Source organism: Lynx canadensis, chromosome C1, assembly GCF_007474595.2.
Source record: "Lynx canadensis isolate LIC74 chromosome C1, mLynCan4.pri.v2, whole genome shotgun sequence".
In the NCBI taxonomy this organism is placed as follows: domain Eukaryota; kingdom Metazoa; phylum Chordata; class Mammalia; order Carnivora; family Felidae; genus Lynx; species Lynx canadensis.
In genome coordinates this window covers 16,014,997-16,085,174 of record NC_044310.1, presented here as the reverse complement: position 1 = coordinate 16,085,174, position 70,178 = coordinate 16,014,997, and the positions used below count along the sequence as shown (strand labels likewise).

General features: G+C 56.3%; 1 protein-coding gene across 1 annotated transcript; it reads left to right on the top strand.

Moving 5' to 3' along the window:
• Window positions 1-36,246: 36,246 nt before the first annotated feature.
• WNT4 (Wnt family member 4) lies at window positions 36,247-62,436 on the top strand. The gene is made up of 5 exons (XM_030327375.1): window positions 36,247-36,323; window positions 50,354-50,589; window positions 61,001-61,132; window positions 61,224-61,366; window positions 61,969-62,436. Exons 1-5 carry the CDS (start codon window positions 36,247-36,249, stop codon window positions 62,434-62,436), a joined length of 1,056 nt encoding a protein of 351 aa, XP_030183235.1.
• Window positions 62,437-70,178: the final 7,742 nt, after the last annotated feature.

The following is a 70,178-nucleotide window of genomic DNA, read 5'->3' as shown; positions in this document are numbered from 1 at the left end:
AACGCCAGCACCCACCAGCTGAGAGCGGGAAGAGAGGTGCAGACTGAGGAGTGCGCTCCCCGCTGTGCTCCCCGCTCAGGAGGACAAGGTCCTCGAGGCTCTGTTCCCCGAGGATCCTGCACTCAGTGCAGAAAAGACATACGGCAGGTACTCAACAGACGCTTGGGTTTTTAAAAACCCTTTAAATTAGATTCAGGAAAGCAGGAGGGGTGGGGGGAAGTGAAGTCCAGGAGGAGGGAGCAAGCGGCCTCCGTGCTGCTGGGAGGTCAAGACCATTGGGCTTGGCTGCAGGGGGTTAAAAAGTGCCTGGCAAGTGAAGAATGGAGACGGTGACCGCAGAAAACTCTCTCTAGACCTTTTGATGCAAAACGGACAAGGAAGAGGGAGAGGTAGGGAGTGGAAGTGTGGCTCAAGGAGGGAGCGGGGGGCAGGGGAAGGGGGGCAGCACCTGGAGGGGTGTGGGGAGCCCAGGGAGGGTCTAAATCCCAGACTGGCTGCTTGCTGAGTGATCACAGGTGAGCCAAGTCACCTCTCTGAGCCTCAATTTCCTCACCCGTGAAATGAGGGAAACAGCCCCCCCCCGGAAGGTAGGGGGAACATGAAGTGAGGTAGCCACACGAGGCATCTAGCATGGTGGCCGGCACGCCACCAGTCCCCGGAGAAGGCACCCTCGTCATCCTGTCACCTGAACCCCACTCTAGCTCTCCCATTTACACATGAAGAAACTGAGTCACAGGCAGGTGGGCCGGCTACCAGGGTCCCCCAAACGCACGGCGGGGCCTGCTCCTCATGGCCGTGGGAAGGGCCCCCGGCATAGGGCCCCGCACGAGAAATATCTATTGGCTGAACGAATGCGAGGGACTGAGAGAGAAACCAGAGGAAGGCTGCCCTGGCCTGGGGCCGGCGGTGCTGCGGGGCAGATAAAGAGCGGCCCCAGAAGGCAGCCGATCAGAACCGGCCTCAGCCCCAGGAACCATCCTCTCCCGGCATCTCACACTGGAGTGTCCCTCAAGTTCACCTGGAGAGCCTGTTAAAACACAGATTTCTGGGCCCCACCCCAGACCCACGGAGTCCAAATATCAAGGGGAAGAGTTCACAAATGTGCGTTGGTTTTTTTTTTTTTTTTTTTTTAAGAGACAGAGAAGGAGGAAGGGAGAGAATTTTAAGCAGGCTCCATGCCCAGAGCAGGGCCTCAGCCATGAGATCATGACCTGAGCTGAAATCAAGAGTTGGACGCTTACCCAACTCCGTCACCCAGGCGCCCCAGGATGTGCACTTCTAGCCTGCACCCAGGTGAGGCCAGAGTAGATGACCCGGGGGGCCACAATCTGAGAGGGATGAATGGGCATGCCCTGACTTTAGAGAGGAGAGAACCAAGGTCCAGAGAAGGGGAGACCTAAGAATGAGATCACAGGCAAAGCCGTTCCAGGCCCGACTGATAAGCTAGCGGGTTGTCCAGGCCCCAGACCACTGTCACTCTGGTGCCTGACGGTGCCCAGGAGGGCAAGGTGGAAGGCGGGGACAGGAATTGCAGAGGGAAAGAAGGAGAAAGTACGGGGCAACAGCTCACATCTAAGGCAAATACAATTCAAGAGGTAACGCCGATTGCCCAAGACCCCACAGCGGCCACGTGTCAGGACGCGAACTCGGATTTGTCTGATGCTAATCAGCCCCCTAACCACCTGTACACAGTGTCTCCCAGAGAAGAAAAAGGAGGGAGAAGAGAGGGGGAAGGGGCAGCAGCAGAGGGTCTGGCAGAGGCCCCAGGAGAGAGAGGAGGCCCGGCCCGTGTGGAGAGGGGGCAGTGTGCCCTCTGTGCCGCCCAGGTGGCCAAGCCAGGCTGGCTGCTGCGGGGGGGGGGGGGGGGGGGGCCGGGAGCGCCTGCCCATCCTGGTGCCCCACGGTTGCCATGCCGACCCCCAGGCTGTGTTTTCGGATGTTGTATTTGATTTCACACGTTTGGAACTCCAATTACGTCATTTCGCAACACAGGGTTGCCATGACAGCCAGCCCCACGTTCCTTGTTCCCCGAGTGGCTCACACCTTGGGGGAGGGGGAGGGGCCAGCTGGCCCCCCCCCTCCCCCCCCCCCCCCGGCCACCAAATGTCAACCCAGAACTCTTTGAGGGGAGGCCAGGAATGTGGGACTGGGAAGCACCTTAGGGATCGGTTAACATCTATATTTTGTGATGGAGAAACGGAGGTCTGGGTGGCAAGGATACACTTCCTGACCCCCACCCCTGGCCAATGCACTCCCCCCACCCTGTGCCGCACGCCCCTTAGGATGGAATCTTTGCGTACCTGGCTGCCCCTGGGCTGGGGGGGCTGACAGCTGGCCCCCAGCAATGGCCTGGCCGCCTGCCCTGACCCTGCTCTCTGGGGCTTCAAAGCACCTGGTCAATACGCTACATTGAGAGACTCGCACACACACGGGCAAGTGCGGAGGTGGGACAGAGTGACTGAGAACACCAGCTCTGGTGTCGGACCTGGGTTCAAAAGCTGGCTTCCCACTAAGAGAGCATGAGCTCTGGACAAGGGGGGGGCCACCTCACTGAGCTACTTCAACACCTGAAAACGGTCACGGAGGTACTTAACCCTTCATAATCACTTGGGGCGACTCTGCCTGACTATATACAGAACACCTATTATCCGGGCACTTGGGTGGCTCAGTAGGGTAAGCTTCCGACTTCAGCTCAGGTCATGATCTTGCAGTTAGCGGGTTCGAGCCCCGCGTCGGGCTCCGTGCTGACAGCTCAGAGCCTGGAGCCTGCTTCGGATTCTGTGTCTCCCTCTCTCTCCGCCCCTCCCCCACTCCCTACTCACACTCTGTGTGTGTGTCTCTCTCTCTCTCTCAAAAATAAATAAGTGTAAAAAACAATTTTTTTTAAAGTAAGAACAGCTATTACCTAGTAGATGCAATAGTGTTCGTTGGGGCTTTTTTTTTTTTTTTTTTTTTTTTTTTTTTTTTTTTTTTTTTTGTCATTCCCCTGTCATTGTAGCTAAGTTCCGGACTCAGCTCTGCTATGTGACCAACCTGCTCTGTGACTCTGGGCAACTGACTTTCCTCCTCTGGTCCTCTAAGCCGGTAACGTGATGATCTTTCTCCAGCGCTCACTCCCTCACCACTGAACTCTCCCTTCCTTAGTCCTAACTTCCAATTATTTAGTCCCTTATCTGCGGGCTTCCATCGACTAGGTAAAGTCAGAAGGGCTGCTGGGCTTAGTTCAAAAACCTCCGCGTAGGTCCCACGTCCTTCTCACTACCTGCAGGAAGATGGCAAATCTGTCCATGTCTTTCTTCTCCGTCAGCTGGGGTTAGCAATCCTTCCCTCGCCTGCGCCAGACGCTCCTGGAGAGGATGCAAAGCCTGCAAAAGGGCACGGGACCTTTTCATCTTGGAGCCACTGTCGCAGCCATCCTTGCGAAGGACCCGTCTCCCAAAAAATCTGAGGGAGAAACAACTATTTAAATTTCCATTTTTTGTTTTTAGATGAGGAAAATGAGAGCCAGAGAGGCGACAGGAGTTGCCCAATTTTAGCAAACAGAAAAAAAAAAAATCCTGAAAAATGTGAACCGTTACTACAGAGGAGGCCGTGCCCCTCACTCTTTTCCACTGGGTTTTTTGGGGACTGGCTTATTCCACTTGGCATAACGTCTTCAGAGTCATTCATGCTGTAGCCGGTGTCGGAACCCCCTTCCTTCTCGAGGCTGAATAACGGTCCGTTGCACGGACGGCCCGCATTCCGGTCACCCGTCCGTCTGTCGGTGGCCGCCTGGGTTGCCCCTCCCGCCGCCTACGACGGCCGACGCCGCTCTGAGCAGAGGGGTGCAAACATCTCTTCGGGGCCCTGCTTTCCATTCTTTGGGGTTTGTGCTCTGAAGCGGGACTGCCGGATCCTATGGTGATTCCAAGTGTCACTTTTTGAGGACCTGCTACGTCTTCCCCGCTGGCTACACCGCTTCCCACTCCCACCCAGCAGGGCACACGGGCTCCGATTCCTCCACCTCCGCGCCAGCGCTCGTTATTTCTGGGTTTTGATAACAGCCGTCCTAAAGGGTGTGAAGCAGTAAACTGCTAGATCTCGGTGAATGGCAGCAGGGGAGGAGCGGAGGGGGTGGGAACCCGGGGGAAAGGGGGAGAGCGGCTCCGGGCTTGCAGCCACCTGAGCGGATGAGGGCTCGCCGGCTGAGCCGGGAGCCCCGGGAGGGGAAATGGGCCCGAGGAAGAACGTGCAGGCCCCTGAGCCTGAGGCTTCCGTGGGACACCCTGGCTGGAGACCGGCGTCTGTAGATCTGGGGGAGTCTGTGCTGCAGGGTGGAAGCCGGCAGCGTCTGACGTGAAGCTGCAAGCCAGAACGAGCCTACTTGGGAAGCGTAGGATACAGAAAAGAGGGGGAGGGCCAAGAACGGAAACCCGGGGTCCCCACGTTTTAGCAGCACAGCCACGAAGGCACCCACAAATGGACACAGGCGAGGAGCAGCCTGAGAGAGAGGAGGAAAGCCACAAAACCGTCCTAAGGTTGCAGAGCCCGGGACTGGATTCTGCTGCGAGCAACAGGAAACCCAAATCGGTGGCTGACTCAAGACCCGGTTTCCGTTTTCTCCTGTGTGAAAGAGGTGTGGAGGGAGGCAGCCCGTCACCATCGGAGACTCAGGCTTCTCTGTCTCTAGCTCCGCTACTCTTAGCCCTGATTTCACACTCAAGGCCACTTCGTGGTCACAAGATGGCTGCTGCAGGTCTAGCCATCACGGTCACGTTCTGGCAGCAAGAAGGAAGAAGCAAAAGTCTCCTAGCTGAGACTGCCCAGATTCTTTCAAGGAGCTTTCCTGGGAGGCCCCTCCCACTCTCCCCCACAGCTCACACCTCGCTGGCCAGCCCCAGGCGCCAGGGAGGTTAGGAAATGCGGCCTTTCGGCACAGCACCCTGCTTTCCTGGAGGTCTGGGTTCTGTCAGGAAGGACCCCGGGAGAACGGCTGTAGGGGAGGCCACTGGCAGGCTCTAACACAGAAGGAGAAAGAACTCTCCAAAAGGAAAGAAAAAACAGCAAGATGCCTCAGCTAACTGTAAAAGGTTAACCACCGGATTTGGCTATGAGGTCTGCAGGAGGACAGGAGAGGGGAGACGACAGTGGCTTGTAGCATGAATGGGGGCGGGGGGGGGGTGAAGGCGTGCCGGCCGACCATACCTGGGACCCGCTTGGTACCCAGAGAGATGACAAATGGAGGGACGTTTGGGGTCCTTCATCGGGAGACGTGAGGACCAGGCCTAACAGGGCTGGGCCGAGAAGGGAGGGGAGGGGAGAGAACAGGGAGGTGTGAGGCCCCGGGGTGGGGAGCAAGGGTCAGAAGAGTCCCCGGCTTCCACCTGGGGACTAGAGGACAGAGTACGGCTGGTGGGGGTGGATGGTTGGGCGCGGGAAACCAAGGATGTCCCCGCCAAGGCCTGGGTTCTTGTCTAGGGGGCAAGGGGCACAGTCACCTCTTGGGGAGCAGGGGGACTGAGGAGGGTAGTGAAGAGGGCCTGGAGGGGGGTCCACCTGCCACAAAAAAAAAGGGCTTAAGGGACTGCTGAGGGCCCACTGAGACTGGAAACCATCTCAGGAGCGGCAGTGAGCTTGGCGGTGAGTTTCTTTGGCAGCTCTCAGGGGAGGGAGCCATGGAAAGAGAAAGGTGGGTGACGGGGACGGGGGCTTTGGCACAGATGGAGCCCCTGTGGAGGGAAAGGGGGTGCTCGGAAGAGCTGCACTGAGGTTCTCGGTGTCCACGTGCTGGGTCCAGCAGGGTGGGAAGTGGTCACCATCAGGGTGGAGGGCTGGGAGTTAGAGCTTCAGAGGGGGCGGGGCTGAGGGGCAAGGCCCAGGGGCAGGGTGACAGTGGTGGTGGCGCAGGGTGGAGGGAAGGGCGTGAGCCAAGTCTTCAAGGGACGTGGAGGGTGGCAGGCAGGTTGGTGGGGGCAGAACTGAGGAGGACCCCGGCCTGACAGAAGATGACAGGCTCAGGAAGGAGTGTCCCCAAGGGAAGCAGGGTCCTAGAAGGGTTGGGGAAGAGGTGGCAGAGATCCTGTGAGCTATAAAGTCATCCAGGACCCGCACACACGACCAAAGGCCTGGGGAAGGACGGAGTCGACGGGGAGGGGGAGGAAGGCAAGGAGCCAGAGGATGAGAGAAGATGGGCTTTTAGGGCAGACCTGGTTACCCCGTTTTACCGATGTAGAAACAGAGGCCCGAGAGAAGAGACTCACCCACGGTCACAGAGAGTGACTGAACTTGACCCAGACCCGGGCCTTTGCTCCAGCCACTCAAGCCTGCACAGGTCCCTTCCCCTCTCTAGACCTCAGTTTCCCCACCTAGAAAATGAGATTGGCTGGTGTGGTCACGGGACGCTGGCCGTGACCCATGAAGATCTGGGAACTGCATAAAAGTTCTGGGGGTGAGAGATCCCCTTTCCCTGGCTCCGCCCTTTTCACTGAGTCACCTCTGAAATCACAGAACTTCAAAAATTCCGAGTCTGTGTTGGGTCCTCAGAAGGGCTGAGTCACCAAAAAGCTGGAGGCTGGAGGAAGTTGGCAACTGTTACAGGTGAGGTCAGGCTGCCTCCAGGACCATGACCCAAATGCCCTCCCGCGAGGGGCTGCATCGCATCCCAGCCTGGTAACCACCTGCGCCTGAGTTGGTGTGGCCACGGCAAAACCCCTACGGTGAACTGTTCTCAACACCAAGTGCTCATTCCCCGGTCCACCTAAGACGTGCCGCTGGGGCCGTCTCCCCACGGCCAGCCTGCTCCTCGTCCCTCTCCTGCTCCGAAGTCCTCCGTGGCCCCCATCACCTAAAGAAAAAGACCTAGCCTGCCAGGCCCTTTGGGACCCAAACCCAATGCCCTCTGCAGCGACACCCAAGCCCCGAGTCCCTGTCTCCAAACTCTTGCTCACCCCCTCGCGGCCAGAGTCGCACCATCCCTCCCCTCACTTCCATCCAATGGGGAACGTCCACTCCTGTCTGCCAATCCAAGCCATACAAACGTGCAGCCATAACCCCAGTGTCTACGTGTCCTCTAGATTCGCCGTGGCCTTAATTTCAAAATATAACGTTCCAAGCCCCTGCCCCACACCGTGAGAAGTCCTGTACCCTTCTTGGTATCTCTGAGACCCCCTAGGAGGCTACGGTTCCCAGTTCCTGGTTCTGTTCTTGGCCTGAAGCACGTCTCCACTGCATCCTGCCATCTGCCAGCCTGCTCTGCTCCTGCGTGCAGCCTCTGCCCTGACCACCTCATCCCCAGAGCCTCGCAGACTCAAGGCCATGTGCACAATAGGCCTCGCTGAAGGTTCTGGGAAAGGAGAGGGCTCTGGACCCAGCCAGCAGCAACAGCAAAGCGAATGTGTCACTTACTGTCCGGAACATGCTGGGGCCCTCCCTGCCAGCCTGCTCCCTGGCTCTGGCTGCCCGCATGCTCCCAAGCCCCTCTCTGTCGAAAGCCCCTGTTCGTGTCGACCCTGGTCCCAGTCCAGGGCCTCCCAAAGTGTCCCTGCGGCAGCCGCCAGCTAACTCCCCAACTCCTGCTCCTCTTACACAGAGCCACATCCTTCACTCAGTGATGACCTTCTTCCAGACCATGCCCGACAACGAGGGTGCGACTGGGGACCTTCCTCTTTCATAACCAAATGGGCTTCTCGAGGGGTCTTCCAAAGCAAGAGCGCAGGCTCCTTCTGCGACAGCCCCTCCCAAGCAAGCAGCGGCTAGCTGCCTTCGGTCCTTTAAGTAGCGAGGTTTTCATTTTCACAGAATGGAATTTTACAGTCAGAAGCGGGACCACCAAGTCCAAGGTCATTTAACAGATGGGAGACCAACTGAGACCCAGAGGTCAGGATCCTACACAAAGAAAGCCCAGCAATTTAGTGGCAAGCCTGGGCCAGAACCTGGTTCTCTGACTCTGGGTCTGGGGCTTCTCTATTCCCCACACCACCTCCACGTCCAGTACAAAGGGGGAGGCGGTAAGGAGAGGGAACTGACATCTACTGAACACCTACTATGTGCCAAGCCTGGTGCTAAGCACTTTCTGTGAATGATGCCACTTAATCCTCACGTCTACTCTTGAAACACGAAGTGCTATTATCCCCATTTTACAGATGAGCAAACTGACACCCAAGGAAGATGCCCACAGCCAGCTGCCCCAAATCTGTCCGCTCAGAACTGGAATTACGGCCAAGCCCGGTTCCTTAAGGAATGTACCCAGCTTGGTCTGAAGTGGGCTTACTCTTCTTTACAATAAAAGCAAACATCAGTGGACCCCCTGCTTGTGCCAGGCACCCGTATGAACGTGTCACAGGTGAAAGCTGTTAGGATTATTCCCATTTTACAGACAAGGAACCTGAGGCTCAGAGAGATGAGGCCACCTATCAGCAGATTAGTGGCAGAGGGAGACTCAAATCTAGAACCGTCTAGCTCCAAGGCAATTTTCTTCCTGCTCGCCTTCTCCCTTTCTGCTCAGGAAGAACAGGCATGGGCTCCAAGGCCTGGGCCTGCCTCTCTCCCCTACCTCCTGCCAGCTTTAGGGCCTCATTTTTCCCCACTCACGGATTCACTTCTGGGCACCTGGAATGCGGTTCCAGTCACTGTGCCAGCCTATAAGGGGCAGTCCCTCCCCCGACCCCACATACCCCAAGCCCCGCAGAAAGGATTAGGCCTGTGACTAGGAGACCCCGCTGTGCAAAGTCCAGGCCGCCTCGATTAGGCTGTCCCTCCCTGGCAGTTCACTCAGGGACTGAACTAACTGACCCTTGGGGTCCCATCTGGGCCGAGACGGAGCCTCCCCCTTCCTCCAGGCACCTTCGCCACGGCCCTCCCCTCCCGTCCAGCTGCAACAGAAGAGGCACTGGGCTCTCCTATCCCAGGATGGGGGAGGGGACAGCTGCAGATCTGAGGGACGTCTCCCCTAGGGACCCTCGATTGCCAGCAACAGAATCCCACTGAGCTTCCTTCTGCTGGAGGGGCATTCACCGGGAGGCTGCGGAGAACTCAGAGTAGAAGGCTGGTAGGAGAAGCAGGTGCAGACTGACGTCCAGGAGAAGGAGGGCTTGCGTCCGTCCCGGCAGCCCCAGAGACATCTCACTCAGAGTCCCACCTGGCTTCTCACAGGTCACACGTTCCACCAGGGACCCTGGGACAGTCAAAACCCAACCGACTACCTCTGCAACAGGCCTCAAACCCTGCTTCTGCCATGCATGCAGACTAGAGGCTTCTCTGTCTCGGCGCTGTGCCTCTTTCGTCATACTAGGATTCCGCTAGAGCTAAGAGGGCCACGCTTCCACGTACAGAGCGAGGAAAGTGCGCTTCTAAGCACCGGTTATGTGTTGAGCCTGGTGCTGGGCTCTTTCACACAGGTTACCCCTGCAGGTAAGGAACAGGGATCCCAGGAGAGCAAATGGCCGGGAGGGACTGCTGAGTGGCTTAGGTCTGGAGGCAAGGCAAGTGGGGCACAGGGCAGGGGGCGGAGAGACTGGGAGGTGGGTGGGGGGGCGCGGCGGACAAGGCGGGGCCCGACTGGAAAGTGTCCAAAGGTGCAAGACCAGCCTCTCGCTAAACACGGGGCAGCCGCCCCCTCCCTCCCTACGACCACGCAGCCGACTCCCAGCCACCTGCTACCCAGCCTACTCCACGGAAGAGGACCCTCCTGGGAAATGGCCCTGCCTGGGCCCTGGGGGCTCTCCCAGGAAACTCCCCGGCTCCCAGGTTCAGACCCTCCCCTTGGTGGGACCTTCCTCCGGACCCGGCCTATGCCCATCCCCAGCAGGGCCCCCACACACGAGCAAAGAGAGTCAAGCAACAAAAACACCGGCCCAGATGCCACCTGGGGAGCCTGTCTGCAGAGGGCCAGGAAGGGGAGTTCTTAGCAGAGATGAAAAGACGACAGTGTTGATGTCTGAACTAGTTTTATGAAGCTAAAAATAAGCTGGAAAACAAAAGAAGCCGCTGCTCTTCAGCTAGATAAAAATAAATAAATAAATAGAACTTTGTTCTTATTTTTAACTCAACCAAAATGATTCACTCTAGCGGCCACAGATCCATTCTATGATTCGAGGGTGTGTTAACAGTGGCCAGCCCCGAGTCTCTCTGCGACTGATCTGTACAAACACCCACGTCGCCATAGCCTTGTCATCTCTCCGTGGGGTTGTCCGAGCTGCCTGTGACCTGTAAACGTGCTACTGGGGTGTGCGCAGCCCTGACCCACGAGGCCTTGGGGTCCCGAGTGAGTGGGATCTGGGATCCAGAACATATCTAGGGAAGGTAAACAGCCAGGGAACAACTTGGACTCAAATCCCAGTTCCACTTACACGCCACAAGACCTTGGCCGACCATTTCACCTCTCTGAGCCTCGATCTCCTCACCTGTAAAATGGAAAGAACAACCCCGGCTGACCGAATCCGTTCTCTCGCCTCACCTGGAATGCCCACTGGCCCCATCCTCAAAGCCTGCGGAAGGTAACGTCTCCTTATAAGGTGATTCCAAGATCAGGGCTCACCGGGGTGGGTCCCGCCAGCCTCATACAGAGACACCCCCGGGGCCCAGCCTGGAGCCCAGAAGGTGTGATAGCTGCTGTCAGGTGGTGACCCGCCCTGAGTCACCACAACAAAGCCTGCAGCTTCCCCAGCAACGGCCCCCCCACCGCCAGGTGATCCCATTTATCAGCAGCATCTGGGCCCAGCCAGCGCCGCCAGGGCATTTGATGAAGACCCAAGTCTGAACCTGCCAGGCCTTGTACGAAGCAGAGCGGCCGGGCTCCCCTCCCTGGGCAGGGCCACGTGGGGCTGCGGAGATGCCTGAGGCCATTACAGAAGGCAGAGGGCTCGATCTTCATGCATCACAGGAGTGTCTGATGGCAGCAGCCGGGGACGTCTCCACCCTCTGGCCGCCGCTGCCGCCTTTCTCACCTCGGCCAGGACGCTGCCCCGGGCTCCTCTCCTCTTACTCACCCACGGGAGGCCCGCAAACTGTTGGGCCGGGGGCCAGATCCAGGCCGCAGACAGGTTCTGTGGCTCAAAGCATGGCCTCTGGAGCCAGCCTGGTACTTTCCGGCTCTGTGTCCTCGGGTGGGTTACGTAGCATCTCCGTGCCTCTACTTCCCCGTCTGCAAAGCTGACATCAACACCTCATGGAGCTGGTGTGAGGACAAGTAGCTTTGAACAGTCCACAGTAAATACTCCCCAGTTTTCCCCCGTTTAAGTTGAGCCAACATTTTAAATGAGATTTCACAGAAAAACTCAGGTTTCTGGCTTTTCCTGAAAAACCCAAAGATTTGGGAAGATACATTCCCACAAGCCATCAGCTGGCATTCCGCTGGGGCCAGTGGTTCTCGGCCCTGGCTGTCCCTCGGAAGCGAGTTAGATTCAATTTAGTAGCCGCACCTGGGCAGCTACTGGACGATTTTGCTGCCTGGGCTCCACCCTGGACCGACTGAGATTCCCCAGGGACGGGCTCCAGCAATCCTAGGTGATAAAAGCCCCCCTGGTGAGTCCAGCGGGTAGCCGGGGTCCAGGGCCTCTGCTTTGGGCAGACTCTGGACTTGCCAGTTGGCCATGGTGACATTTTCTCTTCATTATTTCCCAGCGGTTTATTTTAGAGAACAGTTCACTGGATCCCTGCCCTTTGAAAATTGGGAAATAGGAGCCCCAGAAGGACACAGGATCTTGCTCACACCTGAGCTCATTCATGGACCCACCTGGCCCCCCAGAGCAGCAGGCTGTGGCCCTGGTCTCTGCCCTCTCTTTGGCCGCCCTTGCCACGTGTCACGTCAAGACCAGCAACTTCCCAGTCCTCGCCTTTAATCCAACCGCTTCTCTCCCCGAACACAGCAGAACTCTTGTTTCTCCGTGCCTTCTCCTCCAATGTCTTTCCTGCCTTCTTCCCTGGCAAACTTCTGCTCATCTTGCATGGCCCTGCTTAAGGGCCACCTTCTCCAGGAGGCCCCCCCCCCCCCGCAGCTTGCCAGGAAAAGCTGAAGTCTCCTTCCTTTACGTCTCCCGCTAAACCGGGAGCTTCTCAAGAGTGAGGTCATCTCTGGAGCCCCAAGACCTAGTTGAGGACCTAGCTCCCCGACCTCACAGCCTCTGCATTCCCAGCTTCCCTCCCTCACCACATCCCTGTGCGCAGACCTCTCCTGGCCTTCCCAAACCCTCCATATCCCCATCGAGCTTCCATTCCCACCGCCGACTGCGGCCTCTCCTCATCTCTAAGCTCAGGATGGTATCTACTCGGGCCGTATGTCAGCTCTTGTCACTGAGTCAGGTCTGGCCCCGGATTGACTGCCTTTGGGTCAAGGGCCCACGCTTGTCCAGCTGTGGCTGGAGGGTCATAAGGTGCAAACACGAATTCCTTGAGCAGGGATGAGGACGGGAGAGCTTCCTCTTCAAGGGGGTCGTGGTCACTGCAGGCCCACTGACTGCCATGCCAGGGTCGCTTCCCCTGCTGGGCCTCAGGGACCTCACTGCTGACATCCTCAGCGACCCCACTCTTCTCCGTTCTCTTCCCTCGCCCCTTCTTCAGCTCCTCCCCAGTGGCCTCCCACATCTGCAGGCTTCCACTCCATCCAGAGACAGCTCAGTGCACCGTGCCTGCCTTCTCCTTCGCCTCGTGGAAACAAACCTGTCCAAGGCGACTTCTCAGGAAGTCTGGGGAGGTCTGCCCCAAAAGACACGGGATGCTCAGTTCCTGAACTTCAGTATCTGAACTCAGGAAGTTCAGATACACAGTGAATAATTACTTAGTATAAGTATGTACCAAATATTACCTGAGACATACTTAGACTAAAAAAAAAAAAAAAATTAAAAAAAAAAAGAAAAGAAAAGAAAACCACCACCACCACCACCAAAAACCAGCTTATCGTTTACCTGAACTTCAAGTTTAAGGACAAGTCCTGTATTTTGTTTGCTAAATCTGGCAACTCTAAAATGAGTCCCCTCAGGGGGGCGGGGGCCAGTGGAACCCACACCCTACAAGGAAAGCAGGTCCCTGTTCCATCTTGGTTGAATTACACCGAATGTGTCTTTTCCAAGAAGCCAGTCTATCGGGGGTGATGACAACCGGATGCTTTGCTAAATGAGTCTCAGAATTCCAGCACCACCCCTCCCACGTGTCCCTTAGGGCCCGGGGGTGGCTTAAGAAGATGGGATTCTCTGGCTCCTACAACCCAGGCGTCCAATCCGTGTTACCACGACCCAGCTCCTCTCTCTCCAGCTCACTCCCTCTCCCCTGTGCTGGCTCCAGTCACACGCAAGGCCCGTCGCAGAGCATCACCTTCACCTTGGGCCATTGCAGACCTTCGCCCCCCTTCAGGTTTAAATGCTCCTTCCCAGCAGCCCCCGCTAAACGCTCACTGCTTCTTATTGGCTCTGATTGGGTTATGTCCCCATCCCTGAGCCAATCACTGCTGCCAGGAAAATCCAATGCTCTGATTGGCCAGACCTGCGTCACATGCCACCTCTGGAGCCAGTAGGAGGAGCCAGGCCCCCAGAGCCCCATCAGGGTGCCGCGGTGGAGGGAGGGAAAGTGGATCCTGCGTGGCAAGAACGGTGGCTGGCCGCTGTGATCCTGCAGGACCCAGCCTTTGTGCGTCATACCCCTCCAGCTGTGATTCTAACATTTTTCACGCAGAGCAACCCTTTTCCGTGTGAATATTTTCCCAGATTTTACGTTTAGTGTCGGTTAGATGATAAAATACCTAATAATTTTTTTAATGTGATTTCAGGAATTCCTTGAAACTGATTTGTGTCTCATTCACCACTTCAACATCAATATATTTGCATGCATCCAGTCTGCAGGCAATGCCTGATGCCTGACAATGCACTATGACCTTGAGGACCCTTCACAATTATGCCAGTCGGCCTTCCCCAAAAACGACCCATCGCATGATAACCAGAACCTGGTTCGAAATCACCCAGCCTGTGTTCGACAAGGCGTCTCAGTCACAGACCCCTCTGCAACCTTGTCACAGCCCCTTCTGCAGGCGTATCGGTGAGGACTCTTTGGTTGCAAGCGACAGAAATGAACCTTGCTAGCTTCGGCAAAAGGAAATATATTGGAAGGCTACTGAGCGCTCCCAGAATCTGTAGGGGGCTGGTACCCCAGTCTTGGGGACCAAGGATGTTGCAGAGGTTAAACAGCAAAAGGTACAACACTGGGTTCGTGACCAGAATCATACGGTCGGGATAGGGACTCAGGGATGGATGGATCAGGCTTAGGGAAGGTGAGACTCCTGCATCCCAGGAAAGAAAACCAGAGTGCTAGCCTACAGGGGAACTGATGCTGGCAGCCGGAAGCAACGAATATGCCCTACAAAGACGACACACCCTTCAGGTGGCTTAGATGGGGATACGCCCTCTTCAATCAGGAGGGTAGTGGTCAATTATTTTGCTACTAGAGAGTTGCCACCACTTTTTTTTTTTTAACTTTTTGGTTATTCTGGAAGCATTCACTTGGATTTTTCCCTGCTCTGGTTTTCTTTATGTTTCCATAATCTTTAGGCTCCTGGGTGGTCTGGTTTCCGACAGGCAGCAGCGTCAGCTGGTTCTCACAGAGTCCATGTGCTCATGGAGGAAATGTGGCCTGAGCCGATGTCACCCCACCCACAGAAAGGAAGTGACAGCTACACAAGGTGGAGAAATGTATGGGTTGTATCCGTAAGGATGATTTTGGTTACTAGGAACAGAAAACCCAATTCAAATAGCCATACATAATAAAGGCAATTTATTGGCTCACTTTTTTAAAAAAGTCCTTCAGGAAAAGCTTGATCCAGCAGCTTAACAGTGCCACTAAGGACCCAGTTTCTTTCTCTCACTCAACTTGTCTTTTTCAACACTGGCTTCCCTATCTATAGTCTCAAGACATGTGCCAGCGGTTACCGAGACAAAGATCAACTCATTTGTGCTCAGCAGAGTATCAGAGCACCATCTTTGTCCCAGAATCCCCAGCAAAAGTCCTGAGGCTCACTCTAATGTGACATGTATGGGTTACACGCCCAACTGTAAACCAGTCACTGAGCCAGGGGGTTGAAATGCGCTTACTGACTTAGCCCCAGTTCTGCCTGGTACAGAAGCAGAGTCAGTCGCTGGAGATGCATGGCTCCCCAAATCAAAATCAAGGCCATCCAGAAGGGCAGGGGGCAGGGAGGAGAAAGATACAGGGAAAGCCACCCACACAGGCGCACTGCACTGGGCAGCCACATACTTGGGAGTTAATCATTGATCATCATAATTACAGCTCCCATCATGAACTGCATTAAACACTGCACACGCATGAGTTATATGATTTGGTGAATCATCACAGAACCCTGGGAGGTGGCCTTTTAATCCAATTTTGCAGAGAAGAAAGCAGATTAAGTGGAGTGACTTAAAGTATCATGGCTGTTATGAGTCAGAGGAAGGATATGGACCCAAAATCTATCTGATCCCCAAAACCATCTTCCTAAGCTTTACCCCATCCTGAGTCTCCATCGCGTGCAAGGTGCTGCTGGGGACACCAAGAAGGGAAGTACATTTCTTCAACAGGCCTTCACCGAGCACCTACTGTGTGTCAGGCATCCTTCCAGGCTCTGAGCACCAGAAGTCACGGAGGTATAATCCCTACCTTCCGTGAGGCTCCTGGCCTAGAAAGGGAGACGAACACAAATCTATGATGATAACCCATCAGGAAGCGCTCTTTATGGCTGTGTCAGGCATTTCACAGGCATTACCTCATTGAATCCTTAAACACACTCCGGGAAAGATGGTCTTATCTCCTCTGGATCCCTGAGCTAACAGAGGGACAGTGAGGTTAAGTTACTCCAGGTCACTCAGCTGGTTGGGCAACTCTACCGAGTCTCACTTTCTGGGGGCTGAGTGGTCATTCGTGAAGGTCAGCTCAGCAAGAAGACAGCCTTGCCCACTGAGGTCCACCGAGCAATCGAGTCCGCAGGAATGCAGGAGCACGCGGGTTGGGGTATGCTGGGGAGGCTTCCTGGAGAAGAACAAGTTTCCTGAGCCGTGGAGAATAAGGGTACCGGCTCAAGGTCCCCAGGCTAGCACTGGTACCCACCCCTTCTTCCATGTGCTCTGGGCATTTGTCGGCAGTATCCCCACCTCTGGGAATTCCCAGCCTAGAATCCCAGACAGGGAAGCCTGCTTGACTCTCTCAGTACTACTCAAACCCCAAGGTTAGCATAGAAGAATTTTAACAGCTACGATTTACGGACCCCTTCTCAGTTCCATGGCTTCGTCTCAGTCTTGCAATCACCCTACAAGTTAGGGATTGTAGACATCAGTTTACAAGCAAGGAGACTGAGTGTTTGAGAGAGAGCTCAGAAGTCACGGGGCCAAGATTGAACCTCTGGGCCTGACTCCAGATTCTTTGCTTGTCCTGAGACACTGAGATTCCCCAGGCTAAACACACACACACACACACACACACACACACACACACCCCTTTCTTTATAGGTCAAAGAGGCTAGTGTCCTTCCTGAGTCACCCTCCCCTAGGCTGTTCTCTGACCGGCCCTCTGACTTGGGCTCTTGGCTGTGGGCTTTCTAGAACCCTCAAGCAACTCATTGTGGGTGTTCCCTTAGCAGGGGAGCTTGGGTTCCCCAAACTTCTCTAAATCTGCCACTCGTTTCTCAAAGCCTTAATAGAAGAGACCTTAATGGCAGAGAGAGAACCATGGAGAAGAAGAACATGGGGTTATTATTTTTTTTAGATTCCACTATAGTTAACGCAGTGTTATATCTGCTTCAGGTGTACAACATAGTGATTCAACACGCCCACACAGTACTCGGTGCTCATCACGAGAAGTGTACTGTTAATCCCCTTCACCTGTTTCCCCCACCTCCCCACCCACCTCCCTGCTGGTAACCACCAGTTTGTTCTCTCAAGTTAAGAGTCTGCTTTTTGCTCTCTTTTTTCCCCTCTTTGTTCGTTTGTTTTGCTTCTTAAATTCCACATATGACTGAGATCACTGTGATATTTGTCTTCTCTGCCTGACTTATTTTGCTTAGCATATTACTTTCTCGCTCCATCCACACCATGGCAAAGAACAAGATTTCATTCTTTATAATGGCTGAATACTATCCCATTGTGTATATATGCCTCATCTTTTTTTTTCATTCATCTATCACTGGGCTGCTTCCATAATTTAGCTATTGTAAATAATGCGGCAATAAACATGGGGGGGGGTGCATGTACCCATTTGAATTACTGTTTTCATATTCTTTGGGTAATACCCAGTAATGTGATTATTGGAACATAGGGTAGTTCTATTTTTAATTTTTTAAGGAAACTCCATACCGTTTTCCAGAGAGGCTGCACCAGTTTGCGTTCCCACCAACAGTGCGTGAGTGTTCCTTTTTCTCCACATCCTCGCCGACTCTTGTTGTTTCTTAAGGTTTTGATCTTGGCCATTCTGACAGGTGCAAGGTGGTATCTCCTTGTGGTTGTGATTTGTTTTTCCCTGACGATGAGTGACGTTGAGCATCTTCTCGTGTGTCTGTTGGCCATCTGGATGTCTTCTTTGAGAAGTGTCTGTTCATGTCTCCTGCAAGAACATGGGTTTTGATGACAGGCAGACCCGGGTTGGAATCTGGGCTCGGCCACCCACATGCTGTACGACCTTGGGTAAGTCATCTCCTGCCTCAGAGCCTCGGCTTCCAGAGCTGTTAAATGAGAGACAGAAATCCTCACTCCCCACTCTGTGGGTTGCTGTGCGAGCCAGAAAGCTGGAAACCATCCTTCAGGTGTTTCTCTCTCCCCGTCACCCCCCACCCCCATCCACTCCGGTACCCAGTTCTATTCATTTTACTTCCAAAATGTATTTCAAACCCATGCACCTGTCTCTGTTTCCTGTGTCGCTTTCCTCATTCAAGCCACCATCGTCTCCTGCCCGGACAACTAGGGTAGCCAACCAACTGGTCCCCTGGCCCCTTCAACCCGTTCTCCATGGTGCAGCCAGAGACGCTATTACAGAATCGATGATGCCAGCCCCAGTTACAACTCTCCAGCGGCTTCCTGTTGCTCTCAAGGAAACTCCAAAATTCCTACCATCACCTGCACAAAGAGACCCATGTGGGCAGAACCCACCACCCTATCCTTCATCTTTTGCCCTCTCCCTGGGGCCGCCCAACCTCACACCTGCACTGTTCCCTCTGCTCAGCACTCTCTTCCCCATCCTAAGCCAGTTAACTCCTGCTTATGCACCCAATCCCTATTCAAAGGCCACTTCCTCAGGGAAGCCTTCCTTGATTTCTCCAACCAGATCAGACTCTCCCATTTACTGATCTCACCCTGTACTTCTTTGTGGCACCAGGTCACAATTATAATTACATTAGTATTGGCTGGGTTGGCCTTTGAACACCTGTCTCCTGAGTCACGGGCACACTGTTTTTGCCTCTCCCTCAGGAGAACAATCCCTCTCCCTCATCTAATGATCCCAGAGGTGAATACAGATTAAGATTGGGTATATGGGTGTTGATAGAAGAGGGGGAGTACGGGGACGCTGGTTGGGGCAGGCATCTTCAGTCCCCCGTGGAGAACGCCCAGACGCGAATGAAGCCCCAGCCAGAGTGGAACCAGGAGAGAGAGCCAGCAGCTGGTCCTGACGATGTTCTTTTGCCCCGGAGCCTGCAGTGCCTGACAGTCCTCCCTATCATGTGGTCCTCCCACCCCACTCCCGTGCTCTGTTGTGTTCTGCCAAACTGCCTTCACCTCACGGACAACAGATGAGAGCGGGCCAGGACAACGTTTCTAGTTCCGTGGAGAGTGAGGGCGATGAGCTTGTCGCACTCAGCGCTGCACCCCAAGGCCTAGCCCAGAGCCTGCTCGCTTACTATTTGTTGGGTGGTGAATGAACTGGAAGGCGGACGGCCCACAGTACGGGACCAGAAAGGAGGAATGATTACTGAGACACGCGGTGCCCTCTTTCTCTCCCGTCGCGCAGACACGGCCAGCTTGGCCAAGCACGAGCCTCCCTGATGTCCTGACTCCAGGACCCTCCCTCCTCCCTGAAGAGGGGACTCTGGCCCGCTGCTGTGACTCCTCTGGGGTGCTCCAGCTCACGCCTTCCTCCTCACTCTGAGAACCCAAGGCCTCTGGTTGCTCTCCTCCACTTCCCGGAATATTCCAGGGCTGACCCGTCCCCCCAGGTGCACACCCAAGAAGCCAAAGCGACTGTTTACCCTCTGCCCTTAGAAACCATGTCCGGCTTGTGGCAGCGGGCATCCCACACAGCTGCCCTCTGCCCACAGCCTAGCCAGGCAAGCGAAGGTGCTTCCTGCAAAGGGCTGGCATTGCCAGGCTGAGTTCCCTACCCTCGCTGCTCCCCGCCAACCCCAGCTCCCCGCAGCCCCGGCGGGCCACACACTCCCCTTCTGCTCTGTCTGGGAGCCAGGGGGGAGCGGGAGTCAGATCTCACCTCTTCCTGTCCCTCCGGCCACCCTGCCCAAGGTTTCGGGCCAACCCCGGGTGGATGGGAGAGGACAAGCCCTCAGGCTCTGGAGTCAGAGAGACAAGAGGCCAACCCCACCCCCGCCACTTGCAGCTCTGTGACCTCAAGCAAAACACTTCATCCCTCCGAGCCTCGGTTTCTCCTTATGCAGCATGAGGATAATAACTGTCACCACCTCTTTGTGCTGTTGTGACAGCAAAGTTAGCGTGGTGCCTGGCACGTGATTAAACGCTGACTTGAGGAGCCCAGGCCGGGAACGTGGCCCTTTCCCGAGGGGACACTGAGGGCTCAGCCCTTTCCTGGGGGGACTCTAGGCTACAAGAGCCCTGTCTCACCCAGTGGTGAGTCCTGCCTCTAGGGGCCACCTGCTTTTAGTCACCTGGCTGGGAGGGAGCCCCGGGGGGTTGAGCTGCACTAGTCCAGCCAGCCCCTTTTACTAATTTGACTGGTGTTTATTTGCAGAGGCTCTGGGAGGTCTGATGGTGGCTTTAGGGCCTGAAGGGCCCCCCAAGTGTCCTTCGACCCTGCTGACATCTTCCTGTGTGACTGGGCCTGTCCTTGACCTGTGCAGTGCCCTCTGGAGCTACGCCCACACTTCTCCGCCCCCCCACCCCTTCGCCATTCTAGAAACAGGCCTGTGGCGTCAGCACATGCACCCACCCGACTCCCCAGAGTTTTGCTGTTTCCTAAAACACAGGCTCCCCCGACCTAGGAGCACTGGCTTTGGAGTCACCGACGGAGGGTGTTCTACCAGCTGTGTGGCCTCGGATGAGTCGCCTCACCTCTCTGAGCGTCACAGGCTGGGGAAAACATTACCTAACCCCCTGGACACCTTGAGGGTTAGGCATGGAAACTTGAGGCAGCCCTGGGCACGGCGGCAGGCCCTAATGATGAGCACACATGGGGAGGAAATGACGCATTTGCATCCTCCACCCCCAGTTCCCCGCTTGCTTTCTAAGGAGGCTGCAGCCCTGAAGCAGGGAGGCCGGGGGAGAAGGAAGGAAAGGCTGAGCCAGGCGCCAGGCCCCGCGTGGGCCCTGGCAATGGGACCAGGACAAGACCGAGGGCTGCAGCCCTCAGGCCTGTCCCCGTTTCCTCCCGCGCTGGGCTTCGCGCGTGGACCCCCAGCCCACACGTGCAACCTCTGTCCTTGCTCCCCGAACATCTGCTCCGTGGCCGCCTGGGCCCGGCAGTGCTCACACCTGTGGTGACGTCCACCTCGGGAGCATCGGCCCAGGGAAGGGGCCCCGCATAGACCTGGGAGCGGGCTCAGGCCTCCGGGACAGGGCAGGGCGAGCGGCATGTGGAAGGAAGATAGACTGTGAGGGGGTGAGGTCTGAGCTCTGGGTGCGCTCGTCCCCGTGGCCCCTGGGGTGGAGTGCAGGCCAAAGAGGACCAGAACAGGGCCCGGGGTCAAGGTCAGGGCCTCACTTGCCTCAGTCTCAGGGCAGTTAGGTACTGACTGGATCCCCTCCCTCCTTCGGACCCTTACAGTCTAGCAGAGGGAACAGATACTAAACAGATACTAAACAAAGAATTATAAGAAGGTGAGATCCATGATACAAATGCCTGTGGGGAGAGAGACTGGCTTCCCCTCGGCGTCCACCTTCTGATACCCGCACCTGAGGCCCCAAGGCCCCTCCTGCTGTCCGGCCCCCTCCCGAGACCCCCGGGGCAGGTGTTCAGAGAGCCGAACCCACAGCTCAGCACCAGCCCTGCCATGCTCTGGGCCTCATTGAGGCCCAGGCTTCCGGAGCCCGTATCTCCCAAGGGGTGGCCCCCGGACCAGCTGCAGAATCCTGCCTTCCCCAAACCCACTGAATCAGGTTTTCTGCGGCAGGGCCCCAAGGCAGCATCAGTCAGCAGGCGCCCTGGGGCTCTGATGCCCCTTGAAGTTGAGAACACTGTCGGAGGGAGCTACCTCCTTCCTGTATTTATTCAGCCAACTTTTCTTGAGTACCTACTGTGTCCCTGGCACTGCTCTAGGTACTGAGGACGAATCTGTGATGAAGGCGACATCTTATGGGGACAGAGAGTGAGACAAGTGAACAGGTGATGAGATAGTGGTAAATGCTGTGAGGGGCAGAGTGGTCAGGGAAGGGCTCTTGGAGGAGGTGACATTTGAGCTGAGACCAAAAGGATTCAAAGCCAGGTGTGTGTGTGCCCAGCACCCTAACCCCCACGGCACTCCCTTACCTGGTCCCGTCGGCCTCCCTACTTTGAGGGTCCAGAAAGAGCAAGGGTGATGGTGGAAAGAAGGCCAGGCTTCTTCCCCCTGGAGAAAAACCTTCACAAACGAAGTGTAGGGGGAAGTGGTGATATAATGCCCACCACATATAAATAGGCCTGTCCACTCCAGAGTCGCCCTGGAAACCTGCGGTCAGCTTGGACTTTGCTTAAGGCCGAGCTCCCCGCCACCAGGAGCCCAAAACGGCTGAACAAACTTCAAGCTTCACATGGGGCCGGCCCTCGATGAGTTCAAGGCCGGAGCATTTCTCCAAAGTCCAAACCGCAACAGGAAGGCACAGAAACGGTCTTCTGAGGAGGCCCGGCCTGGTGCATGGGCTCTGGTCAGCTTCCTGAAGGCCATGATGGAGGAGGAAGGAGGGAAGCCAGAATGTCCTCGCGCTCCAAAGCCGCTACCCTGCCCAGGTGCCGCCGTACCTGATACGAGCGCTGGGCATTTGGGTTAAGCATGGTCCAGCGTCCCCGCTCCTGGAAGAAGCAACACCTAGTCCCTGACACAGAGAGTGAAGGAAGGAAGTCTCTGTGCGGTTGAGTTGTGCTGTGTGTCCGAAATTGTTCTGGACGGTTCTGATTTCAGATCATCGGTTCCCATTTCCCATAGAAACCAACTAGTGGAGCAATGGGATCCTCCTGGTAGTTCTGCAGAGGGAGGGACCCTGGGCAGGGGATCGGAGCCCACGTTCTTGGGTCTGGCTCTGCCAGTTGGCAGGTCCCCCTTCCCGGGCCTGGGGACTGTAGCCTAAATCAAGTGCAGGGTCCTCAGGCTGACTCTGTGCCCTGACAAGAGGGAGAGATGTGCGCTCCAGAATGAAGGTGGCGGTGGCCCTGGTGAGGGGCTGAGAGAGAGGAAAGAGCCCTGTGGGGACAGATGAGGTGCTGGGAGCAGGCTGCCAGCTCGCCAGTGCCATTACCACCTGCTGCCCCCCGGCCCACTTCCTGCCTCCTTCCGTTGGCCCTTGGGGGAGAATCTGCGCTCCATCTTTTATTTGCTGCATGACCTTGACCAATCCCTTGGCCTCTCTGAGCCTCAGTTGTACCATCTGTAGAATGGAGCTAATGATCCCTCTTAGAGCCTATGCAAGGCTCCCAAGGAATCATGCACATACTCTGCTCATCTCAGCACCTGGCACACAGTAGGAGTCTTAGAAAAGAATAATTCCCTTTCCCTAACAAATGTAAATTGAACTGTGACCTTGATCCTGATCCCAACGTTTAACCCAGAGGCTAAGCTTCCTCCACAAGAGGGACTGGACTTAATATAATCACCACCACCCTCATGCCTGACATCAAATCCCTGTACATTAGTAAGTGAGGTTCAGTCCAGCCCCAGCATACCACTGTTGGTGGTAACTACAATTTACTGCACACCTACTTTACGCCCAGTACCACACACATTTTCACTACCCCATCGTGTTCTGCACCAACCCTTTAAGCTGAGGAAACCCCCATTTTACAGATGTGAAAACTGAGGCTCAGAGATGTGATGTTTCTGCTCAGTCAGGGACCACACAGAACCCCATGGCCTACCTGCAAAGTCCAGGCATTTGCTACCAGGCCATCTAAGGCAGTGCCATCTAAGGCAGTCTCTGCTCCCTTGGTACTTCATCGAGACCAGCCAGAGAGACCCGAGAAGAAATAGCAGAGGCCTAACTGGCTCCCCTAACCAACCGGCTCTTGACAATTTCACTAAAATCCAATTTCCCCTACATTGATGGCTCCTCCTCCTTTTTTGCAAAATAAGACCTGGGTTTCAAGGTTGATCCCAAGGCTGCTCTGAACTCTGGAGGAGCCCAGAGTGGGCCTGAGATTTGGGGAGCACGTTTCTAGGGTCATCACGTTTGCCAAGCCCAAAATGGGCACATGAGGCCTACCAAGGATGAAGGTCCCTGGATATGTGAACTTGGGGCCATTTGGGGCAATCAAGGTCCCAAGACCACTACTACTAGCAAATCCCATGATGCCTCAGTTCTCTCTGGGAGAAGTGCAGTTATGCCTCCAGAATGTGACTCGGTCAATACATCTATAGGCCAGCCATGGTGATCGGGGCTCCGTGGGCCTTTGTAGCCCCCTGGACATCCTGACTATGGCTGGAAGCAGCTCAGGGAAGGCTTCTTGGAAGAGGAAGAGTTGAGCAGATTCTGTGGACAGAGACAATTCGGGCAGGTAGAGGGGTGTGTCTTCTCCAAAGAAGCGTCTTGGCATAACAGAGAACGTTGGTCTTCATGGTCAAACTGACCTATGTTTGACTCTTTGGGTGGACAGATGGATGAATAGATGAATGTATGGTAGTTGGACAGATGAGTGGATAGATGGATGGATGGATGGATGGATGGATGGTTGGATGGACGGATGGATGGATGGACGGATGGACGGTTGGATGGTTGGATGGATGGATGGATGGATGGATGGATGGTTGGATGGATGGTTGGATGGATGGTTGGATGGGTGGATGGACGGATGGACGGTTGGACGGTTGGATGGATGGATGGATGGATGATGGATGGATGGATGGATGGATGGTTGGATGGTTGGATGGATGGATGGATGGATAGATGGATGGATGAACAGACAGAAGGATGGCTAATGGATGGGCAGATGGTCAGACGGATGGATGAATAAACATATGTAAAATAAAAGGAGGAAGGAAAGACCGATTAGTTAACCCCAAGGCTGCCGTCTCTCTTGCTGTCCCATCCACCTGCCCTGCACTCTAGTCAGGATGTACTGGGTTATGACACAGTAACAAACAACCCCCAAACCTCAGTGGCTTTGAACAGCAAAGGTTTAGTTCTGGTTCACACTGCATGCTCTGGGGTGGTGGGGACTCTGCTCTACGTCCTCACTCAGGGCCCAAGCCACCACTGCCCTGCCAGTTGCTGATTGCCATCACATTTCATTGGCCCAAGCCAGTCACATGGCCATCCCCAGCTTCAAGGGAGAGGGCAGTGCATTCCCACCACAGATCTGGCAAGAGGAGAACCTGGATATTTGCGACCCTAATGCTGCCACATGTGCCGTGCTTCCCTCTGGCAGCCTGGGAGCACTGTCCCAGAGTCAGTGGGATGGGGACTGGGTGGGGAGGGGAAACAGTAAAGGCCCTGGCTTCACCTCCTCAATCCAGGGTGCCCAGAGCCCAAGGGGACACGTTCACTCCTCAGCTCCCCAGCCCTGCTCACTCTGAGTGGACACTTTGGAATCAGCATGAGCCCAAGTCCCCCTGGGGGCTGTAGCGTAAGTCTTGCCTGGTCCTGTCTCAGTCAAACTCTTGCTCCCAACTACGCCCTCTTGGGCCCAAGGACAGGCCACGGGGCACCCTGGAGAAGTATGGGGTGTCTGAGCTGAAATGTTCTCTAGAGACTACCAAGTCCAACCCTTGCATTCACAGAGAGAAACTGAGGCTCAGGGATAATGAGTGGTTTCCCAGGGCCCAGCTTGTAAAGGGCAGAGCTGGGTGTCCAGAAACTCTGTCTCCTCCATCTGCAGACTACAGGCAGGTGACTTCATAGTGGAACATGAGAGGCAAGGTAAAATGCCTGCCCCTCTCTTGGCCAAATCACCACTGCTGAGCTTGACATGCTGACGTGGGTCTGTAGGGCAGTTCAGGGCCCTTGAGACCTCTCTCCCACGGCCCAGGGCCCCTCCCCATCTACAGAGGAAGCACAGGCTTCGAAGTAGGGCAGTCCTGTGTTCTAGGTCCTGCCCTACCGCATCCTGGCTGAGTGTCCTTGGGAAAGTCACCTAACCTCACTGAACTTCAGCTCCCTAATCTGTAAAATGGGGGTGACCATTGCCCTGCCTAGTTCACTGGGCTCTGGGAAGGCATGGGAATGTTTTCTCCATCATGGCACGTCGTCCGGATGCGTACCAACGAGGCTTTCATGCACTTCTCCCCAGCCACCCGATCAGCCCGAGGCCCACCGAAGCCAGCACACGTCTTCACGGAGTAGTGTTCAGGCGATATTTTGGAGAACCGATTGATTTGTTCCTGATTCATTTCAGCAGGCAGCTGCCCCCTTCCGGGCCAGCGCTGCCGATGACTGGGTGACAGCAATCTCTCGGTCCTAGGAGGAGCCTGAACACAGCCACTGAAGATTCAGGAGAAAGGGAGGTCCCAGGCCATCCTAGATGCTAGATGCTTGCCTGCGTATCCCTCCTTAACTGATGGTTAGTCCGTTCTCCTCACTGGGCCGTGAGATCCAAGGACACAGGGACCCACTAAATCCCCAGTAACTAGACTGGGCCCTGGCACGGGGCTGATCTTCACTGAATACATACTGGCTGGACGAAGGAGCTCGTGGGCAACCCTTTCCCTCTGGGCCTTGGGTTCTTCATCTGTAGGATGGGGTGGCTGGGAAGATAACCTGCTACAACGAGCTTAGATAACTAGTTTGCCAAGTCCCTGGATCATCACAGGCCAGCAGTGGGCATGGCTGGTACCATCACCCTCACCATTATTACGAAGTGCTACAGTGTTGTAAAGATGACAGAGGTCCCCGGGGGCTGCAGGGGACGGTGGGAGGGCTCCAGCCTGGCCCGAAGTTAGCTCTGAAATACTCTCACGCTGCAGTCCATTCCCACAATTCCTTTTCAGCTTCCCAGACGCCCCCTCCCCTCTATTTTTGATGGGATGGAGACTCGGGGAGATGATAGAACTCACCCAGGTCACCCAGAAACTAAGAGGTTGGACCATGGACAGAGCATTTCCTGAGTATCTGGAGCCCATCGCGGGGCCAGGAGTGACGCTCCCCTTGCCTCATATCCTCATCCACACCTCACAGGTGAGGAAACTGAGGCTCATAGACTAATGGGGCTCACCAGACATCCACGGCCTGTTAGCAGTGAGGGAGCACCTCCCACCCCCGCCCAGGGCCTCAGCCTCAGACCTCGGTGCCCACACCGCCTCCCGGGGGACTGAGATCTGAGCAGTGCCCTGGCCGCCCTCTGCTGCTCCCGGAAGTGCCCTGTGTCTGCACCTTGATCTCCACACCCGCGATGCCAGGAAACCCCAGCAGGGGCGGCCAAACTGTGGGATATTTATAGCGGACATACAGAAAAGCTGCCACCCCCATCTGTTTACCCAACAACGCTCCTCTAGCGGGACACTTTCAGCCCCGCCAGCCACAGACAGACCCTCACCGCCGCCTCATCTATTTTTTCCTCCCCGCTTAATTTTGCATCATCCCAGCTTCCAAAATAAACTTCCCCAAACGAGCCAGGCTCATTCTGGCCCAGAATCCCTAATGGAGAGCCCCCCTTCAGCCCCAGCCCCCGTCAGCCCATACAGCAAAGCCACCAAACCCAAGCGGGCCCCTCGGCTGCCCTTGGCCTTGATTTAGAAGCAGCTGCTCTGGCCCTGGCGGGTTTCTGACACTCCAGTGCCGGGTGTCTGCATGTGTGCGGGTGCCGGCCGGGCATCTGTGTGCATGGCTCCTGGCTGGAAGCCGAGGGTGCTGCCCCCTCACACACGCGTATACACGTGCGCATACATGCACACACACGTGCACACTCGTGCATACAGCGTCCCCTGAGCTGCCCTGGCCCCTGCTGCCCTCCTCCAGCTTCACCACAGGACCCACCCACCCCCCTGAACTTCTCTCATCCTCCTACGTGCCCAGCCACCTCGCCACCAGGCTGATGCAGACGCTGTGCCCTTAGGCTAGAATATTTTTCCTCTCATCCCTCACCGAGCTAACCTGACCAACCCTTCAGGTCTGAACTTAGGTATCCCCCTTCACCAGGGAGTCTCCTCTGAGCAGCGCAGAACAGGTGCTCTGGGCCATCCCATCTGCCCCCGCAGAGCCCAAGGGAAGCTTAGAAGCCACTCCCAGGGTGGCATGGAACCCCCACAACTCTCCTGGGCTCATCGGCCCAGCCCTGGGCCCTGCACCCCCAGGCAAAGCCGCTCTCTCATCCCCAGGAGAATGTGCTTCTCCACCCCAGGCCCTAAGGGAGTCATTTAGTCCATCCTCCTGCGGCAGAAACCAGGCACATCTCAAACATTCCACAATTATAATTTCAACGCTATGTGTACTCTTAAGTTACGGGGTTTTTTAAATTTTTTTTAACGTGTATTTATTTGAGAGAGAGAGAGACAGACAGACCGACAGAGTGAGAGTGGAGGAGGGGCAGAGAGAGGGAGACACAGAATCCGAAGCAGGATCCAGGCTCAGAGCTGTCAGCACAGAGCCTGACGCGGGGCTCGAACCCAAGAACAGAGAGCACGACCTGAGCCGAAGTCGGACGCTTAACCGACTGAGCCAGCCCGGCACCCCAAGTTACGGGTTTTTCAGGCTTAACAATTCAAAATAACATTTATTTCCTCTAAATTGTTCTTTTTTTTTCTTTTGCAAGGAGTAAGGATAGGAAAGAAACTAATATTTGTCAGATGTATCTATTCCCATTCAAAAGCAAGATAGTCATAGGCCCATTTTTTGGATGAAGAAACTGAGGCTTGAAGAATTGCACTTCATTTCTTTATCCAACACTCTGTGGCGGTGGGAACACACCAGTGAAAAAAAGCATGATCCTTATCCTCTTGGAGATGATAAATCGTGGGAAGAGATACACCACACAATTTGACAAATAACTCTTTAATAATCATTTTGATTAGGTTGATAGTGCTTCAAAGAAAAAGTCCAGAGGGCTGACAGACAATATGTAACCAGGAGCCCAAGGAAGTCTTCTTGGAAGTGATATGTGAGCTGAATCCTGAGGAAATTAGCTCAGAAAAGGACTGGTTGAGGTGCATTTCTACCCGCCCCCCCCCCAGCACCCGCAGGGGAAAACAGCACATGCAAAGGCCCAGAGGGGAGGTGGAGCAGAGACGGAGGGACAGATGAGAAGATTTGCTAAAAGCTCAAGACCAATGAGGGATAGACCTGGGTCAGAGCCCAAGGCTAGCTGACCCCAGGGCCTTTGCTTGTGCCTCCCCAACATGAGGGCAGGTTGCTGCTGACAGAAAACAGCACTGGGAGCTTCCTGTATTATTTTCCTTCTTTGTCCTCCTTGGATTTTGGAGATAAGCATGAGAAATTAACAACAAATTAACATCACTGGTTCTAACCGGGAATGTTAAAGAAAATTAAGTCCTCTATTAAAGCAGTTTAACAACCCATTCTTTGAAGGCTCTGATAAAAACAAGTCAAGAAGATAAACGTTCAAGAGCAATCTGGTGCCGTATGCAGTCATTCTTCACTGCCGGTCAAAATCCTTGTTTCCACGAACTTAACAGAATGCCTCTTCTTACTTCCCTTGAATATTTTCTTACAGGTCAGGCTTTTTCTTTTTCTGAGACTGCAGCATCACAGGTGTCTGAGGCCTTGTATGGAGGTAACGCAAATTACCTCTGAGGAAAAGTCAAGTTCACACCGCCCACCCTCCTGCCTGGGTAAGGGATGGTCTGACAGGGCCTTGCCAGCCTGAAGAGCTCATTTCCTAGGTTGGGTCCTGACGGTGGCTTGAACACAGGCTCGGGCTCAAACTCCTGGCGTGAGGCATAGCACATAAGATGCTTCCGTGTTCCCCAGACACCGCTCCACTTCCCAAAGGGAACCTCTTAGCTCAAGCCATCTTCAAGATTCAAGCAGAATGCTCAGCCCCTGTGTGTGTCCACAGGTCCGTTTCTGGAAGGAAGGAGCAAGCTCCAAGCCGAGTCAGTGAGTGGAGTCAGGAGGAGACAAGAGGACAAAGGTAGAGGGGGACCAGCTTCCAGGATTCGATCCAGACAGGAAGGGCGGGAAGGATAGGCAAGAGGAGGAGCCCTGTCGGGGACCAAAGCCACAACCTGAGGCCGGTCAGTGCACAAGCCCCCGGACCTGCGAGCCAGGGTGCACAGAGGGACCCTAGGCCAGATGCCACGGGCCCTGTTCCGTGAGGACCCGCATCCCTCAGGGGGGTGGAGAAGAGACACACAGCATCTCCTGGGGCTGGGGGTAGATAGAGTTTCGAACCACCGCAGGGTGAAATGATTAGCACAAGTATGGGATCCAGAACCTAGAACCACAGGATATTTGGGTTCATTTTTCTCCTCGTGCTAGAAGAGATCTGAGAGAAGGGAGGCGAAGAAATGCCAAGGTTCCGGGCAGAGAAAGCAGGACAGACTGAGGTTAGACACCAGGTAGGGGCATCTGACCATCCAAGTGACAGCATCGTGGCATGAACTCCCAAAGGACCGGAATGTAGAAAGACCTGCCCAGACTGGTGAGGCCCAATCAGAGGGGCCCAGCTTCCCTGAGTTTGACGGCCCTTCCTTCTAGCAAAACATTTTCCGTGGTGGCTGTACCTGTAGTATATGTTGATGATAAGGCCGTGATAAGTTTAAAAATGCTTTTCAATGACTTTGTGTCTCATTTATTGCAAATCATCTGCGGGCATTGAAAAGGTACACATACAAGGCAGCACCATCTCTGAAGCCTTCCGGCCCGCCTCTAACAAACAAGCAAACAAACACATCAAAAGTTGAACGGAACCTATTCAGACTTTAGAGACAGGAAACAAGGGGAAGAGGAACACATCAGCTGACAAACATACAGCCAACAGAACGGAGCGGCCAACCTGCTGTGGCCAGTAATCACGGGCACAAAAAAGCCACCGGTGGGCATGGAGGGATATACTCTAGATTTAAAAAAAATTAAGAGACATAACGACCAAATGTCAGAGGCGGAACTTGTCTGAGTCCTGACAACTTTGAAACTGTCATAGACATTTGATTAGAATGGAAACATTAATTTCAGTAGTTGAGATGATCACACAGTGGTTATGTGAGAAAAGGTCCACGTGAGGGGCGCCTGGGTGGCTCGATCAGTGGAGCGTCAGACTTCAGCCCAGGTCATGATCTCACGGTTTGTGGGTTCGAGCCCCACGTTGGGCTTTGCGTTGACGGTATGGAGCCTGCTCTGGATTCTCTATCTCCCTCGCTCTCTGCCCCCTCCCACTCATTCTCTTTCTCTGTCTCTGTCTCTGTCTCTCTGAAAAATAAACATAAAAAAATTTTTTTAAACGTCCATGTGTTTCCAACAGCGGCGCACTGATAAATGTTGAACCGCCGACTCTCTGGGGTGGAGACTTGTAGGGGAGCCCTGTTTTGTAGTGTTTGCTGATTTCTGGGGTGTAGATCTCCCGCGTGGCAGATTTCAGGCTACCGGCGTGACATCACGGAACGCGGAATTGAAAAGAGATGCCCACGATCGGCTCTGAGCCCCAGCACGCCGCTGGCTTTAGAGACCTACACTGAGGTGTTCGGGTGACGCGACGAGATAGCTGCAATGTGTTTTGAAATAACTCAGTAAAGAAAAAGAGAAACAAAAAAAGAGTAGATGAAGCAAGTGGAGCCAAGTTTCGGTAATTGTTGAATCTGGATGATACCATTGTAAATATTTGAACATTTTCATAATAAATAAAAATGTTAAGCTACGATCATCTTACATGTAGGCAAGAGAGGTTTATTCCCAGAATTCTAGGTGTGCACATTGATTCCTGGACCCCCGACCCTAACTCCACAGCCCCGGGGGTCTGAAGATAAAGGGTGGGACGCATAGGCATTGACACCACGTGCCTAAGTCCTTCTATCAGGTCATAACTAGGGTTTCTCCATAGACCCAGAGCTTGGCTGCGGTGGAAAGAGAGCCCCAAAAGAGGAAAGTGACAGAGGTCCTCACTGGGAGTCCTGGCTGTATCATCGTCTAACACTGTGACCTTGGTAACTCATCCCAACTCTCTTGAGCCTCTATTTCCTCGCTGGCCAAATAAGGGTGTTAATAAGGATTCAATGCACTACGTAGGGGGTTGCAGGGACATGAATGAGCCATTAAAGATGTACAGAGGTCACCCTTCTTCACCAGAGAATGTGGGTACCCCTGTTGCCAAACCTCCCCACTTTTCAAGAGAAGCTGGGGATCCCAATCTATGAAACCTCCCAATCTCGACATGTTGTCAACAGATTACATACACTTGGTCCCAGTGGTGGACCAAGCAAAACACCTGCAGATCATTCGAGTGTGTCTTTGGGCCTAAACCAGGGAGCAGGATGAAGCGCCTTACTCGACACTCAGCGAAGCTGAGCCCCAGGCTTAGAATTCCTCACACACGTCCCATTGATTCTTCACAGGATCTCTTATGACTCCCACTGCACAGATGAAGAAACTGAGGCTCGGATTGGGGAAGAGATCTGGCAGGGCTGGGAGCACATACAGGCTTCCCGAGAACCTGACGGTCCATTTTACCCCCTCTCTAGATTCCTAGAAGGGAATTTAGGGAGCAAATGGCAGGCCCAGAGAGGGGCAGGGAGGTGCCGGGGGCCCCACAAATGCGCGTGGCTGGCTGAGACTGATCAGGTATCCTGCCCCTTCTTGGTCAGGGCACCATGTGGACAGCTCAGAGGAGACAGCTGTGTAGATCCGTCTAGCCAAGCTCGAGCTGGTGCAGGCCATGGGGTCAGCAGAGGAACCCTCTGCTTTTTACCTCCCTGATCAATGCATGCATAGGTTTAAAAATGTCCTAGACCCCAAGACGAGGCCCTCAGTTTTTCCACCTCGAAAATCTGGGGAGCTGGACTGGAAATCCTACTCACCTGTTGACCAGACACTCTGTTACTGGATGCTTCTAAGATCGGGCTGGAGAACAGCCAACCACGTTGCTTCAGACCCATTCACCGAGACCTGGCAATACTTTAGACGTGCTGTATGTGATTCTTTCTGATTAAAAACTTGGCCAGGTTTCCCTCCCTTGGTGAATTTTCTAGTAAGGAAAGATAACTCACTCCAAAACCGGACCACATGGAGAGTTAAAGAATTGTTCTCTTCAACCAAAGAAAAGGAAACGCCTAAGGTGTAGTCAGTGGGCGATTCCATCCCCAGATCACCTGGGTCCAAACCCTGGCTGTGCCACTTCCTAACCGTGGAACTGTAGGGAGTCCGTCGGATCCCTCTGTGCCTCGGTTTCTCCATATGTAACACAAGAGTGCCTCCGTCATAGGGTTGTTGATACATCTTAAAGCACTTTAGGCAGCCCCTGGGCCTCACCACCCATAAATGGGAATAGCGGTTTCTACATCCAAGGCTGTGGCCACAATTAAATGAGTTACTACTATAAGCAAAGCCTCTGTGGCACAGTGGCTGTCATATCAGAAGCACCAGATACATGTTCACTATTATTATCACGTGCGATTATACGTGAAAGAGCTATATTGATGATTGAACTTTCTCAGTCACTTGTATGTAAATCCTCACCACTGGGCTGTTCTTAAAAGTTAGAAGAGCATTTCCTCAAAGAGACTTTCACATTAAGACTTTCCACTGACTCAGACCAGAGGACTCCTCCTCTCCCTTATCACAGTCAGGGCGGGCCTTTCTGGCCACGGGCCTCCGTTCCCACCCTCCCCGGCTCAGCTCCTTCCAGCTCCTAGGACTCACACTCACTGCTTCGTGCGCGTCTCCCGGCAGCCCCAGGAGAAGGTGAGGTGGGTAAATGTTGTCCCCACCTGACAGACACAGACACTGGGGGGTGCCAGCCACTCCCCCAACGGTCAGGGGGCATGCGCTGCAGGACAGAGACTCAAGCCCAAACACCCGAGCCCAGGCACACGACATGGCTCTGGAGCCCCGGGTCCGCCACTTTCCTTGGGCAGGTCATTTACTTCTCTAACTGCCATTTCCTCACCTGTAAAATGGGGCAATAGCAGCACCTACTTCCTAGATTTGCTCTAAGGATTGAACAAGTGACACCACGTAAAGCACTTAGAACGACGAGGTAGGTGAGCACTCAACATTTTAGCAGAACAAGGCATTCTAGTTTGCCAGGCACGGTCCTGCTTCCTGTGAGAGTCTTGAGCACTCTTAAACATGTCTGGGTTTGGAAGGAACACATATGACCACCCTAAAATAGTTTGTCTGTTGCTGTTTATAGAACAATAATTATTCTTTTTTAATGTTTATTTATTTGAGAGAGAGAGAGAGAGTGTGTGTGTGCAGGTAAGGGGCAGAGAAAGAGGGAGAGAGAGAAAATCCCAAGCAGGCTCTGTGCCCTCAGCACAGAGACTGACACAAGGCTCAGTCTCACGAATCGTGAGATCACGACCTGAGCGGAGATCAAGAGGCAGACACTTAACCGACTGAGCCCCCCAGGCATCCCAGAAATAATTACTTATTCCTATTTCCCACCCTACCACGCTGAGACTTCAGGAAGCACTTCTGTTGGCTCAAAATGGTTCAGTAATTCAGTTCCGCCTTTAGGTAAGAGCGGATCCTGCCCTGGGGACCCTGAAACTCTGGTCCTCCGGCCAAGCTCTCATCACAGGGAGAAGAGATCAGGGGCCCAAAGAATATGCCCACTTGGAGCCTGTGCCCCCTTCTCTAGATCATACTCTAGGTACCCAGGCCTCTGGGATCCCCTGCCCAGACAGCCCCAAGCCCACTCCAGCACCTGGGTGGGTCTCTTCCCCAGGTCCACCCCGTGAGGACAGACCCCCACCACAGGCACGCCCAGCCCCCTGGGCCTGAGGGGTGGCCAAGGAGCAGCTCTCTGCAGGGAGAGGAGGTGTGGCCTGGGCTTGCACGTGCAGGCTGAGCTGTTCACATGTGCGGGGCAGACCAAAGGCAGATGTGGGAAAGAAGGGGTCTCCTCTCCCTGCACCACCGTGCCCCTCACAGGGTCCGAGGAGTCTGAGAATTCTCCATTCAAAGCTGGCCTTCCAGGTTGCTAGGGAAGTGTACTTGTCAAGGTAGGAGAATAGGACATATTTTATTTCACATTTTGTTAGCTTGATTTATAACTCGCAAATATTTAGACACATGGTACGTGAGCCTTCATCTGTACTCCTGCTCAGCCCCACAAATCCCCGCCACCTTCCGCCTACTCTCAGCACCAAATGTTTACCGAGCCCGTCCTCGTGCTGAGCCCCAGAGACTCCATGGAGTGGAGGGCACCAGTCCCAGCATCCAAACAGGACCATCCACGTGACAGCAAGCCTCACGCTCCTAAAACAGTAAGAGCACAGGGTCAGAGGGGAGGGCGTAGGCCTGGTCTGTGGCTCTGTCCCCAGCTCCTAGCGATGTGATTTTTCTCTGGGCCTTGGTTCTCCCATTTAGACAAGAAGTCCCCCCAGCTCTCAGTAACCGTGGGACGCAAGCTGAGGCAGGGTGAGGGACACAGGATCAGATGCGAGACCTAGAGAGGGCATGAGCTAGAGATGGGCGAGTAAGGCTTACGAGTTAGCGTGCTGTGGAACTGAGCACTCTGCCCCAGCAAGGTACAGGCTGCAGCCCATGCCCCTTCATTCATTCATTCCACGGAACACTTCAGACACCCACGCTGTGCCGGGCACTGAGCTGTCTGAATCTGCCAGATAGGAGAGGATGAATCAAACAAGCGCACAGAAAACCAAAGCGCAAAGCAAGACTTGGCGAGTGTGCTAAAGAGAGACACCCACCCCCCACCCCCCACCCCGAGTTTCTCCTATCCTCGCAGTCTCCAGCTCTTCTTCTCTCACGATCTTCTCTCTCACCCTTCTTTCTCGGGTGAGAAAACAGAGGCCCACAGAGGTTAAGGGGCTTGGTCAAGACCCTGCCGCTTAGGGCGCGCCCAGAACTTGAGGCTAGCCAGAAACGAGGTTTCGGATTCCCGCAGTCTCCGGCCACTGTCGCAAGCTGCCCGAAGCTCGAGAGGCCCCGTCCAGCTCCCGGAAGGCTGGAGGGAGGTGAGCGCCAGGGAAAGGCTGGGCCAGAGGACGAGCCGGCCGGGAGGCGGGGAGGGGCCTGGCGGGGGGCGGCCGGGTGGCTCCGGACTCCCGGGTGCGCAGCCCCGGACTCCCGGGTGCGCAGCCCCGGGCGCCCGGAGCGCAAGCGGCTGGGTGCGCGCCAGGGGCCGCCGCGCTCGGGTCGGTCCGCCGCGCTCGGGCTGGGGTCGGGCTCCGAGGCGCCGGCGGGGGGCGAGGCGGGGCGGCCAGGGCGGTGCTGCAGTGCCCGAAGCGGCGGGCTGGGGGAGCTGTGCCCGCCTGTCCCCAAGGCCGGGGCTGGGACCGGGCAGCTGGGTCGCCGCGCCTCTAGCCCGGCCGCGCTAGGCGGCGCGCAGCCAGCCGTGCCCGGAGCGCGCTCCGGCCCTAAGTCCTCCGGGGGCGCCCGGCCGGGGAGGCCCCCGGAGAAGCCCAGTCCCGCGGGCCAGGGCGGCCGCCGCCGCCGCCGCTCCGGCCCGCCCCCGGGGGGGGTGTCCCGGGCCGCTGGGCCCGCCCAGGTAACCCCATCCTCGGCCCGCCCCTGGCCCGCCCCCCCGGCCGCCCGCCCGCCCGCCCGCCTCCGCCGCCGCCGCCGCCGCCGCCGCCGCCGCCGCCGCATCCCGGCTCTGGGGCGGTGCTGACAGTCTGGTCCGCGCCGGGCAGCGGGCGCAGCAGCCGGCAGGGCTGACGGCAGGCACGGAGGCAGAGCCCCGCCGCGCGCGCCCCGGCCCGCGCCCCGGCGCCGCGCCCCAGCCCGCCCGCGGGGCGCCCACCTGCCGCCCCGACGGGAGGCCCCCCGCGGCCGCAGCCGCTGCCCGGGGCCGGGCGCCCGCGGCGGCACCATGAGTCCCCGCTCGTGCCTGCGTTCGCTGCGCCTCCTGGTCTTCGCTGTCTTCTCGGCCGCCGCGAGCAACTGGCTGTAAGTCGGGCCGGGACCCGGCTGGGCCGGGCGGGGCGGGGCGGGGCAGGCCCCGGGGGCAGCGGCCGGTGCCAGGCGGCGCGGGGCAGCGGGCGCGGGGGCGCCCGGCAGGTGTCTCGGCCGCGGGACGCGAGGCTCGCTCGCCCTCTCCGCTGCCGCCGCCGCCGCCGCCGCCGCCGCCGCCGCCTGGGCCTCCCTCTGGGCACCGCTCCTGCCCGGGTGCGGCTCCCAGCCCAGAGGCGGCAGGGGTGGTGGCGGCATCCGCACCCATAGGCGGCCTGGGGCGCCCGAGAGCGCGAGGGTACGAGCGCGGGGCGGCGGCCGGGGTGGGGCGCCAGGCTCCGAGCGCAGACCGGTCTCGGCTGACAGGTCGCCGGGGAAGCCCGTTACGGGGTAGGAGTCTGGGTCCTAATAGCAGGTTAATCCCGAGCAGTCCAGGAGCGAGCTCCCCGCGCCGAGCTGCGCCGAGCTGCGGGCTGGGCTGGAGGCGTGCAGGGACCTGTTTCTGCTTGCGGGGCGGGAGCCAGGGGTAGAAAGAGGGAAGGGACCGGGACACCCAGCCTCAGAGAGCCTGCGGCTGGAGGTGGCCGGCCTTTTCCTCCCTGGGGCAGGAAGAAACTCCGTCCAGCCCTTGAATTCAGAAGACAACAGCCCAGCACCTCTCTGTGTTTCTACCTAAGGAGGAGGGTGGCCGGGGGGGTGACCGCTGGTGGCCTGTTTCTCTGTTGCTGGGCCTGGCTCAGGTGACTCCCTGGGAAGGGACAGAGGGCTCACTGAGGGGTCTCAGGTGGAGGAGGCGGGGGTTCTAAAGGGATGAGCTTTGGTGAGTAGATGAACAGGGAAGGGAGAAGACTCCGGAGCCCTTCTTCATCCCCCCATCAGTGACGGTTCCCCTGGCCCCAGGCTTAACTCTGGCCCCAGTTCCTTCTGCCCAGAGCTCTGCCCCCATGGGCTGTGGGCAGCCAGATCTGAAAAGCATGAGGTGGGAAGGGGGATGGCCAACAGGGTAGCCGGGGTTTCCATGGAGACAGCGGGAGAGGAAAAAATTCCCTCTGCATCAAGACTAAAGAACAAATATCTCCCATGAAATTGCCCCGAGTGTCCAATGGCTGTTGCTATGAGGTCATTGCGGCCAGCCGGAGCCCTGCAGGCTGGAAGGAGTGTGTTCGTTGGGGTCAGAGCCACCCAGGGCTTGGGGGACCGAGGTGATGTGGAATTCTCCCAGCTGTTGGGAGAGCGAGCGACTCCAAGGCAGCCCGAAGTGGCTGCACAGCTTTTGTTTTTCTTGGAGACTTAATTTGATTAACACTTCAGGGGCAGTGGCAAAGCTACAGGAACCAGGGCACTCTCACCTCCTCCCGTTCCCCCCCACGGGCCAGCCTCCTGAGTGGGGACTAGGTCGCAGAGACGAGGAGGAGGGAAGCTGATTTGGAACCGGGGGTTCTGGGGTCCCCAGAGCTGACCCTTGAAAGCAGGGGTTCAGAGCCAGGGTCTCCAAAGTGAGCGTGAGCATCAGAAGAACAAGAACTGGGGCTGGCCCACCCAGTGCCAAGGGCTACGAAGAGGAGGACAACAAAGTGGCAGTTCCAGAATCGGACCCAGGCCTTCAGGGAAGAAAGCAGCATCCATAGGGAAAAGTCCCTCAAGAGCATCCAGTGTTTGAGCTCCTTTTACAGATGAGGAAACTGAGGCCCCAGGAGGGGAAGCTACTTGCCCAAACTCAGAGAACTGAACCCAGGTGCTGCTTCCCAGGCCTTGACATACCCCTTCCCTGAAGCCGTCCCAAGGTTGAGCCAGTGTGGCCCAGGTGGTGTCACCAGCCACCCTCAGCCACGTCCAAACCCAAAATCCCAGCCAGGGAGGCAGTCCCAGCTTTGGGTCGCGCAAAACCATGGGGGAATTCCAACAACTCCCGCGAGGGGGGGCGGGGTGAGGAGGGGCGGCCTGGAGGGAGAAGAGAGGTTGGCAAACCTGTTCTCTGCGGTGGTGATGGCTCAGGTTGCCACGAAGCAGGTCTCTGGATGACCCAGCTCACTCCTGCTCCACCCCGGGCTCTGAGCCAAGGGTCTCTGCACAGCCCAAGACGGAAAGCATAAGGGGCTTCCCGGGACCCCTACCAAACCAGAGGGGCAGTGATGGAGAAGAGATCTCTGGGCACATTCCAAGACGGGGTCATTCGTCTTGTATTTATCAACCTCCATCCCTGAGACAGGGACTGAGCCCACTCACAGCCTGGTCTCCAAGGACCTTGGGGTCTAGAAAGACGGGACAGAAGCAAAAACACGAATGGGTGGGGCAGCGTGCATGCTAGTGCCATCAGAGGAAAGGTTCGGTGCGAGCTGGAGGGGACTTGGCCTGGAGGTGGCAGAATCACGACAATAGTAGTAATCAGTATCGTAATAGCTCCCAGCGCATTATCTAAATCCTGACAACATCTGAATCTCGTTCCACAGATGGGAAGACTGGGGATTACAGAGGTCACTGCCCAAAGTCACCTAGTTAGTAAATGGCAGGGGCACCTGACCCAAAAGCTGCCTTGAGAAGGAAGAGCTGTGGGCAGGCAGATGTCCACCCAGGCAGGGTGGCTGGCACTATCTTTTTCAAGTGTGAGTCACGGTGGAGGTCTGGTCCCCAGGGGGCGGCTGGCAATGTTCTCAGAGGGGCAAAGCCTGGGTGTCCGTTCCCGTTCAAGTACCTGGAGTCAGGCTTTAGTCCAGGGTCGGCTGGCTGGCCGGTTGCGAGAGACGATGCTGTCTGTTGTCTCAGAAGGGCGGTGGCCTGCCGGGGAGGCCAGGTGTCCCACTGCGTGCAGCTGTCGGGCAGGACGGAGCCTGGAGCTGGGAGGGCTCCCCAGCCTGAGGCCCGGGCAAGCCCAGAGAAGCTGAAAGCTGCCGATCAGACTCATGTCTGGCACCCCGGGCGAGCCGGCAGCTTGTGGCAGCTCCCACCGCCGAGGGAGGGATGGATAGGTGAAAACAGTCCGTCGGCGAAAGGCCTGGCTCTGTCTCTGAAAGATGGGCTCCGAAACGGCCCTGAAAGTTCCCTCTGACACTGGGCGTGCTGGGAGTTGAGAGTCCGGGGTTCCAGTCCCGGCTCTGCCTCCCAAGCTGGCTGGTTCTGGGTGGGCCTCTCCTGCCCTCTGGGCCACAGTCCTCGGCGGATAGCTCTGAACTCCAAATGAAAGTACTGGGAAGAGTCAGGGAATAGCTTGGCGAGGGCTTCGTTATTGTGGATTTCCTGAAGAAAGGGCAGTGGTGCACCGGCCTGGGGCCCCAGCAGAGGCCCACCAGACGAAGGTGGGGGGGGCCGTTCCACACTCAGAGATAGTCCAACAGAGTGGCTAAGAACCAGGTCTCCAAGACAGCCCGCAGGTCCATCCCAGGTCTGCCGCTGACCGGCTGAGTGATGACAGACAGGTTACTTAACCTCAAGTTCCTCGTCTGTATATAAGTGGCACCCACTCTTGGACGGTAGTGAGGCAAGTGTGAGCTCGTGCACATAGCACACCGAGCGCAGTGCCAGGCACGCTTGCGCTGGGAATGGCCGGCATGGCTGCTGCTGGAGGTGGAGGGCGGCTGTTGGTGCGATGGGGGAGTCGTGTCCTTGTTTATAGGGACGATGGAGAGAATGAGCCTTCAGCCTGCTGCTCGCAAGCCCTGTTTACCCCAGACTGCTCTGTCGGGATCCTGTGCTCTTACACGGGTCACACAGGTAGGATCATCGGCTGCCGCCTCCCTGCTCTTCAACCAGGGCTCCTGCAAGAGCCTCACAAAGCCAGGGAGGTCCGGCCCGGCTCACAGGCAAATCCTGGTGGCCAGAGGAGTTGTGTCTGGGAGCGCCCTTCAGGGCGGCTGGGGGAAGCATCTCACCCTCACTGCATCTGACTCCCCACAGGTGTGCATCTCTGGTCCAAGCTCCCGTGTGCCTATTTGCCCAGCAAGGGGGGCCACAGCCGGTGACCTCCTTGACCATGAGCAGACTGAGGCCTGACACTCTGGGTGCAACTCGCTGGGCCAGGTGTGGGCAGAGCCAGTCCCACAGGTGAAGGTGTGTGGCACATCTCCCCCAGGAAGAGCCTCCCGATCCCCAGCTATAAAGGATCCCTCCCTCCCTTCTAGATAGTAAACCCCCCTCCTTGGTGCTCCTCCCCTGAGTCTGGGCGTCCCATCAATCACTCACGCATCCACAGCCCTTTATAGTTTATGCCAGGATTTCCCAAACTGTACCGTTGATATTTTGGGCCCGTCTTGTGCGTTGTATGATGTTCAGCAGCATCCCTGGCTTCTCCTACTAGATGCCAGTAGCATATCCCCAGGTGCTCTAGACATAGCCAAATGTCCCCTTGGGGGGCAAGATTACCCCCCATTGAGAATCAGTGGTTTATGAAGCACTTTCACACCCATGACCCTATTAGAACCGTGTAACCTCTCCCTTCCCACTTTTGGAACAAGGGGTCTGTATTCTTTTCAATCTCGCTTCAGAGGCCCAGAGGTGCAGCTGCTTCCCCAAGGACATTCTGCAAATCAGAATCAGGACTTGAGCTTGACGTGCTCTCGCATGTCCCCATCTCCTGGTTTTTATCCCCCTGCCTATAGGACAGTTTCGTACTGTATGTAACTACAGTCCAGTAGGGTGGCTTTGTACTTCTACGAGGTTATAAAACCTGAATGTCAAGTGTGCTTAGGTGCTCAGTCAATATCTGATGGGTGAAAAGGGGAAAGGCTTGTTCGCTCCAGAGGGCTGTAAGTTTTTGTCAAATGGTGCCCGATCTTAGAGACCTCGAGTAGGAGGGAAGCTCCACTGTAACCCCCTGAGTCTCAGGTGATGCTAAGATGGGCCAACGTGAGTGTCAGGGAGTGTGGCTGTCTGTCACCCAGCAGGTCTGCTACTCTGGCCCCCGTAGCTCCCCTGCCAGGGTGCACCCCCCCCCCCCAGATCCTGCCTAAGCCCTTTCTCCCCCTCACCCTCCGTGGCAGAGCCCGAAGACCGGGCTCTGCCTGAGGGGTTTACTCAGGCGGCAGTCATCACCCAGCTGTCTGCTATGGCTTGACTTTCTTCCCTCAGCCTGGGATTAGCAATTGAGCAACTCAGCAAGCATCTGACAAGACAGTGTTCCCCAAACCTGTTGAAACTCGCCCAACTCGGGCCCTGTGGGTGCGTTTGCAAAGCTGAGCATTTACGACAAGCCTCCTTTTCTTGTTCTTCCCTCTGGGAAGAAGGGCTTGGCCTGAGCCAACTGGGCACAGGGTTGGCCAGGGAGCCACGGATGGGGGTGACAGCTGCCCCTCCGGCCCCTCCAGTCACCCCCACTGCAAACCAGCTTGCCAGAGCCGCTGCCGTTTGCTCAGCAAACTCAGCTGGAAGGCAAAGCCGCGACCCCATGGTTGCGGTCCAGATGGCCTCAGGAGTTGCCAGGTTTTATCTCTGAGTCCTGAACTGCGTCTTCTGTGATCCAGCCAAACCCAGGGGAAGGCTCGCTCCCTGCTGTGACCCCCACCGGCTCCCCCTTTCCCCATCCAAGCCCCTCCCCACCTCCCCCATCTCCTGGCAAACTTTAAACCAAACTACGTTCTAAAAGTTCCCCTGACCAAGTCACAAACCCCACCGTGGAGGGGACCTGGTCTGAGCAGAGAGGGGAGGAAGGTGGGTAGGAGGAGGGAGGCATGTGCTCAAGGAGGGAAGGAACCTCCCAACAGCTAGCAGCTCACAGCTCACAAGGGAACTTTGGAGAGGCCCATTAGAAGCAGCGGGAAATTTCTGCTGAGACTCCAGGGGCCTCTTCCTGCTGTGACTCCTGGATGGTTCTTTCAGACCCTATTTCTCACTCTGTTCACACACGGGACCTATCATGGCAGGACTGGGTTCCAGGAACTCTTCCTCAAGGGCTGGTAACAGCAGGGCATTCCTCTCGAGTCGGGGTCCTGGCGGTCCTGGCACGCCAGGGAATCGAGGGCCAAGTCACGGCCATCAGAATTTGAAGGGTCCCAGGAGATTACCCATTCAACCCTTGCAGGGACCCTGAACCTCCGAGCAGGGGCATGCCTGGAAAGCCCCATTCAGTCATGGCAAATGCTTGCTTGTCAAGACTCGCCCCACCAGGCACTGTGGTGGGCTCTTGGGGCCACAGAGCACCTTAGTGATAGAGGTGGAACTGCATCCCAGGTCTCCTGACTGTCTTCCCAGGACTTTCCCTGCAGCCCCACACCCTAGCCTGTCATCCTCTATGGAGGTTATGAGCGACTGGAGCGAGGAAGGAACCAAAGTTGTCCTAGCTGCCTTGTTGGGATGGGGGCGCGGGTTTGGCCACAGGCTCTCCGGGAAACGGTGCCTTCAGAAGGGATCTGCCAAAGCCAAGGAAGTCACTAGCAACCTGGAGCCACCAGAGCATGAGCCCCACTCTAGGAAGCCAGCTCCTGCCCTGGACAGCTCAGCTGGGGTTTCAGCCACCCCTCCTCGCTCCCACCCCCTGGGCTCCCTCAGCCGAGCTAGAGAGGATGAACGCTTCAGTGGCCACAAAGGCGAGAGAGGCACTCGGGGGACAAGCGTCGGGTGGGTCTTTGCAAGGGAGAAGCTCTCTTCTGGCAAACAGGAGGCAAGGCAAGGTCAGGAAGTGCCCTAACTTTGATGCCCACTCACCCCCACAATCACACCTGCCCTGCGGAGAGAAGGAAAATTCCTACCTTCTGGTGCAGCTCTGGGGCCATCCAGCTAAGGTCTGAGTGGCTACTTGCCGGCCCTGAGTCAGCCACCGGCTCCCCAGGAACAAATACTGTGAGATGGTGAGTGGGAGGGGGGCTCCCACTCAGGAAGCCCTCAGGAATGAAATGTAGGAGCTGGGCTACCAGGTGTGGGAAAGCAATGGAAACTGGGAAGTGAAAAGACAAAAACAGGGGCTGCTGAGGCTTCTGAGGATGGAGAGCAAAGGAAGCGAGGGGTCCCAGGAGACAGGAGGAGGGGGAATAGTGCCCCGAGGTACAGGAGTAGGGACTTGGGCTCCAGGAAAGGCCATCATCGCCCCCCCACCCCTAAGCTGAGGAAAGGCACTTGGGACAAAGAGAACTTGACCTGGGCACCGAGGACTCCAGAGTTCTGCCAAGGCCGGGGAGAAGGTGGAGGGGAGGCTGTGCCCACCACCCCTACAACCACTGTGTCTCCAAGGCTGACCCCTCCTTACTGGCTGCCCCTCCAGGACTTTCAGGCCAGTAGCAGCAGCCCCTTCCATGGCCCCAGAAGCCGTCCAGGCTGCCCACACTGAGACACTTCCCTCCCCAGTATCCTCTGTTCCTAAAAGCAGAGCAGACGCCTTTGCTGTGGTCCCCAAAAGCCCTGGGACCGCAGAAGGTCTCAGCAATGGAAGAATGAAGCCACCTTCCTCAAATCATTGTCACTACCCTAAGCCATCTTTGGAGCCTGATCCGACAACCCAGGCTTAGGAGCCAGAATGACCTGTGTTCAAATGCTGCCCAGCCCTGACTGGCTGCATGGCCTTGAACGCACGCCTCCCGGAACCTCATCTGTAAAATGGAGGGCGATGATACCGTCCTGGCCAACCCTGCGTGGCTGCACTAAGGATATGTTAAAGCGTGTGGCTGTTGTTTGAAGAGCACAGGTGACAGGGGACATGAGGTCCCTCCCTTCCTGTCAATCTTGTCCCGCAAAGGGCTCCCAAGTCCCCCAGGCACACTGAGCCTGCACTGGACCCCCCTGTCCCTAGCCCCCTCACCGCGGTGCCCCAGCCTCTGATCTCCTAAAGCACCCACTTGTGTCCCACCTGTTGGACCCCTGGTCCCTGGAGGGTCCGACCAGTGGGCCCAGGTCACCGGCAAGCATCCTTCAGCTCTGCGTGCTCCATCGGAGCAAGCTGTGTCCAAGCTCTGCGGTGGGGATGGAGGCCGAAGTGTCCGCCCTTCCCAGTGGGGGTGTGTCCTTCCCTCAGGCTGGTGAACCCCCGTCTAAAAGAGCCGAGCAAAAGAAGACCAGTGAACAGGACTGTTCTGCGGTCCAGCAGAGGGCCCAGCTCGAGGGACTGCGCGGGGGCTTTGAGGTGGCAGTGATGATGAAGGTGATGACGGTAAACACCTTAATGACCACAGTGATGATCAATAGGACTTGGTAATGTTGCCAACCGGGGAGCAGTGGCTACTATGTGAACATTTAATCCGTTGACGTCTCTTGAGGTGAGAACTATTATTCTCCCCATTCTACAGATGAAGACACTGAGGTTCAGAGATGCTCGCTAACTTGCCTCTGGGAACTCAGAGCTGGGATTCTGACCCAGTCTGCCATCTCTCTCGCACAGTGTGCCACCCTGTGGGCCGTGCGAAACGATAGGTCTCCAGGACAGGGCCTCGGGATTCGGAGACCGTGGGTGCAGAAACATCCGGAGGCCCGAGAACAGCTGAGGGGCGTGATGGGGACCCGGGGAGCCAGGTGCTGGCCACCCCCGGAGAGAACGTGGTCCTGGGTGGGACCCGTGGCATGCTTGCCTTCACGCGGCCGTGTCTCCCCAGGCGGCTCACTGTTCGGCAGGCACTCCGGCTCCTTCCGGCTCCTCCTCCCGCCTGCTTGGCCTCCTTCCTCCCTGGTGTCCCAGGCACTGCCACTCCTGAGGAGACTCTAAATGTGGCCCGGGCAGGCAGGGAGGCCAGAGGGAGGGGGCAGAGAGGCCTGGGCTGGCGTCCCAGCCCCCACCTGGATACCCGCGGGGCCAGGACCCACGACACTGATCTGCTTGGCCTCCCAAACGCTCCAGCTATTTCCCGTCTCCTCTCCTCTTGACGCGCAGGGTAAGAGCTGAGAGGAGGCGCAGAGGTGCGGATTTTTCTCTAGGAATTTGTATATTTTTTTTAAAAAGCAAGCAAACCTGGAAAAGCTTGGGACAAGCCCAGCTAATTTTAGTTTCTAATGAAAACAGCAGGTGGCCGAGAGGATCTGATCTCCCTGGCAGGGCCAGGGCCCTCCAGCCTCGCAGGCTTCGGCACGGGCCGCCGGGGAGGGCCTCCTGGGAGGGGCCTGTGGGACCCGCAGCCCCCGTTGGAGAAGATGGGGGCACGAGCTGGCTGGCAGCGGCAGCCGGGGCAGCCCGGGCTGCTGGGGTAACCTGATCGATGGCGGGGCTGTGGCTAGAGTCCTGGGTGGCTGGAGCAGCGGGTGGCAAATTGCTAAGCCTGTACTCAGCAGTGGCAGGAAGAAGCCTAAACTGGGGCAAGGCGACCAGAACGAGAGAAGGAGCAGAGATGGTCGAGGCCCTCCACGGGCCTGGCCACCTAGCCCAGCGGCAGCCAATACCGATCACTCCCGGGCTCTCTGTGCCCCCCAGAAATGGCTTGTGCAGCCAACATTTGGGCCCGGCCCAGCTCCAGGGTCATCAAGTGGCACACATGTCTCCGGGGAAAAGGCCGAGCCACCTTAGGGTGCAGAGAGGGGATTCCTGAGGCCCCCAGAAAAAGTTGGGTTCTAGCCTCTCACAGCCTCCAGCCCTCAAAGGCAAAGGCAGCCCCCATTTTACTCCCGCACCCCCGCTCTTCCCTACCCTGACGACTCTGCCAAGAGGTGAGCCGAGGGGGCCAGAGCCCTCCATCATGCTGTAGGCATTTATTGAGCACCTTCTGTGTGCCACAACCTGTGCCGGGCCCTGAGGAGGCCATGGGCCGGACACGACACTGAGGGTAGTGTCAGCCCCCACGGCTGTCAAACAAGGCAGATCCACAACCGGGGTACAGGAGACACAGAGCTCCCAGCCACTCACTCACTGGCCGTGTGACTTTGGGTGAGTCCCTCCACCTCTCGGGGCCTCAGTTTGCTCCTCTGTAAAATGAGGCTGGGCACCAGAACAAGCGGGCTGTGCGGGCAAGGGCCTGTGATGCCCGGGGTCCCAACTCTCTCCGCCCTGTTCCCAGCTACACGTCCAGTCCTGGCAGCCAGGCCTTCCCAGGCAAGACTCTGGGACCCAGGAGAATCGAGGTGGGGTGGAGCTGTGTCTCCTGCACGGAAGGGGACAGCTGTTGAGCCAGATGAAGGCAGGGGCTGGGGGGTGGCACCGGTGCCAGCCGTGGGGAGGGGGGGGACAGGCACACTCCTCAGCGGAAGAGGGTTCTCAGCTTCTTCCTGGAAGCTGTCCCAGTGACTCACGGCCATGGCCACCCAGCAGCCTGCCCCTAAAGCCGTAGGACGGCTATTTCAGGCTGCCTCCCCTCACTGAGTCTAGCCTAGGGGAGAGGGGTGGGGGGTTCCCTGGTCTACTTTATTTCTCATTCAATGCAGGGGGTCCTGAGGCCTTTGAGGCTTGGACACCTCCATCCCCATCTGTAGAAGAGGGACTGTCACTCTGACAGAGGGAAAGGCCTCACAGACCCACCAGTTTAGTGTCCCCACGAGGACCCAAGCTCCGGGTAGGCAGGGACTTGCCCAAGGTCACACTGTGGGCTGGTAGCTCAGCCAGGCCTCCCCGGCCGGCATTCCCTACCCAGAGAAGCCCTGCCCTTGAACACCTCCCTCCACCAGGAGCCTGGAGCCTGTACAGCCTGACCTGGCCCATCGGCTGGATGCAGAGGGAACAGGGGCCAGCTCTGTGCCCCCACGCCCTTCAGGGAATAGGGGACCCCACCCTTATTCAAGAGGCCAGGTCTGGGTCTGAGCAGGAAAGGATCCAACTTGAGGCCCAACTCCTTGTCCCCTCACCGGTGGCCTCCCAAACATGGACCTGGCCCACAGCCAGTAGCTGGGCTCTTGGCGCCCCCTGCAGGCCAAGAGCACCAGGTGGGACTAGGGCCATAGGGGACCTGGCCCAGGCAAGGAGAGCACCCAGACAGGGCTGAGGAGCCAGTGTGTCCCCTCCCCCTCCAGATGCACCCTCCCCTTGCCCCTCCACCACCTTCCCTCCCTTGTCTCCCCTCTGGGAGGCTCAGGCTCCTGCTAGTCTCTGCATCCCTGAGGCAGGACCTGGCAGAGAAGACAGGGGGGGCCTCCAGGAAGCAAGGAATGTGGGGAGAGGAAGGGAAGGTTGGATGCCTCAGCCCAAGACCACCCACCTTCTACTCACCCGTGTGCTGCCAGGGAAGTTGGGGGGATCCTCGCAGCTACAGCACACCTCCCGTGGGCCCGGCTAAGAGCCGGCAGCACCAACCACATCAAATCACCTTAATTTCTCACAGCAGCCCTCTGGGATAGGAACCACTATCTCCATTTCTAGATAAAGACAGCTAGACTCAAGCCCCACAACCAGGAGGTGGGGGGCGGGGGGCGGGGGGGCTGATGTAGCCGTGAGGCGGAAAGTGGGTCCCAGAATCAGATCTCCCTCGGGCATAGAAGGAAACATCCCCCGTGGTTGGCCAAGAGCTTCCCCTGAAGTGCCCTCCAGGGCCAGTCTGGCTTCACAGCTGCTCCTGGGAACGTGTCAAAAGCCCAGATGCCCACCCAGCCCCGCCTGGAGCGAGGCCCCGGCACCTGCACTTTCAACAAACCCCACAAACGTTTCGATGCTCAGCCGGATTCGAGAACCATTCCTCTGGGCCAGCCCCCATGCCTGACACACAGAATCCACCTGCTGCTCACACACCTCCGGGGGAGGAGAACTCGGCGACCGGTAGGCAGCCCATCGTCTCCACCTTGACCAGCATCCTTAGGTTGAGCGAACCTGGCTCCCAGCGGCTCCTGCCTGCTGGGGCCAGTTCTAGTCCTCGAGCCACTTAAAACAGCATTGTATCCACTTCAAAGGCTTTGAAGTTGGGCAAAACCGGGTTCAAGTCCCTGCTCCACCTCTTATGAGCTGGATGACCTTGCACACAAGGCAAACTACGTAATGGGTCTGTGCCTCCGTTTCTTCCTCTATAAAACAGGGGTCCGTTGGCTTTGCTGGGAGGATAAATGCAACAATGTAAGCGAAGGGCTTAGCCTGGTCCTAAGCTGCATGAAAGCTAACTGTGCTTATTACCGTAGTCATAAAAATGTCCCATATTTTAAGAGGGCTTTCTGTGTACTTCTTTGCTCATCATTTATTCCTTTACTTCATTCGGCAAACAAATGGCAAGTTCCTGCCCTACTGCCTCAGACCCCTTGTCAGCCCATCTTTCACACACAGGACCCCCTTTTGCTCTGACCACAGTTCCTTGACTTAGCCAGAACCAGTGGTAACTTCCCCACGTTACAGATGAGAAAACTGAGTCCCATGGAGTGGGCCTTCCCCCTTGATCCTTCTATGGACAAGAAATTTGTGCGGCTTCATCACCTCCAAGTATCTCCACCTCCATGCCTAGAAAGCTCCCCCAGACCAGGGTGGCTGGCCAAGCTCCTGGTGGGGGACTGGCTCACTATAGAGTCGGGGGCAGCAGGATACTCGCTCTCTTTGTTTCGAGCCCCTGTTGTGTGACCGAGACTAAGGGTAGAGCCAGGCTCTGAGTTTCCTCCTGGGAGACGGTGGGAAGGCCCCTTTCCCTCACTCTGCTCACCTGTATAAAGGACCAGACTATCTGTCAGGGAGCATTCTGGAAGTCTGCGATACTCTGTACTCTGTTGCTCCTCCAAGGACCTGGAAGGCAGCCCCTGCCAGCCCCGCCCTGGGAGGGGAGCAGATCATGTCCCACTGAACAGGTGGGAAGTGAGGGCAAGGAAAGGGAGAGGAGGCCTTCAGAGTTACCACTCAGCTCTCCTCCCAGCACTCAGCTCCCCCTTGTGCACCTACTATGTTCACTTGGCCCTGGCCAAGGATGCTAGAGGGGAGGGGGGGGGGCAGGCTGAGGGGCAGTGCTTAGAACAGTCATGGGGTTATCCGGACCTAGGCTCCAAACTAGTAGATCTGCCTCCAAACTAGACAAGCCAGGTGACCCCGAGCCAGTCACTCCACCTATCTGAAACATACCTGGCACTTAGTAGGTGTTCAGGCAATGCACACCTCTGTCCCTTGGGAGGGACCACTTCTTCCTGACAGGGCCTTTCCCTAGCTCTGCTCCCATCCTGGTGAGCATTCATGTGTCTTGCTTCCGGCTCTCTGGCCTCCTGGTCCCGATCACAGCGTCTGTCCTTAGGTGACACAGAGCCTCAACTTGCCCCTCAACTTGCCATGGAGGAGGACAGGCAGGGGGAAGGCCCACAGGGTTTGAAGCTCAGCTCTGGCACTTGCCATCTGTGTCACCCTCTTAGCCTTCGTTTTGGAATCCATAAAATGGGCATAACAATTACCACCTCATAGATGGGAGGCAAGGGTGCAGCAGAATATAGTGACCGCCACCGTGCACGACACGTAGTGGGTGTCCAATGAACAGCAGCGCTCCCTCCTGTCCTCCCCTGAAGTAGACACTTTAGAGCCCCTTCTCCCCAAAGGCCGGGTCCCAGAGCTCCCTGACATAAGGTATCTAGCTTGTGATCCCACCATAATTCTATGAGATGGAACCAGCATTGTTGCCCCATCGTCAAGCCACAAAAACTCCAGGGGCTGAGGGATGAGCACGGCACACTCTGTTTTTAAGCCCTCCTCCCCTGCCACCATCCACACACTCATCATCTCGAGTCCCCAGCTGCAGTTGATGCTGGTCTCTGTCTGGTGCCCCGGGATGTGGCTGGCAGTGAGGGTCTGGGCCTTGCAGCCAGAATGCGGGCTTCGTTCACTGGGGTCCTTGCCTGGGGGTGGGGAAAGAGACACGAGTGCAGCGGTTCTAGCGTCCCAGCTAGAGGGACGTGAAGGGGTCAGAGCCCAGGGGCCAAGTCTGGCGTAACATCGGGGTACAGACGCTGGTGCAGGGGCCACCCTGGGCCAGGAGGGGTCCCGTGGGGGCTCCGTCAGCGTCCCTCTCAGTGCTTTGGCCTGCTTTGGCTGGGGCGGAAGCCTTCTTATGATGAGACGGCACTTCCCCCTCTGGTCCCAAAAGCCAGGCAAGAGGGCCTGTCGCTGGATCCAGAGAGAGAAGGCACAGCCACGAGCCACCACCGGGATGAGTCAGCTCCCAGGGACCTGGGCTGGGCACAGCCTCGTCCCGGCAGCAGAGAGAGGGGGAGGGATCGCTGCACCACACTCCACCCCGCCGCCTTCTCCCCAGGTACCTGGCCAAGCTGTCCTCCGTGGGGAGCATCTCGGAGGAGGAGACGTGCGAGAAGCTCAAGGGCCTGATCCAGAGGCAGGTGCAGATGTGCAAGCGGAACCTTGAGGTGATGGACTCGGTGCGCCGAGGTGCTCAGCTCGCCATCGAGGAGTGCCAGTACCAGTTCCGGAACCGGCGCTGGAACTGCTCCACGCTCGACTCCCTGCCTGTCTTCGGCAAGGTGGTGACTCAAGGTGAGGGAGGGGCTCGCGGGAGGTGCGGGGCAGGGGGAGAGCACTGCCTTGGCAGGGGAGCCACGCGCTCATGAGTGGCCAGAGCCGTCTGTCACTTACCGGGCTAAACCAGCACGCTGCCGGACGGTCACGAGGACGCCGATGGAGGCGGGCAGAGGGGCCAGAACGGGCGTTGCGGGGGGAGGGCCAGCAGAAGGGTGCTGTTCTCTGTGCGGGGCAACACTCTACGGTCTGCAGTGTTTTGGTCCCCGGGCTGCTGTCCCCATTTTACAGAGGAAGTAACTGAGGCTCAGGCAGGGGAAAGGATGGATTGGCCCAGACCCCCAGCCCCATGCTGTTTTTGCCCGAACACTAGGCCTCCTGAGGGAGCCCACCTCATTCGTCTGTATCCTTGATGAGCCATGTGGGGAGCCTCAGCACGTCCTGCTCTGAGACCAGGAAAGAGCAGACCCTGCTTCTGTCCTCCTGGCATCAGGGCAAGCCCAGGAGGGGCAGTAGCTTACACACCAATAGCACAAACTAGGGACCAGACACTGTTTTCAGTAAATACTAACTCATCTGGCCGTGGAGATAAGGTTCCATGTTGCAAATGAAGAAACTGAGGCACGTGGAGGTTAAGCAACTCACCCAACGTCACAGAGCTGGCAAGTGGCAGAGCCAGGGCTTGAGCCCATGCAATCCAGCTCCAGGGTCTTGCTCTCACCCACAGTGAGAGAATGCTGTGATGGGGGGAACACAGGAGGCTTGGGAGCACAAGGGCGGACTCCTCCCCTGGCCAGGGCCGGGTGCTCGGAGAAAGCTTTCCTGAGTTAGGCCCTCTGCGGAGATGAGAAATCTGAGAAGGCATTAAGCCAGAGGAAGGTGGGCAGGGCAGAGAACGTTCCATGCAACTGGAAGGCTCCTTGAGAGGTCACTGGGTCAAGCCACTGCCCTCGAGGAAGTGCTCTAAACCAGCTGCCTCTTTTTCTACTTCCTGAGCTTGAAACTGACACTCCAGAGCTGCTACCAGTCGACAGGGCCCTTTGACTCGCTAGGCAGCAGGAGGGCATTGCCTGGGCCAACCTTTGTCTTGGCACCTGTGGTCCTGGACAGCGAGGGCTGCCGGGCTTGTGGCAAACCGTTTGGATGTTGTTGGAAACCAACTGTGATAGAAATTTGGAAGCAATTCTCCTGGGAGCTGGCAGAGGCCAAAAAGCACCGTCGTGCTTGGCATTGCTAAATATCGCTGCTCTGGAGAAGCAGCAGAGACCTAGTGAGTGGCCTGGTAGCAGAGAATATCCTTGGTCGATGGTGCACTGCCAAGGCTCTGGGACCTGCTGTCTGAGGAGCCCCGAATTCTAGGCTCGAACGGCAGACCCCAAGTACAGGAAGGTCCTTGCATGCAGTAGGTGTTTGGTGTTTTAAGTGCAGTGGTGGACAGATCAGCAGAGTGTCAGGCTCTTTCACACCCCCGTGCTTTTGTACATGCTGTTTCCTCCACCCCAAATACCACCCCTCTTTCCCCACCCGGCATTGTCCCAGCTCCTACAAACCGGTGGTTGCTTTTTCCTCTGAAGCTTTTTGCTTGTGCTGGGGGCTTTTTCGTGTCTTGTTCATTTGTTTTTGTAATGTTTAAATTATTTTGTAATGTTTTATTTATTTATTTTTAATTAATTTATTTTTTTAATTTCCATCCAAGTTAGTTAGCTTTTAGTGTAACAATGATTTCAGGACTGGATTCCTTAGTGCCCCTTACCCATTTAGCCCATCCCCCCCTCCCACAACCCCTCCAGCAACCCTCAGTTTGTTCTCCATATCTATGAGTCTCTTCTGTTTTGTCCCCCTCCCTGTTTTTATATTATTTTTGTTTCCCTTCCCTTATGTTTATCTGTTTTGTCTCTTAAAGTCCTCATATGAGTGAAGTCATAGGATATTTGTCTTTCTCTGACTAATTTCACTTAGCATAATGCCCTCCAGTTCCATCCACGTAGTTGCAAATGGCAAAATTTCATTCTTTTTGATTGCCGAGTAATACTCCATTGTATGTATATACCACATCTTCTTTATCCATTCATCCATCGATGGACGTTTGGGGTCTTTCCATACTTTGGCTATTGTTGATAGTGCTGCTATAAACATGGGGTTACATGCGCCCCTTCAAAACAGCATACCTGTATCCCTTGGATAAATGCCTAGTAGTGCAATTGCTGGGTCATAGAGTAGTTCCATTTTTAATTTTTTGAGGAACCTCCATACTGTTTTCCAGAGTGGCTGCGCCAGTTTGCATTCCCACCAGCAGCGCAAAGGAAATCCTCTTTCTCCGCATCCTCGCCAACATCTGTTGTTGCCTGAGTTGTTTATGTTAGCCATTCTGACAGGTGTAAGAGCATAGCTCGTGGTGGTTTTGATTTGTATTTCCTTGACGATGAGTGATGTTGAGCATTTTTTCACGTGTCGGTTGGCCATCTGGATGTCTTCTTTGGAGAAGTGTCTATTCATGTCTTTTGCCCATTTCTTCACTGGATTATTTGTTTTTTGGGTGTTGAGCTTGGTAAGTTCTTTATAGATTTTGGATACTAACCCCTTATCTGATATGTCATTTGCAAACATCTCCCATTCCTTCGTTTGCCTTTTAGCTTTGCTGATTGTTTCCTTCACTGTGCAGAAGCTTTTTACTTTGATGAGGTCCCAGTAGTTCATTTTTGCTTTTGTTTCCCTCCGGAGACGTGTTGAGTAAGAAGTTGCTGCGGCCAAGGTCAAAGAGGTTTTTGCCTGCTTTCTCCTCGAGGATTTTGATGGCTTCCTGTCTTACATTGAGGTTTTCATCCATTTTGAGTTTATTTTTGTGTCTGGTGTAAAAAGTGGTCCAGGTTCATTTTTCTGCCTGTCGCTGTCCAGTTTTCCCAGCACCACTTGCTGAAGAGACTGTCTTTATTCCATTGGATATTCTTTCCTGCTTTGTCAAAGATTAGTCGGCCATACGTTTGTGGGTCCATTTCTGGGTTCTCTATTCTGTTCCATTGATCTGAGTGTCTGTTTTTGTGCCAATATTTTTGTAATTTTTTTTAAGTTTATTTATTTTTTGAGAGAGACAGAGAGAGCATGAGTGGGAGAGCAGCAAAGAGACAGGGACAGAGAAAAGCCCAAGCAGGCTCAGCGCTGATAGAACAGACCCCGATGCAGGGCTCGAACTCACCAACCTCATGACCTGATCCGGTATCGAAAGTCAGATGCTCAGCCAACTAAGCCACCCGGGCACCCCTGTATTTTTTTCGTTTTGATCTAATTTCAAACCTACAGGCAAGTTACAAAACATTGTTTTCATCTCCAGGTGATGGATTTATTCAGTCAGCTACTTTTCTTTTCTTATTGAGGTATAACTGACATACAACATTATATTCATTTCAGGTGTACAACATAATGACTCCACATGTGTATATATTACGAAATGATCACCCCAGTAGGTCTGATTAGCACTCATCACTACACATAGGTCCACCTTCCTTTTCTTATGAGAATTTTTAAGATCTACTCTCTTAGCAACTTTCAAATATGCAACACAGTATTCTTAACCATAGTCACCATGCTGTACATTACATCCTCGTGCCTTACTTATTTTGTAACTGGAGGTTTGTACCTTTTGACCCCCTTCACCCATTTCACTTACTTCCCCACCCCCTACCCCACCTTTGGCAACCAACCAATCTGTTCCCTGTATGTACGAGCTTGGTTTTTCCTAAGAGGAATTCCCATAATGCTCTTTACCTAGATTCAGCAACTGTTTACATTTTAACCCATCTGCCTTATCAATTTCTCTATCTCAATCTCTCTCTCACTCTCCCTTAACACAGACATACAGACACACACATATGCACACGTCTAAACCATCTGTGTTCACACAGCTTTCATTACACCTTTTAGACTACACTGTAATGCCTGTTCCCTCACCCCACCCCACCACTTTCCTAAACCTTGAACTGTTCTGGGGCGAGGTGATGTCTCCTTTACCTGTTTCCTTTACCTGTCTCCTTTACCTCTTCCATGCCTGGAAGAGCCTGGCATGGAGGACACAGTCAATGGACGTCATCCAATGACAGAAAGCAAGTCAGGGCAAGGACTCAAGAGGGCAAAGAAAGGGAGGCATGGGTTCGGTGCTGGCCTGAAGCCAGTGAAGAACCCCATGGAAAAGTGCCTTCCTCACCTGTGTTTGCAGCAGGAACCAAGGGAGGGCTCATCCCTGGCTCAGCAAGTTTGGGGAAACACTGGGAATCCTACTGGCAATGCTGAAATCTGCTCCAGACTAAAGTCTGAGTGGCTTGGCTGAGCGTCCAACCCCCTCGAGGCGGAGTCAAGGCACCCACACACCAGGCAGACATCAGGGGCGTCTGGAGGAGTCTGATCTCTTCCTATTCATCCATATCCTCACTCTTGTATTTCTCATGTTCTTCCCTGGTAAGAGTCCTCTTGGAAAAGTCTTAATTTGTCTCCACTGCACAAGAAGAGGCACCTGCAGGGGAAGCATGGGCAGGCGTGACCTTGGAGGAGTGGCATCACTCCGAGTGGCACCTGTCAGTGAGACCAGCATGTGTGCTTACCTTATAGGGCCCCTCACGAAGGTCCCGTGACACAGGGGGTGGCAGCCCTGAGTGTCCACCCCGACCAAGAAAAGCCATCCTCATCACCAGCTGCTGTCACTGGGGACAGCTACAACAGCAGCAGCCAGTCTGGGCAGGCCTCTTTGGTGGCCACCAGCTTTTGGGGTGATGGCAAGGGTGAGCTTGATTTGGTGCCCACATTCATCAGCTGCCTGGCTGGGGTCACGGCCTCAGACATGGCGGAGGCCCAGGAGCCAAGCCATACTTGGAGAAGAAAAGGAAACCCTTTGCTGGCGGCCGCCTGTGTGCCATCTTGCCTCAGATCGCCCTCATGACAACTCTTGAATGTGTGGCGTGCCCCTACTCTACTGCCAAGAAGGGAGGTCCAGCAAGCAGAGGGTGGTGACACACCCCCAGCTCCGGGACCTGCCAACTCTTGGCCCTGAGATCTCAGGCAGGGTCTGTTCCCTCTCCTAGCCTCATAAAGTGGGGACAGTCTCAGGACCAACCTCCTGGGATTTCCATCAGGATTCAGAGATGATGCCTCTGAAGGGCTGGATGGCACTCGAGCCAGGCAGACATTGCTGAGGTCTCGCAGCCTCCAACTCTACACCCCAGCACCCCACCACCTCCACCCTGCTCCTGGCCTACTGAGGCGAGATGGGTGGTAAAATAATGGTGAACAATGAGGACCGTGTAAGTGAGGGCCAAACTGTGTGCTCCAGGCTAAAAATCCACCAGAAACCTGGGGAAATTAGCATCCGGGATGGCCGGGAACGAGGGCAGGAGGCAGTTCTTGGCCGAGGAGGCATTACGGCCAGGTGTGGGATGGCCTCTGTGCGTTTTAGTCACTGCTTTGTCCCAGAGTCTAGAGTAAGCACCTGCACATGGTAGGCCACTGATAAATATGTGCTGAATGGATAAAAAAGGTTTGAGGACAGGAGGGAAAGCCACAGAGTCTGGCCAGGGTTCAAGGTCGCCATGAACAGGATACACTGGGGTCTCAGAGCAGGCTGGCCCAAGCATGGCAGGGAGAGGTGGACAAAGCAATGCAAACTCCTCTTCTCCTCTTCCCTCCTTCTGTGGGCAATGCTGTGCCTCTGCCTGCCTCCCCGCATCTCATTCTGTGACCCTGACCAAGGGAGAGGGGACTCAGTGAGCCTTGAGGCCCTCCAGCCTCTGGCTGCCATGGTTGCGAGGCGATGGGGTGCACTGGCCGAAGCAAAGTGAAGACTCAAACCCAGGCCCACCTTCCCAACCTCTGCGTGTCTAACATCATCCAGACACCTTACTGACTGTAACATCGGACTAGAGTTAAGAAGTAAACACTGTTCAGTCCTAGGCTGTGACTTACCAAAACCTGTCTTCTCACCTTGATCCTCCATACTGGCATTGTGCTGGGCCCAGGGAAGGCGAGAACATGCCTTCTTTCTGGGTGACCTCCAGGCCAGCCTTTAGGTGCCATCAGATTAAGTTATAGGGGGGCTGGGGTGGGCCCCCAGAGACATTCCGCCACTGGGAGTTCCTTAAGGACAAGTCTACCTCGTTTTCCCTGGAGTGTAGCATAGGACCGGGCTTGCAGTGGGTGATCAATAAATGTTTGGTGAGGGAGCAAGCAAGGGAGGAAGTGTCTCTGCCCTAAGGAAGCTTTTAGCCCGATGGCAAACACACAGTTGACTGCCTGGCCTTCAGGGTGTAAGCGCCCTAATGATCCCTGTTTGCAAATGAATAAAATGGCATTAATCACGACAATAATCACAAAATATGTCTCAAGTGCCCATTATGTGCCAGGGACTAGACTAAGCATGTTCTGTATTTTACCTCGTTAGGTTCCCATAACCACCTGTTGAGGTCAGTGCTTTCATCAGCCCCCTTTCTATGGACAAGAAAATTGAAATCACACATCTAGGAAGTAGCGGGGCAAGGAACAGATCTCAGTCCTGCTGCCTGACATCCCTGTCTCCAAGGGCTGCTCTGTGCACCGCCCTGCGCTGGGTGCTAGGGGGCAAAAGAGAAGTATGGGGACAGCCTGGCCGGGCAAACAAGCAATACACTTAGATGATAAAACCACCTGCAGCCTGATTTCTGATCCTGGGGGCAGGCAGGCCAGCGAGAGCACCAGGAGCCCTGGGAGGTCCAAGACAGAGGGCAGGAAATGTGGGAGAAGTGTGGGGTCTGGCCTGTCTGGGCAGCGCTATCTCGCCCTTGTTAGAGTTGGGATAATGAGGCTCAGAGAGGACAGTCACGCCGCTAGTAAGAGTCTTAATTTACTCTTTCCTCTGTGCTACATCATCTCTTAAATCCAAAGAGGCTTCCTAGAGGTGGTTTCAAGAAAAGGTGAGCTTTTGCAGCTAAGAGAACAAAGGAAGCTGGGAGGGCAGGCTGGGGGCAGGGAAGGGGAGAGCACAGGGCAGTGTCTTTCTCAAAGACCAGGGCCTGTCCTGCCCCACCTCCCAGGACTCCCTCCCTGGGTCTGCTTTGGAAACACGTGAGTTATGCTCAAATGGCCCTCCCACCAGGACCCCAGCCTGGTGCCCAGGAGACCACTATGTCCATGGCTTCTTTTAAGCCCAACTTGGCATCCACGGCTTCTTCTCCAAACACTTCTTCCTACTCGAATGTCCTTCCTTCCCACATCGGGGCGGGGGGGCGGGGGGCATCGCACGTGACGTGCTCAGAAGGGTACGGGCTTTGACTCACCCAGGCTTCGGTTCTGGTTCCCGCTGAGCCGCTGACCGGCTGAGGGACCTGGACCCCAGGGCCTCACTCCTTCCTCCAGAACAGAGCTAGAGAGAGCTGGGTGCCCCATTTGTCGTGAGCCATAGACAGCACTTGGAAAGGCCCTGGCACTTAGTAGGCCCTCAGAAAGGGGAGCTATTACTGGGTCCACAGGACCCCTCCGAATTCCCAACCCCAGGCAGCCCTGGCACCTTGAAAAGATGCCACTGAGGTGGGACCCAGCAGAGCCACTTCCGCTCCACACGCTGGAGCCCGGGGAGGAGGAAGAAAGGAGCTGGGTGTGGGGTGTGGCAAATGGCTTCATGGAAGGCCAAGCAGGTTGCAGGGCAGCTACTGGCACCGAGGGGTCTGCCTTACCACCAGCTCTGATGTCCCAGGAGGACAAAGCCAGATCTGTCTCCCTGCTGCAGCTGGAACAGGCAACCCTCCCCTCCCCACCCCCGCCCAGACCAGGGGGCAGCTATCTTCTGTGACATGTGGGGATCTCCCTCTGCTAGGCTTGCAGGAACGCCACAGTCCCTTTCTGTCATGGCAGTCTCTGCCAGGTGCCCCGCTAGTGAGCAAGGCTCCAGCCTGGACACCCAGGCAGAGGAGAGGAGCAAGGAGGGGCCACAGCCCTGGAGTCAAAGGGCTGGGACCCAGAGCCAGTTAGAAAAGGCTGCTGGAGCCACTGCTATGGGCCTTAGGGGCATGGCGGCTTGGCCACATTCTCCAGGCCTTCTGGGGCCTCCGGTGTGGAGCACAGGCCAACTGCTCACCATCTCCCAGTAAGGAGCCCACAAATGGGACTGAACTTGTCCTACAGAACTTAAGATTTAGGGCAGACCTAAGAAAGCCCATCCTGGCTTCACACACAGGAGGTAGGAAGCGATCCACTGCAGGTGTATTCCTGCAGGCTCTGGGCTCCACGAGGACAATGTCAAGGTTGAAAGCTCTGCAGCCAAACTTCCTGAGTTCACATTCTAGTTCTGCCACTTCCTGACTGGGTATTGTTGGTCAAGTTGCTTCACTACTCGGTGCCTCAGCTTCTTCGTCTATAAAAAGAGGATGAAAAGTCTCCTCTCCATAGGGTTGGGGTGAAGAGTATATAAATTATGTGAAGTGCTTAGTCAGTGCCCAGCACAGAGGGAGCTCTCTATAAGCTTTAGCTCTTATGATTTTCCCTCCACGATCTCTTCCTTCAGGCCCACTCCCAAGCTGAGAAAACCAGAGGATCCTGCACCCAAGGCTGGGGCAAGGGGGATCTGGAGTCCCGGTAGATGGATGTTGGTTTGGGGAATGAGGCAGAGGTCTCCCTGAACAAATTGACAGGGAACCTTGCACACCAGGGCTACCAGCACTCAGGGGAGGAGAGGAGCCCAGATATCCAGGGAGGACCAGGGGCTGCCCGAGAGTCCGGAGAAGCAGGAGTAAGGACCAAGCCCAGCCGAGCGCTGGGGCCACCTTACCAGTCCCACTGGCCCTATCTCCCGCTTTCCCTTCCCCCTTGGTCTTTGGGGCGAAGATCTGTGCTGGTTCAGGCCTGGAAATACCAGAAATACCAGAAACTAAAGTCGTCCCTCTTTGGGCGGCCACAGCACAAAACCAACCAACATGATCCTGTTATTAGCCTCGATTAACTTGGAGAGGATTCCACCTCAGGCCGTCGAGGTCCCGTGGCTCCGGCCAAGGCCCCCGATGCTGGCCCAGAATGGCCAAGCCAGGACAGAGGGTGGGCAGTGGAGAAGTGGGTGGTGGGCGGTACCCGCAGTTCAAGGGCGGAACACAGAACAGGTTGTCCGGAGCCACCGGGGCCTGAGCCGCCCCCCACCCCAGCGCCCGGCTTCTGCTGCCTGTCCACAGACGTGGGCACAGAGGAGGTGATTGTTTCCATCTGACCACGGCAACTGCTCCCAGGGGCAGCCAAGAGCACAGGCCTGGGTGTCACGGTGGTAATTGCCAACCACGGGGCCAAAACCTGCCCCCTCCACTCCTGCGGACACAGACACTCCAGCAAGAGACAGAAGGACAGTCACGGGCACACAGAGGCCCTCACAGAACCCAGAAGAGGAGCAGGGCCTGTCTGGTCACACACCCAGTGAGCCACGTGCACGTGCACTACACGCACCACCAGCACCACCCACAGGCCCAGAAAGAGGCTCCGCAGCAGCTACACCCTGAGGCACCGTTCCCAGGAGGATAAAAACACCCATTCAGGCAGGGGGCGAGGACAGGCACCAAGACAGGACTGCTAAGAAGTCAGGGGGCAGAAGGGGAAGAACAGGCAGCAGAGGCAGACGGACCTGTGTTTGAGTCCTGGTTCTGTCACCTCCTTGCTGGGTGACTGGGAACAAATCGCTTCCTCTCCCCAAAGCCGCGCTTTACCATCTGTGAAATGGGCACAAATACGGCTCCCCAGTAGCAGGGGGCATCCTCTCCTCAGCACTGGTCCTGGTAAACAGTAGGGACTGTCACTATTACGATTTACTGTCACAGGGGTGGAAGGAAGCAAAACGGCCTCAGCAGAAAGGGCTGGGGCGGGTTGATGGTGCAGGGGGACCCCCTCGGGGCGCGGGGGGCAGCTGGGGGGTAGGCACGAATAGAATGCAGGTTCTAAAAGAAGCCAGACCTGGGCTGGTGGTCCGGCTCTGCTGTTTCAGGGCCCCGGCAGTCTCGGTGAGTCGGCTCCGCTCTGTGCACCTGCCCTGTCTCCCCTGATGATGTTAACCACGCGCCCTGGAGAGAGGCTGTGACCACGGTGTCCTCAGTCCAGTCGGGGCACTGCGGCTGGACTGTCTGCCTGCTCAGCCATGTGTTGTGTGACCCGGGACGAGGCGGCTGATCCGTCCGTAGACTCCTTACCTCGCGGGTGCTGTGCACACGAGCCGATCGGCGCACGTGCAAGGGCGAGCAGCGCCTGGGACGCAGCAAGCGCAGTCGGTGGCTGGTCCGGGCAGAACACACACACACGCCGGGGTACCTCCTAGCCGTCAGGCAGGCCTGCCTCCCCGTCTCCACGGGCCTGCCTCGAGGGGCTCCCGGGTACCACTCCCCACGACAAAGGAAGGAGCCGGGCGGAGCCCCGGGACCCAGCCCTGCCCTCCCTCTGCCTCCCACAGGGACCCGGGAGGCGGCCTTCGTGTACGCCATCTCTTCAGCAGGTGTGGCCTTCGCGGTGACGCGGGCATGCAGCAGCGGGGAGTTGGAAAAGTGTGGCTGTGACCGGACGGTACATGGAGTCAGCCCGCAGGGTAAGTGTGGGAGGTGGGGTGGGGCGGGAGGGGGGGGAAGGGGGGCGGCCCCGCCCTCACTCACCACGGCCACTGTGCACCCCCTGCACAGGCTTCCAGTGGTCGGGATGCTCGGACAACATCGCCTATGGCGTGGCCTTCTCCCAGTCCTTCGTGGACGTGCGGGAGAGAAGCAAGGGGGCCTCATCCAGCCGCGCCCTCATGAACCTCCACAACAACGAGGCTGGCAGGAAGGTAGGGTGGCGCTTCTCCTGCCACTACCACCACCGGGGCGGGGACGGGGGCGGGCTGGGCAGGGCGCCTGGAACACTCTCCCACCCTGGCGCCACTCGGGAACATTTGCGCAGGCTCCCACCAGCACTTGCGTGGGCCGGAGGGGTATGGGGCGGCGGGTGGGGGAGCAGACAGGTGAGCAGGTGTCACGGAAGCGCGTACGACACACACACACACCCCCTTAAAGCAGCAGAGCCAGGATCTGAACCTCGTGTCGATGCACAGATCGTGTGCGTTAACTAGGATACTGGCTGCCTGCTCCTGCTCCTGCTCGAGGTTCCCCTGCAGACTCAACGCACCTCTCCCGTCCTGCCCCCCATCGTGTCCCTCCCCACGCAGTTCCAGAACGATGCCCTTCGGGAGGTTTCTCCTCCGTCACTGCAAGTGCCCCAAGGGCAGGGACAACGTCTCCCACCGTCCCCAACACAGCCCACCAGCCCACCCTGGCAGACAGCGGGTGCTCACTCCGGAAGCAGGACGCCCGTGCTCCCGTCCCCGGCCCCGCCCCAGCCTCCCCGCCGGCCGTCTCCTGATGGCCCCTCTCCCCTCCCCGCCCCCTGCAGGCTATCCTGACACACATGCGGGTGGAGTGCAAGTGCCACGGGGTGTCGGGCTCCTGTGAGGTAAAGACGTGCTGGCGAGCCGTGCCGCCCTTCCGCCAGGTGGGCCACGCACTCAAAGAGAAGTTCGACGGCGCCACCGAGGTGGAGCCACGCCGCGTGGGCTCCTCCAGGGCGCTGGTGCCGCGCAACGCACAGTTCAAGCCGCACACGGATGAGGACCTGGTGTATTTGGAGCCCAGCCCGGACTTCTGCGAGCAGGACGTGCGCAGCGGCGTGCTGGGCACGAGGGGCCGCACGTGCAACAAGACGTCCAAGGCCATCGACGGCTGCGAGCTGCTGTGCTGCGGCCGGGGCTTCCACACGGCCCAGGTGGAGCTGGCCGAGCGCTGCAGCTGCAAATTCCACTGGTGCTGCTTCGTCAAGTGCCGGCAGTGCCAGCGGCTGGTGGAGCTGCACACGTGCCGGTGACAGGCAGCGTCAGCCCCGCGCCAGCAACCAGCTCGCGGCCCGAGGGAGGCCGGTAATTTAAACAGCGCCCCCGCACCTACCCCAAGGGATACTGGCTGTACTTTTTGTTTTGGTTTGGTTTTTGGGTCCTCCTGTTATTTATTGCTGAAACCAGGCGGGCGGCCCCAAGGGCACCAGCCAGGGCCTCCTCGAAGCCTGGGCCTTTGTGGCCGCCACTGACCAAAGGGATCTCGCTCGTGCCTCTGGCTGTCCACATGTGGCCACTGCTGACCACTCGGTTGTTAACTGCATCTGTTTTTCTACTCACAGACTTCAGCTGGGTAACGAGGAGCGTTGGTCACATGCCTACTGACCCTGCCATGTAGGGAAGGAGGCGGCCCTATGGCAGGGGGAAATCAGTGCCATCTCGAGGGAAGCTGCACCCCTGCACGTACACACCGGCCCCTGGCAGCTTCAGCCTGGTCTCCCAAGCCCCTGGAAAGGGAACGGGCAGATACCAGCTCAAGGGCAAAGGGTTCGTTTGGCCCTCCATGGGCGGCCGGAGGTTCAGTCTCTGTGGGACCTTCCAGGCAGGAAGAGCAGGCGAGACAAGGGCAAGAGAAGGTGCTAGTCCCACCCTGGAGCCCAGCCCACCCAGCCTCCCCAGTCAAAGCCGCCACTCCCTGGTCACTCCCAGACAGGAGCACCAGCTGCCATCTTGGACCAGAGGTCGCAGCCAGGCCTTTGCAGCGACCCCTCTAGACGTGTCTCCTCACAGTGCCACTCGTCTGTGAGACGAAGAATGGACATCACACATGCAGAGGAACCCGGCCAGTGGAAAAGCCCTGTCCCACCCATTATTTCACTCACTGAACCGAATTTACTGAGCAAATACCATGGTCTGAGCCCTGTACTGGGCCACCCCATAGGACGATCACAACAGTCCTGGGAGGTGCACAAGACAGAGATGCTTGTGCCCATTTTACAGCAGAGGGGGCACTGCTCAGCCAGGTCCCAGAGCACGCTAATCAGAAGCACAGCCAGAAGAGCCCTCCAGACAAAGTTCCTCCTGGGCGCCTTACCCAAAGGCCCAGGAACTGGAGGTCTCCTTGGGGAGGAAGTGGGGCCAGGAAGTAGCAGAAGCCACAGACCACAGGCTAGACAAGCGGCCACATGGCTCCAGGGCGCAGAAGACGGACAGCTAGAAGGCTGGCGAAGTGAGGTGTCCGCAGCTGAGGCGACCCTGCCCCCAGGTACCCTGGGCACTGAAGAAGAGCCCCCCAGAGAAATCACCAGCAGCCTGGGCCTGGCCCTGCGCCCCAGCCAAACCAGCAGGAGCACAGCCCAAACTTCTGTGACCAGGACATGCACACAGCAAGACTCGGCCTGACCCCACTGCTGCTTCTCAGGTGGGCTCCCAACCACCATAGGAGCTCGCTGTCAGCTCAGTCTCCAAATTGCCCCCTTAATGGGGCCCCAGGCTCCTGGTTCGAGATCTCGAGCGCTGGGATCCCCAGCTGGAGATTCTCAGACCCCAAGCTCTTGGTTCCAGGGTTCCATGTCTGAATTCAAAGTCCCAGATTGAGAATATGGGTTCCGGCCTGTAGAAGCTCTCCTCCAGGCCTTGTGGTTTGTGCCTCCTGGTGCTGGCTTCCTCACGAAGAAAGGGTCAACACCCTTGGCCCCAAGCCAAACTCTCTGCTCAACGTCCATCCAAGAAGGCCAAAACCAAGTGAGATGCTGCAGCCACACTGGAATGAGGGGTAATCTTGGGGCCGGCAGGCTCTGATGTGGATGAAAGCTGAGCCCACTAAGTGTCCCCACAGCGGCCCGGCTGGACTCACTGCTCCTCTGGCAGGCTCTGTTCAGCTGTCTGCTCAGTGCCAGGGAAAATGCTATCCCTCACTGGCAGAGGCCAGACCCAGACAAAGAAAGCATGGGAGACCCCTCCCCCTCCAGAGACAGGGCAGAGCCACTCTCCCCCACCCCCAAATCCTGTCCTCAGAGCCAGAGGACTGGAAGGTCCAGGCTGGATGCTGGTATTATGGATACTGCCCCAGGAAAAAATGAGAGGGTCTGTGTCCGCTCACAGGCTTCACCTTTCCACCTGCCTGGGGGCTCTCTCAAAGCTGACCACCCTGGGGTTCTGAAGGGTATGGCCTCTGTAAAGCAGACTAGAATCTAGGAGCCTCTGCCCAGTCCTACCATCACCAGCACCCCAAAGGCCAAAGGGACCCACAGCTACATGAAAATGGAGCTTCCTTGGAAACACCCAGCTCCCAACTGTCCCAAATAAAGAGGAGGAACCAGCCCATGCCTTACGCAGCCCACCCACTCTGGAAGCTGGCCAGAGGTTCCAAGTCCTGCCCGAAACTCTCTCCATTAGTCTCCACAAGGCAAAGGTGATGTCCTCTGAGGCCAAGGGCTAGATAAGCCCCAGCTCTGGATGCTGCTACCCCTCTGCTGCCCATACCCCATCCTCTAATTTTTATACTAGGCCCCTTGCCATTGTGACACCCCCATGAAATAGTCTGATGCACGATAAAATGATTATTTCTTTATCTTGTAATTGTGAAAGTGACTTCTTTTGTAGAAAAGGGAGGAGAGAGACGTGGGGAAGGACACTGAAAAACACAGACAACTACTTAACGAATTCTAGATATGAGGACCCTCCTGGCCCTCTTTCCGTCTGAACTACTGGTTTGATGGCCACACAGAAAAAAACCCACCTGCATGCTGTCTGGAATCCCCCTTTAACACATGACGCTATACCTGCATTTCATCGAGCCACAATCAGCTATTTAAGCCTTGGCCTGAGCCAAGGCCTCAGAACCCTTCTTGAGAGTTGATATAGAGGATAAACAAATACAATGACAGAGGAGGGTCTGGTGAAGTGGGTGCCAACTGAGAAGGTAAAGACCAAATCGAAAAGAACTTAGTTCCTGCCAGGGATCCAAGGCCTGTGGCTATGAGTCCACTCCAGAATTGGAGCCTGGTCAGGATGAGAAGTCTGGATGGAAAACTGCATGTAACTCAAGCCAGAGCTGATGGGAAGACCCAAGGTGGCTTCTCAGGAACCTCAGCCTAGTGAAGTGCTTACCAAGGGAGACATGCCCTGTTGTCCCCCCAGTCCCCACCCCCTGCAGCAAATTCACACCAGCCTGGAAGCAGTTAGGCTGCTATGTGCTTGGCTTTCCAAAAGTTTAGTGGGGTATAGAACGGCTGAAGCAAGTGCTTTTAAGACAGCAGAGGTGCACGCAGATTAGTGAAGAACTGGGGAAGGGGACAATGGAGGGAGAGAAGGGTCTGGAGGATGGGTGGAGAGAAAAGGACACCTCATCCTTAAATCAGGGCCAAGGCAAGAGTGGGAAACTGGTGACACAGAGGGTCAAAGACGGCTGAACAAAGAGGTGATGGTCTCCATACCCAACCATCTCCTAGAACTGGGAAAAGGACCCAGGTTTTACAACCGAACATTAGACTCCAGTGCTGCCACTTTTTCACTGTATGGAAAATTGGGTAACGCATCATCCCTCTCTGGGACTCATTTTCTTCCTCTGATATTAATAGGGGGCTATTCCCCCTGCTCCAACTTCAAGTGGGGCTAAATAGTAATAGAACCTATTTCTTGGGGATGTTGAATAAAATACGTAAAGCTCAACAAATGGCAGCTACTATTATGAACGTTTCTTTTCCCTTTTCAGGAATGTAGGAGGCAGTGAAGGTGGCTCTAAAATTGAGGCCAGAAGAAGGATGAAACAAGGAAGAAATCAGAGAGAGTTAGGAGCTAAAGACAGGTGATCCTACTTTGGCCCCATCCCCCAAATCAGACACCGACAGATGCCTCAGGACAGAAATCCCCAGGTCCTCAGAGACAAGAGAACCCAGGGGTCAGGACACCCAGGCAGCAGCAAGCAAGGCAACGGCAAAGCTGCCCGTAGGCACCAGCAGGAGAGGCTGAACCCAGGTCTCAATGTGGCTGAGAAGCAGGGCTAGGACAGGAAACAGGGGCCAAGGAGTGGAGGAAGGAGCTCCAGGGCTGTAGGAAGCACATGTAGTGGGGCCCAGGGGCTCTGCCTATGAGGATGGAAGGCTTTCAGGACTCCGAGGCAAGGTCAGCTCATGGAGAGAGCCTGTGTCCAGATCCATTCTTGACAGCTGTCCTCACGAGTCAGGCCTGAAGGTCTCTGAGAAAGGCTGTGAGGCTGTGATAAAGCGGACGTCCTTCTCAGCCCCTGCTTGACAGCCAGTGGCCCAAGAGACATCTGGGGAGACCAGAGGCAGAGTTTGAGGTCTTGGGCCAAGAAAGGGGCAAGAACACAGGCAGGCAGAGGGGTAGAAAGTACAGCGTTCCGGGCAACTGAGAGGGGCTGAGAAAGACTGAGAAAGACAGTAAGGAAAAAGCAGAAAGTTGGGAAGACTGGCACACAGGAACAGAGAGGGAAACACACAAGGAGAGAGAGAGGACAGTGCTGAGGGACCAGAGGGCATCTGGGCAGAGGAGCCCAGCAGCTTCCTGGCAAAAGGAGAAAGTGCCGAGCTTCAGAAGGCGTCTGACTCAAGAAAGGGGGAGGGGGTCTGAGGGGTGTGGGGGAAGGGGCGGAGCATGGCCTGCCCTGGCCCAGGCAATGACTTCATAGGCATCTCCCCCCACTCCTTCCTGAGCCGCCAGCCCTGGTGACCCCCTGCCCGCATCTCAAGGGTCTAGGCCAAGCAGGCGCTGACAGGGGAGAGAAGGGGCCCTCCTGGGCCGGGCCCCCAAGCCTGGCATAGTGCCTGCCGGGGAGGAGGGGCCTAAAGGCCCAGCCCTTGTCAGCATCCCGGGCCGGCACTTCGGAGGCAATTAGCAGCCCAGCTGAGCTAATCCCCCGCCTGGCGAGGCCAACACAAACAGGCCCAGGCCGGGTGCACACTCGCCTCCCTGTTTGCTGAGGGGCCCGGTGGTCCGCCAAGAATAACACCAATAACCCGGGGCCTTCTCTAGGTTAAGAGGAGGACCAGGGCTTGCTGAAGAGCCGACAGTGCCCGACAGAGCATACTCTGGCCAGGCTCCCTGGCTGCCCCAGAAAGGCAGCCACTGTTCCCAAGCCTTGGGCCAGCCAGGAAGAGGAAGCTGGACACAAGGAGCCATATACTCTGATTCAGCCCCCACCCCCACCCCTACCCATGCCACCTGTGAGGGGGAGGGGCCAGCTCAGGCTCGCGCTGCCTTGGCCAGACTAACAACTGAAGTCCAGAGGGGCCGGGCCCTCTGATCAGGACCCAAGGACTGCAAGCTCCACGCTGGACACAGGAGCCGAGAGACAATTCAGACCCAGACCCTGCCCTCAAGGGGTCCGTGGTCTAGTGGGAGACCAGACTGCACACGACCGTGGAGCAGGGCCAGTCTCTAGTCCCGTAAGCAACACGCCCAGACTTGGGAAGGCTAGGCAAGAAGCCCCACGACCAAGAAGACAAAGGGAGACCCTGGAGAAGATGAAACTTGAGATCCAGAGACTGACAAATTGGGTGGATGGCACCAAGGGGGGCAGGAAGGATCCAGAGCAAACTCTGGCACAGGCTGGTCCCGGACCAGGAATTATTGGACTAATTAGTCCTACCTCGCAACCGCTGGGAGAGCCCAGGCCCTAAACAAGGCCCTACTCCTGCTCCCCACTTCTCGATTCCACCTACAACAGCCTTCAGCCGGGGACCATCTCCCTTTTGAGTCAAACCCTCTATCTTCAATCTGGTTCTTCATCTACCTAAGTACCTCTGGACTCTGCAACAACCTCAAGAACTGCAGCCTCCTTGGAGTTTCCACTTGGGAAAGTGACACAGCCCCCCAGAATGAGCTGGGCTCATCCATACGCGACAGTACCACATGTACTAAGCACCGACGGACTGTGGGGCCAGGCCCACACTAATCACCACCTACCTGCGTCATCCTACTTAATGATCACAAGCAAGCAAGAGCACACAGGTAGTTCCTACTGGGTAAACCAGCTGAGAGGCAGTTTCACAGACAAGGTGACTGAGGCTCACAGAAAGGAAGAGACTTGCCTACAGTCAGAGCCCATGTCTTCAGACTCCGAGTCAGGATGGAGTTTGTCACCAGGCCTCTCCTCCAGTCCAACAACTGTCTCCATTTTCCCTCACCCCACTGTTGGCCTAGACCTACCTTTGACAGTCCTGGGCCAAAGGGCCTTGAGGCCACCCCTCTCCACAAAGTAGCATTAGGTCTCTGGCTGGGCTAAGTCAACTCTGTCACTCTGCTGAGGACCCGTGCCTTGCTCTGTAGACAGCTTTCTCTAAGGCAGAGAGTGAGGAAGGCTGGAGTCACAGTGCTGGGGCTGACAAAGCCACAGCTGAAAATAGTAGCCCTGCCCACTGCCCCCTGCCCCCTGCCCCGGCTAGTGTGGCAGAAGGTGGTGTAGGTCCAGTTCCAAGCCTGCCAGAAAGGCCGTTAGGCTCTCAACCGCAGCAGGAAGGGGCTGACGGTCCACGGCCTGAACTCTCTTTGGGCTGCTCCCACACGTGCTCTAGAACACCTAGCCTGCATCAAGGTACGGAGGAGGAGATGACTCCTTTTCCCTTTCAGTTCAACCAAAAAGGGAGTTATCTTTCAAAAAGATATTTTACTAACAAACTGAGGAAAAGCAAGCTTATCGTAAGTCCACTGAAACAAGCAGATTCCTAGGCAGGGCTTAAAGAGCACCTAACCGGTGTCCTGCCTCTCCCTTCCTTCCTCGTGAGGCCCCTTCCAGACAGCAGGACCTCGGGTCTCATTCTAACTTCACTGCTGACCACCTGTGGAATGGGAAGCAACCTAATAACCTCTAAATCCCATCAGGAAAGAGAGACGAAGACAATGACAGAGCCAGAACCAGACCCAGTCCTCATTCCACAGCCTCTATTCTGGATGCCCCCCGACCCCTACCCCGTCTTCTCAGCTGTCAGAGAACCAACTGAAACACTGAATGGCGAAGTGCTTCGTGGACTGTAAGGGACACTAATGGTTGTCGTCAGCCAGTACCTGGCTCTTTCGTTAAGAATGACGGAAATGGGTGCTAGCGTGCGGGGGCGGCACTGTAGGTTCCCGGCCCCGTAAGGAATTTGCTGGGTCTCACTTCTCCCGGGAGTCTTTCCATCCCTCCTCCTCCCTCCTTCCAGCACCTCCTGCAGCCTGGGCCTCCTCCTCACGCCCTTCCTGGACAGCGGCCGGAGCCACCTGGGAAGCTTCAGGAACGGCCGATGGTTACCGCGGCCAGGACAGGGCGAGTTGCTGCCCCTCTGATTCATCACAGAGCTGGAATAAATCCAGAGAAGTGACCAAGAGGAGGCAAGTCTGCTGCTAAGAACTCAGACTGCTTTGGTATGGAAAGAGGGAGAGAGAGGGCAGCTCCGTCATTCAAATGAAAAGGGGATAAGGGAGGGGACTTTAGACTCCTTCAAAAGAGCAGGCACAGCATTGGTGGGAGAAGCCTGAGGGCTGATGTTGCACCAATACGGAAACAAGCCTCTTCAGGCCTCTCGCTAGCTGGATGACCTCCTACGAATTAGCCGCCATGAGTGTCAGCTCACCCCCCACCGTAGCCATTTCAAAGGCTACTGTGAACCATAATCGAGGCGGGTGTCCAGTAAGTAGTCCCATGTCCCAATCCCCTCACTTCTGCCCTAGGACACGCACGATCCTCCTCCCACTTCCCAGTTAGCACAGCCACGTCTGATGACAGCACCCCGCACACCCCCCATTCCTCAACTCTCAGCAACACGGCATAGGA

Excerpts from the sequence above, each read along its gene's own strand:
- WNT4 (XM_030327375.1), top strand. The coding sequence starts at position 36,247 with ATGAGTCCCCGCTCGTGCCTGCGTTCGCTGCGCCTCCTGGTCTTCGCT. Across the intron at positions 36,324-50,353 it reads GCCGCCGCGAGCAACTGGCT|GTACCTGGCCAAGCTGTCCT; the intron begins GTAAGTCGGGCC and ends CCTTCTCCCCAG. Across the intron at positions 61,367-61,968 it reads ACAACGAGGCTGGCAGGAAG|GCTATCCTGACACACATGCG; the intron begins GTAGGGTGGCGC and ends CGCCCCCTGCAG.